Raw genomic sequence first — 72,089 nt, forward strand, 5'->3', positions numbered from 1 at the left:
GAGGTACGTCTTGACTGTCAACCCGCGCCTTGCCGTGCTGGAGGCGTTGTGACAGCAGGTATAGAACTCACCCCTCTTCCTCCACAACTCATCCCATTTCTGATGATGCTGTGGTGTACGGGAAGGTGTCACGGTAGTTATAATGTGGTGGGATACGAGATGAAAGAGAAAATTATTGGTTGACGTAATGTATTGCAGCTTTCTCTGAATGTAGAAAAATGTAAGTTACAGCAGGAAAAACAATCCCATAATGTTCGAATACAGCATAAATAGTGTGCTGCTTGACACAGCCATGCCTATTAAATATCTGGATGCAACGTTAAAAAGTAATATGATATGGAACGAGCTCATCATGAGAGTAGTAGGGAGGGCGACTTGTTGACTTCGGTTTATTGGGAGAATTTTAGGAGAGTATGGATCATCTGTAAAGCGTGACCTGTTCTTGAATACTGCTCGAGTGTTTCAGACCCTCCAGGTCAGATTAAAGAAAGACATTGAAGAAATTCAGAGGCATGATGCTAGATTTGTTAGCAGCAGGTTTGATCAGCATGCATGTATTACGGAGATGCTTCGGGAACTCAAATGGGAATTCGTGGAGAGAAGGCGACGTCTTTTTTGTGGAGCACCATTGAGAAAATTTAGACCCGCGATTTGAAGCGGTCTCCAGAACGGTTTTACTTCCGCAAACGCACATTTCACTTAAGGACCACGAAGATAAAGTAAGAAATTAAGCTTGTACAGAAGCATACAGACAGTCGTTTTTCCTTCGGTCTGTTTGCGAGTGGAACAGAAATGTCTAGTAGTGGTATAAGGTACCCTCCGCCATGCACCATACGGTACTTGCGGGGTATGTATACTGCCGTAAGTAAATCTTGTAAGTTCTTAGAAAACTTTTACTTTTTGTGTAAAAAAAATTGAAACCACTGTTTTAGGATTTTCATGTGTTCTCCGCTATACGGTGCTTCTTATTAGACTTTGAACAAACTGTCTGATGAAAAAATTTTATTCTTTCACATCTTATAGTCCTACACTACACACGTAATGAACGGGCTCCCTTTCCGCTGTCTTTAATAGTTATGATATTTTGAAATTAAGTAAGCCACTGCATATATTGCAAAGAGCTTACAATGGAAACTATTGTCACGGTCCAATTTACATTTGGAGCATTTTAGGTCATGCACTGATGTATACGAAATAGAGATGACATATCGAAATTATTTCTGAAATCTTTAAGGAGAGCCATATCACTTTCCTGTCTCAGGAAAATTTGTGCTCGACCTGGGTTCAAACCTGGACTTCCTGCTTACTAGGCGGACGCGCTGACCATTGAATTATCGGTACACAACGGCCAACCTGCCTGCAGGACCTGTCTACACACGCTCCTAGACAGACGCAAATTCCCATCTTTGCCGCATACCACATACGCGGTACCGTCAATTATTCCAGTCGCTCGCAGCCACACTGTTCTCCCGCGAGGGATTGGACGATGACGTGCGTCTAGCACTGAAAACTTTCGATGGTCCGTCGAGACCTGAATAGTTATAAAGGGTGTTTCAGGAGGAATAGTAAATTTTGTAGGAAGTGGTAGTATAGACAAATTGCAGAAAAGTGCCATGTACATGTGTCCAATTTTTATTGAGTACATACAGCTGGTTCAATGCATTTTCGTTTCGTTTGTTGGTCCTTACGAGACCCTGTTGTCTACACTTCCTTAAAAATGAAAAAAAATGCTTCAAATGTGTGTGAAGTCTTATGGAGCTTAACTGCTAAGGTCATCAGTCCCTAAGCTTACATACTACTTAACCTAAATTATCCTAAGGACAAACACACACACCCATGCCTGAGGGAGGACTCGAACCTCCGCCGGGACCAGCCGCACAGTCCATGACTGCAGCGCCCAGACCGCTCGGCTAATCCCGCGCGGCCTTGAAAATGAGCTTCCAGCAGTACTGTAAGAGGTTCCATTGGCTACAAGAAAGCGTATGTTCCTCCAGCATGTCGGGGCTCCTGCACATTCTAGTCGTCAGGTGACACTTCCCGGACGATGGATCAGTAGATATGGGCACTTTTCTTGGCCACCAAGGTCCCCGCACCTTATCCCTTTGGATTTTTACCTGTGTGGATAGTTGAAAGGCGAAGTCTACAAAGAAAAAGTAAACCCAAGAGCCGATTCGATCGCTCGGATTATGAATAGTGCAGCCCTCATAAAAGAACGCAAAGACAACCTCAGAAGAGCTACACGTGGTGTTAGCAAGAGAAGTCAAAAGTGCATTGAAGTTGGTGGGTGAAATTTTGAAAATAAACTTTGAACGTACTCATTTGTCTTTGCTTTGCTTTGCTTATTTACTAACAGCTGTGTCTCTGTACTCAATAAAAGGTGGACACATTTATATGGAACTTTTTATGTAATTCGTCTATACCACCACCTGCTAAAATATCTACTATTCTTCCTGAAACACCCTGTGTATGCATACATGTGTGGTGTCTGTTCTTTCGGACATGTCCGATAGAAAAGACTCCATGAATCCGGGTTCGAACCTCGTCAGGCACAAATTTTCATCTGCCGCCGTAGCTGCAGACGCCCCCCCTTACCCCCCCCCCCCCCCCCCCACACACACACTTCTTCTGTCTTAAGTGCTGGAGCTGCATTAACCTACTCATTTCACTAGATATAATTGTAATTTTCTGAACAATTCATGATTCATAAGCGACACCGATTTGGAAAACTTAAGTTTGCGAGATGGTTACTTTATGCGTTAATTAGAGCGTCTTTCATCGTTTAGTTTGTGAGGAAACCTGCTTCTTTCTGACCTAGCCTATACTAAAACAGTGAGTGAATGCTCATATTCTTGATTCCTCACTGGATGTACTACTGCAACTTTAGCCAAAGATTCAAATGCCGCTCGAAAAGTATATTTCTAGTCAGATGGTTTTTGCTCCTCCTCTGCTTTCATTGAAAACGATCACAACGAAATTAAGTGTAGGAATCCTACGAAACCCTTAAGTTCATACTGCGGTACTGTGCAGATGAAAAAAGTAGTTTTTCACAATTATCAGATGACAGATGGAGTTTGTCAGATTCCACTAATTATGACTGTTTTATTAATTGGTGGTTCTCAGGCGCTTTTCTGCCGCTTATTGTAACTATCTTTTGAATATTAGAGCTGGAAGAATAGAAACATCAGATTTTCGCCACATGAAATATTCGAATTCAACTTGAGTCTTCACGTTTCGAGCAACGGCAGAATATCCGTCAGAAAAGCTGACAACAAGAAAAGTCATGCCTGTGTTGTGACGGGTCTGCCAATGACAGTGATCTCAATAACAATATTGTGTAGCAAAGATAGCCCGCCCGGTTGGCCGTGCGGTCTAATGCACGGCTTTCCGGGCGGGAAGGAGCGGCTGCTCCCCAGCACGAATCCGCCCGGCGGATTTGTGTCGAGGTCCGGTGAACCGCCCAGTCTGTGAATGGTTTTTAGGCGGTTTTCCACCTGCCTAGGCGAAAGTGGAGTGGTTCCGCTTATTCCGCCTCAGTTACACTATGTCGGCGATTGCTGCGCAAACAAGTTCTCCACGTACGCGTACACCACCATTACTCTACCACGCAAACATGGGGTTACGCTCGTCTGTTGTGAGACGTTCCCTGGGGGGGTCCACCGGGGGCCAAACTGCATAATAACCCTGTGTTCGGTGTGGGTCGGCGGAGGGTTGAAGTGGACTGCGGTAGTCGTGGGGTTGTGTACCACTGCGGCTGCGGCGGAGACGGAGCCTCTCCGCCGTTTCTAGGTCCCCGGTTAACATACAATACAACAGCAAAGATACGTTCCCAACTCAACCACTGAAGAAGCTCCAAAATTGTGAATCGCGTCAGGTGAATACGCTTTCAAGGTTTCGGTCCGATTAAGACAGTAAAACACAAATAATTGTCGCAGTTATTAATTGATGACGTTTCTTTTGCACTCAGTGCATCGATGTATTACAGGTAATTATACTTTAGTCCCTAAACCAAGTTAGAGAAATGCGAATAGGACTGATTGACATATAATGAGAATATTTCGGGCCTTCCTACCAACAGCGTTGAGACGAAGCTATAGTCACTTCCGAGGTCACTCACAGAACACATCAGCTGGTATCCTTCCTGGTAGTGTAACTGAAACATTGCAATAACGCAAAATATGTTTGGCAACTCTGTGACCGACGAGTTACTTCCTTGATGGTATAGAACTATCCTGTAAAATTCACTTGATATTATCATGTCATTTCTATTGAATAATGTGAGTGATTTTCTCTTGAGATGTGATATAAGGATATCAGTTAATGCTTTTGAGTCTACGAACGTCGTTCCACACGGGAAATACAGCTACTCTCGTCTCTTATGTTGCGATTTATCTGTCATAGAGGCTACTGGGCCAATAAGTGAGACACGTATGTCGCATCTCTCCGCTAGCTCCGGGGTAACGTGCTTGCCTACCAGATACAAGTTGCTTTCGTTAGCCTTTCTAGATTCGCTGAAAACTGGGTTTTTAAATCTTTTGTGGCACTGCTACAGGCAGGCAGGTAAAAACTCAATAAGGCAATCGTAAGACAACGCTCGAGCAAAATTCCTCTTGCTACTTTGAGTACCCCTCAGTGTCAGAGCAAAAACCTTATGGAACTGCAAATATTCATAATGCCACTTTTGTTTTCTGCCGACATATTTTTTGTTGTTGTCAATACGTAATTTTATCTATGATCTACCACATTTTCATAATACGTGTGTATGATACAGGACATGCAGTAAATACATACCTCTTAGAAAGTCAAAAGTCGGTAATACCCTACTAATTCGTGTTAAAATAGGCACAATCGTCTTACAGGCACTTAGCACTTGATTAAGATAGACTGCCGTCGTGATGTTTCTGTAGTAAGTTGAATTTAATTTGTATTAGTACAGTGAATATTTTAATTGCGTTTTCCATTAGTTTATTGAACGCAACAGTAATCATCAAAGAGAAATTAATCAGCAACAGTATATTCTTCCACAATATCTAAAACAATCTGACAATGCTAAAGTAGTTTACCAATTCTAAGCCTGTAGAAACCTACTGGTTCTAACGGTGTCATTAAACCATTCCAGTTTGAAGAGCATTTTCGTCTAGAAATGAAATGCCTTGCGGTTGATTGATCAAGAGTGGGAAAGGTAAAATGTTACGAGTAAACGATCAGAGGGACAAGTACCTGAGAGATGACTTCCCTATCAATACAAGTGCCTGAGAGATGACTTCCCTATCACGCTCCTGAATAGTTTTGTTTCTCGAATCAACAGAGTGCGTTATCATGCAGTAGCACACATTATGTAGTTTTGTCGGTCGATTTTCTTACACTGCGACCGAAAGGTGTCTCAGTTGTTGGCAACAAATTCCAGTTGTGATGGACAAACCCTTGGGGAAGAATTCGTAGTGGAAAACACACTTTTGGAGCTATCTGCTATCAGCCCTCTGTTATATCAAAAGTAAATATTGTGTTGCAGATGTTACACCTTTTTCCACTTGCCATCCAATTTTACAACGCTTAACCGTAATTCATGATTTTCAAATATACGAAATCCAATGCTTAACTGCAAGATGATACCTAGAACTTCAAATTCGAAAATGGCACTTGATACATATACTGGCAGCGTCGTGCCGCGTTCACTTGGGCGGCGCCCGATTTCGGGCGGCGGGTGGCGTCTGGCCAGTGGCCGGTAGCCGCTGCAGCTCGAGGAAACGCTCGAGCGCAAGCTGTTCTGACCGCGACGCAGCTGCGAGCTGACCTGCGGTATTGTTTCTGGAAGTATTAGTTACTACTGGTGGGTAGAATGTGAAGCGAATTATTTTCGATGTTCAATCAGACTCTTTACTTTAGACGAGGGCCGAAATGTGATAAAAAAATCGGTTGGACGCGAACACGCGACTATAAGTTTAGACTGCACGACGAGTACCAGTAGACCACGGGCTCACACAACACAACGACATCTCGGAAGTAGACAGTTCTTCCTCCTGACACTTCCGTATCTAACAAGGTCGGTCGGTTCTATTGGCCACCTTAAATGAACTACTCGGGCTTAGGCTCTGTGGCGGCCGGCCGGCGGTCAGTTTTTAGGTCCAAGACTGTACATACACGCCTTGAAATATGAATACCTACTCTTAACATCTAACTCTATATTGGTGTGCTGACAATAGCTGGGATTTAGAGTAGGCTGGTCAAACCCTAATGTGCACGTTCAAGTATCTCATTTTTACGTATATGTTTTGTAATACTGGGGAGTGGTCATTCTTTGCAGTGCTTACAGAAGACGCCGTGACGTAATTAAATTACAGTAATTCCACTGACAGGACAACACACCATGATCAAGAATATCTGCAGAATTGGAGCATTTCTGGACTCCAAGGAGATCATCCCCCATTCTATTATAATTACTATTCTCCAAAAAATAACTTCACAAAAAACTATGAATACTATCAAGTGGAATTTTGTACCAGTCTTCAGAAATTGTAAAAGTTGGTTGGTCGTGGAGTGATGAGTGATGACGAAAGAAGTGGAAGATTTGTATTTAATATTACATAGACATCGGCTTCATTAGAGAGAACTGATACAGGCTGCGAAATACACCACCTGATCTACACTATCCAGACATCCTTATGTAAAGTGAAATCGACCACTATATGTCACGAGAGGCGGACTAGCCAATATAAAAGGAGACGGGGTTTGTTGTGTCGCCAGTATCGAAGTAGAAATAGAAGAATGGATCAGTCGTGAAAGCTCAGTTACTTGGAAGATGCATGTCACTTGAGTGACAAGTAAGGAACATGTGCCGGCTGGTGTGGCCGTGCGGTTCTAGGCGCTTCAGTCTGGAACCGCGTGACCGCTACGGTCGCAGGTTCGAATCCTGCCTCGGGCATGGATGTGTGTGATGTCCTTAGTTTAGTTAGGTTTAAGTAGTTCTAAGTTCTAGGAGACTGATGACCACAGATGTTAAGTCCCATAGTGCTCAGAGCCATTTGAAACATTTTTTTGAAGGAACATGTGAACCTTTTTAAAACTGCCCTATTCGACTGCAGGTGATGTGGTTGTGAAGTGGAAACGCGAAGGAGCAACCAAAACTAAACCACGATCAGGCAGACCTTATGCACCGACGGATATCACTGTCGAGCTTTGCCGAGGATGGTAGTAAAACATTGTATAAAATCAGCGGAAGAAGCCACTCAGGAGTTCCGAAAGTGCTACCAGCAGTCCAACTAGTACAATGACTCTGCGTAGGCACAGTAGACGAGCAGTGCCTCATAAGCCACGTGTTTCTCTAGTCATTGCCAAGCAGCACTTGCGGTAACGTAAAGAGCGACCTCCTTGGACGTGAATGACCGGAAACGAGTGATTTGGAGTCATGAATCACGCAATACCCTGTGGCAGTCCGACGGAAGGACGCTGCCTGCCATCATGTGTAGTGCCAACAGTGAGATACTGAGGAAGTGATGTTAAGGTACAGCGGTGTTTTTCGTGGCTAGAGTGTGGTCCTCTCATTGCGCTTAACAAAATGCTAAATGGGGAAGCATATGAGGTTATTTTATTACTTTGTTTGCTGCATAGAGTAGAGTAGTAGTTCGTAGACGATGACTGCATCAGTATGACAGTGCACCCTTTCATAAAACAGCATCTGTGAGTCAATGGTTTGTAGACAATATCATTCCTGAAATTGACTGGCATGCCCAGTGTCGCGACCTGGACTCGAAAGAACGCCTTTGAGATGAGTTATGAAGTCGACTTCGCTCCAGATCCCAGCGTCCAACAACAGTCTCTTCCGTCGTTTCGGCTCTTGAGGAAGACTGGGTTGCCACTGCCCCGCGCACATTCAGAAACCTCATTGAAAGTATCTCCAGCAGAGTTCAAGCTGCCTTAAAGGCGAAAGGCGGACACACTACATATCAAGGAACGCTATTTCGAGTCCGCATACTTTTGATCAGATAGTGTATGAGAAGGAAGCGGCAATGGATCCGAACACCATTCAAATGACTTAACCACAGAACCACAGCGTTAGGTACATATAGCTGAGAGCTGTCTGGAATTGCGTGTCGCACTCCGTTGAACTGTAACGAGCGTGGCGGTGAGATAGCACATTGGTTGAGACTCTTGACGCGTATTCGTGAGGAACATTATTCAAATCCATCGTCCGGCTACTTTGACTAATAAGAAACTCATTCTTGTCCACCACAGTGCCGGCCGCTGTGGTCTAGTGGTTCTAGGCGCGCAGTCCGGAACCGCGGGACTGCTACGGTCGCAGGTTCGAATCCTGCCTCGGGCATGGATGTGTGTGATGTCCTTGGGTTAGTTAGGTTTAAGTAGTTCTAAGTTCTAGGGGACTGATGACCACAGAAGTTAAGTCCCATAGTGCTCAGAGCCATTTGAAACATTTTGTCCACCACAGTTGCTAATGAAATGTCTCATTCAGTACTGTTTACCACATGATCATCTTTAGGTGGTAGGCGTATGTCGGAAATGACTTTACACGCGCACACCAAATTGTTACATAGTATGTGGCATGGTATCATGATAGAGTTTCTTGTACTATAATACCTGCATTGGAGTATAATGACAAGCAGGAGAACATAGGCCTAATACAACTGTAATAAACAGCTACTTCATCTGTGATATTTACGGTTGGCAGCGTAATGGGAAACTGAAAAGGTGAGGAGGCGACCAATTGATGAATTATCATCGGTAGTGGATAAGAAATGTTAATTATTAATTACTCAGCAGGATATGAACAAGTTTCTTACATCTTGATTTAGGTTTCCGTGATACTGTAAATCACGTCATGTGTGTCGGGTTTCTTCCTCACATCAGTAGACAGCAATTTTTGTGCCTCATCCTTGTTGAGCCCTTAAGACTCCTTTTCCCGTGTAACAAGCATGTCAATACAATGAAACGCGTGCATATCTACGATTTCTTGTGTGAACATGCTTTAAATGAAAAGAACTCAACACAAAGTAATATTTAGAAGCTATTTAAGGAAATAATGGTTCAAATGGCTCTGAGCACTATGCGACTTAACTTCTGAGGTCATCAGTCGCCTAGAACTTAGAACTAATTAAACCTAAGGACATCACACACATCCATGCCCGAGGCAGGATTCGAACCTGCGACCGTAGCGGTCACGCGGTTCCAGACTGAAGCGCCTTTAACCGCACGGCCACACCGGCCGGCATTTAAGGAAATGTTCATATACTGCATCTCGAAAGTTTAAGTTACTTGTCAATATACTGCTACCCTGTAGGAACGGCAATTAGTTGCTTTAATTTCGTCGGAAACACGCACTGCGCATACCGGACATGGTATGTTTAATGCATGGCCGAAATCACGCGTTCGTGACAGCGTTGCTTATCGGTGCATATATCTAATGCGCCAGCGCTGTACTCACATTTATGATAATATACAGGTGAATCTGCGCAGTGAACACAAAGCGACCTGCACGCAGTCGTCAGTCTTTCGACATTGGTGGAGATTAATTACTCTCGACATCGCAGATTGGAGTCTTCTGATCTATGCTCTGTAGCTCCCAACAAACAAGTGCTGCTCGTTTGTTTCTGGATATATTTGGATGTCCGGATTGCGTGATCAGCGGCGGGGTAAAGCCTGACCTAACTGGAGGATCCCACCAACCTTCAGTTTCGTATTTGTTCGGAAAGCTGACCAAATATAAAAAGGTTTAATAACCAAGATTCTCAGAGGTGTTTTCATTTGCGTTCTATTTTTCTTAATTGTATCCCAAATAGTTTTCTTGCGCTGTTACGGTTCATACCAGTTTTCTGTTGCACTTAAATTTGCTGTTATACGAATTTTTTGACATTATCTGGTTCTTAAAACTGTAAATCAGTAAGTTCTTATTCCTCTGTGGCCTTTCCTCATTCCCCGGCAGGTCAATTGCTCCTGATAAAGGAATTTGCTTCTTATTGTTCCGAAATAACACCTTGTAAACAAAATATATTCTCAGAGTTTATCACATCAGATTTGCATTTGAATTGAAAACTCCTTAGCAAACAGAATCAGTAGGTCGGTCGTAATGGAAAAACATAGCCACAAGTGAGAGTAGTGTAGAGTGAAACTCAACGATATGTGGTGTGCCCGTATTTATTGCAATTATTCCCTTGGACAACGCATTGAGATCTCATTTTAGGAAAATTGTTGCGAAATTCAAGACGATCTGAAGATGATCAACGCTAGCTGCAAGTCCTGAAAGCTGATGATCCACATGAGCAAATGTAATATAAAGCTGGCAGAAAGGCGTGAAGACTCGATATTGTCTCACTAAGGCCTCACAGATCAGCCACTGGAATCAGCCACAGCCGTCAAATACTTAGGAGTATCCATTCCGAATAATTTCAAGGTGGAACAATGACGTAACAATAGCTATTTGGGATGTCAAACGCCAGAATGAGATTCATTGCAGGAGTCGTAAGTGTATTTGCCCACAAAGGAGATCGTTTATATGACTCTCCTTGAATAGATCCTTGGCTAGTCAAATTGCTCTAAGCACTATGGGACTTAACATCTGAGGTCATCAGTCCCCTAGACTTAGAAGAACTACTTAAACCTAACTAACCTAAGAACATCACACACATCCATGCCCGAGGCAGGATTCGAACCTGCGACCGTAGCAGCCGCGTGGTTCCGGACTGAAGCGCCTATATTCTTGGGAATTGTTCTCTAGTCAGTATCTGTAAACATAAAATGTAGAGAATGAGAAGGAAGTCTGGAGCAAAAGGACTTCAGAAAAGTCGTCCAAGTAGTTGCAGTACGCATCGCTTTAAGGTGATCCCTTCGATAACCAACGAAGATGTGAAGCTCCATACGCTCTCTCAGCTAACACGACACCTCACAACACCAGCACTCCGTCACCACCAAATTAGTCTCTTTGAGGATGGACTTACGATTGTACAGACTACCGATCTCCCTCCAGACGTATAATGTTGCAAACTGGGATTCATCTTTGAGGAGAACATTCCTCTATTCATTCATGGTGAAACTGCCTACTCTGCACTTAACGAATTTGTCTTTGTAATGCAGTCGTCACGACACGCGCTACCGGTCCAGCATATAGAAAAACTCGTATGAACTTACGATATACATGTTGTAGGGGAACTGCAGCTTCTGAGGAAGTTGTGCACTCAGTAGGCAATTATCTTGCTGAGCTCGCCATATCGTGGTGCAGCCAAGGCAAAAATTCAGTCCTTGTGTTACAGTTTTACTTTAGGTAAACGTCCTACTGACCTACGAAGAGCAATACTTGTGCCTCAGAAAAGTCGCAGAAGCCTGCAAGTGACAGCTTGTGTCGCATGCAACTCTGTTGTCTATGTCGAACCTGTCCAAGGCACCCGCCGATGTTTCCTTAGAAACAGGGTCCACATAGCGTCATCATTACACTGCTTTGTAAATTTCAGTCTGAGAAAGTACTAACGTAATGGAGATTAATGCTCTGATTTTCTTTATCTTTAAAACATGTGACTTTTCGAAGCAGGGAGCACGCCTTTCCAATACCGATAGCTATGGCAAAATGTTGATGGGCGTTGACAATGATGGTTTATTGTTTCTTTCTTTCTTCATTCTCAGTCGATGTTTATCTTTGGAGACCAATGCAGTTTCAATAGTTGAGTTACATAGCTACATTTATGTTTCTTTTTAATGTTGTAACTGTAGCTGTAGGAAGTGTGTTGGCACTTTTGGTTAAACTTCATACATGCACGCTACCATGCACTGATACGGATAGTGAGGCGCATTTAATACTTCGGAAAAGTGTTAGAAAGGAGTAGAATGTTTAGTGTTGGCTACTTCATTGCTTTATATCTCAGAATGCAGTTTGTAATAGAGTAAGGTACATTTCTGCTGCAGACTTTACTTGTTTCACATAATTCTCCAGAGACAGAAAACAGTATTTTCTTTATGTAAGGTGTGTATTATTTTGTTTTCAGTTCGTGTCTCTTACGAGTAATTTTTGTTTACCCTATTTCATTAACAGGCACAGTTTCAAAACAAAACAGTTGATTGAGCTGTTCGCGCAAAGTAGTGGTTCTGAGACTGCCGATAACATACAGATAAAACCTTTAATGGAGACGGAGCCACAAAACTCGTTATTTGTTGGCTATGTCCCTCTTTCAATGGTACAGTCCCCCCGCACTTTTAACGCTGTTTTTATTATCAACAAAGGTTTTGATATACGAAAAGTAGTGGCCTTCTTTTTTTCTGGCTCACAAGTTAGTTACTTCAACTTTAGTTCGGTCAATACGATAAACTCATCGATCCCATCTTACGGCCATCTAATAGGTGTTTGTTCAGGTGGGACAATGTCTCCGAAGATCTGACGGTAAAAGTAAATCACTAGAAGAAATATTTTCGCTATGGCCTCTCTAAAATATTTATATTGGTTTTTAACATTCTGCGTAAGGTACGACGTCAACGACTGCTGCCGAACGAGGTGGCGCAATGGTTACAACAGTGCACTCATCTTTGCCATGAACTGGGATCAAATGTCCTTCCGTCTCATTGAGATATAGCTTTCCAAAACTCATTTAAGGAAGATTCTGGGCCGGTCTCTTTCAAAAGAATGCGGTTGATTCCTCCCCTATCCTTGACCAATCGTATCTTATGCTCTCTAATAACCTCGTCGTCGAGGGGACGTTAGCTCACAATCTTCCTTCCTTTTAGGTGCCCCTTATATGACGAGGGGTAGGAACACGTAAGGCACCTTGGAACATTGTCGAACATGATCGTTTTAGTATTTGAGGTGTTATGTTTGGGGAAGCATAATGGAAAATTTGTGGTAAGATCTTATGGTACCAAACAGTTGAGGTCATCGGTCCCTAAGCTGACACACTACTTAATTTAACTTAAACCAACTTACACTAAGGACAACACATACACCCATGCCCGAGGGAGGATTCGAATTTCCGATGGTGGTGGGGGATCCGCGCGAACTGTGACAAGGCACCTGAGACCGCACGGCTACCCCGCGCTGCAAGCATAATGTTGCATGGTCGTACTGACCTCCAAATATCTGGACGCGATAGACTCACCGGTCAACGTTATTGTGACACTGTATTCCTCCGGGTGCATTTGGCCCGGATTTCATTGTCATCGGTGATAAGGCGTGATTGCATTGAACTGGGAAGTTGGAGGACCTCTTGGAAAGGGAGGGTGTTTGGTGAATGGGACTGGCCAGTCCATTCCCCCGACTTAAATCCCATCGAGCGCTTGTAGGATGCTTTGGAGAGACGTACTGCAGGTCGTCCACATGCACCAACGACCATCCAGAGTGGTTAACCGCGCTGGTGGGGGAATAGAATGTTCTACTAGAAAAACTTCTTACGATCTTAGTGGACATAACGGAAGCCCATTGCAGAGAATGCAATTGCCGTCCATGGTGATCACACACCCTATTAGGAGCCATGTCTCGCCGTCTGTGATGTCCAGGGGACCATCATAAATCGCGGTGACTTCAGTGGAGTTATCATGTTTGAATAAAGAAATCATTTTTGTCCGTCTTATTGCGTATTTCTTTCAGTTACGTTCTGTAGTATACTATAGCAGTTCCTTCTACGTCTGGTCGAAGTTTCATAGAACTACACTGATCAGCCAGAACATTATGATCACCTACCTACTATCGATATAAACCCGCCTAGGCGATAGCAGCGTCACCTGGCAAGGAATGACGCTGAGGCAGACACACGCACGATGTATGTAGTGGTCTTCCTGTCCGAGTGTAGAATGGGGAAGGTGCGCGTTATAAAATGGTTCAAATGGCTCTGAGCACTATGGGACTTAACATCTCAGGTCATCAGTCCCCTAGAACTTAGAACTGCTTAACCCTAACTAACCTAAGGACATCACACACATCCATGCCCGAGGCAGGACTCGAACCTGCGACCGTAGCGGTCGCGCGGTTCCAGACTGAAGCGCCTAGAACCACTCGGCCACCATCGGCCGGGTGTGCGCTATACTTGAATTTGACCGGGGGCAGATTACGATGGTCCGGAGGCTCGCAAAAGCATTTCGGAAACTCCACGACTTGTCGGGTGTTCGAGGAGTGCTGTGATGAGTGTCTTCAACACGTGGCGAAACCAAGGTGAAACCACGTCCAGACGTCGTGGTGTTGGGCGGATACTCTTCATTACAGATGTCGGACGTCGTAGGCAGGGCAGAATGGTAAAATAGGACGGGTGGCGAACTGTGGCGTAACTAACATCAGGCTTAAATGCTCGGTGGAGTAAATGTGTGTCTGAATACAGAACGCACCGAACATTCCTAATGATGGGCCTCCGCTGCCGATGGATGACCCATGCATGTGCCAATGTTTACACCACGACATCGGCAACTGCAGCTGAAATGGGCACGTGACCATCGGCACTGGCCGCAGAGGCAGAGCGTCACATGGTCTGATAAATCCCGATACATTCTTCATAATGCCGATGGAAGAGCACAAATCCTTCGTCTTCCAGGGAAACAGCTCCTTGACACCTGTACTGCGGGACAGAGAAAAACTGGCGGCGGCTCCGTTATGCTCTGGGGAACGTTCACGCAGGCATCCATGGGTCCTGTGGAACTCGTGCAAGGCACCATGACGGCCAAAGAGTATCGTACACTGGTTGCAGACCACGTACATCCCTTCATAACGATCATGTTCCATAATGGCACGGGAATTTTTCAACAAGGTAAGGCAGCATTTCATAAGGCCAGGAGTGTGATGGAGTGGTTCGATGAACTCAGTGGCGATTTCCAGTTGATGTTCTGGACCCCAGCTCGCCAGATCTGAACCCGATCAAACGCATCTGGGATGTGACTGAACGTGGCCTCAGATCTCATTGCCCCCCCCCCCCCCCCCGTCTTATAATTTACGGGAATTAGGTGCTTGTCTGCGCATATGTGGTTTCAACTCCCTCTAGCAACCTAACAAGGCTTCATTGCTTCCAGGCCACGACGCGTCGCTGCTGTGCCATTGGTGGGCATACCGGCTATTAGGTTAGTGATCATAATGGTATGGTCGATCAGTGATGTTACTAAGCAGTCTTTAAGTTTTGCACACCAGTGTAATAGCTATTTGCTTAGATTTCTCTTTTTGTCTTTTACATATGCATCGCTGAGTCAAGGCATTTACAGTGTACATTCAAGCATATAGAGTTCTAACCGGATATCCTGGTAATGGTGTAGTCCAGCCAGCGGGTCAGCGTAGAGTTCTGGCTGGTGGCATGCAGGAGTATTAGTAAATCCTAAGTGAGTGACAATAGTTCAAGGAAGGAAATGACTCTTAAGCCGATTCGGTAACGACTCGTCTTTTCTGTGGAGCAGATACGAATATCCAATAATATGGCAGATTACCTGGATAGGTAAGACTGATTAGCTGCAGTGAAAATAGAACATCTTCACAAAACAACCTTGAAATAAAATCTCGGGAAAACACTGGAAAAATGCGCGATGAATATTAAAGATTCAAGACACTGTCCAAGTAATTACTGTGGCATCGTCAGATCTCTGTAATTTGGAACAATTGTGTGGAACTCAAACGTGCAAGAGATATACTGGGTGGTCAGAAACAGTCTGAAAAACTTGTAAGGGTGTTGCACTACAGATTATGCTGAGAAACGATTGTTAAGAAAAAATTGGATACGTTGTGCCGTTCCCGAGCTGATTAACATTGAAGTTAGCCAATGAGGCCTGCCGGAGACGGTGACGCCAAACCTGATCTTCATTTGCTTTCATAAAACCGAACAAGAGAGCAATAAAAAAATTCGACATGGGATAGTAGTAAGGATAGAGCCCTAGCCAAAGACTGAGCGGCCTCGTGCGCTGTCATCTACGCTATGAGAAACACTGACACTTATTATATCTGGCGAGCCTCCTGAATCTGCGCTCACGAGGCGTGACTGCTCAGCTTCAATTCTAATTAACTCGGAAACTGCGCAACGCATGGAATGTTTTTCTTAGCAATTATCTCTCAGCACATCGTACCCTGAAACACCCTTACAAGCGTTTCAGACTGTTTCTGGCTACCATGTGTAGTAAAACCTGACCGAAACTCACAGGACCGCCAACGGCTACTCCACATCTGCAAAGTTGAAATGCTATTGTTAATTGACATGTAATATTCATGGAGAATAAGAAAATAATGAAATCTCTCTTAATTTCTGAGGCCTTAGATACAGCATAAACGCCATTCATTCAGTGGTAAATCATGACCTTTGTGACAGTGTTGCTCTGGAAATACTGGCAGATCAGTGCCAATATGTGTAATAGGAAACGTGTGTCGTGCTTGTAAAGCAAACGTTTACATTTACTAATAGTAGTCGATGCGAAAAAATCAGTTTTTAAATGAATGTACTCTTGTCTCTTTGCCGTCACACTTCTATTACGATCTGCGCAGACCTGTCTCAAGTTTTCTACATTTCTGCATACATACTCTGCAAGCCACTACACTGTGCATGACTGAGGGTGCTTTGTACTAATATTAGCCACTTCGCGTCCCATTCTGTTCACGTATGGGGCTACGGAAATATGACTGTCCCCATACCTCTGTACGTATTCTAATAAATCTTATCGTGTTCCCATAATCCTGAAGTGACGTGTATGACACATGATGTAGAAGTTTTGCACGGTACTTCAAATACTGGATTCTAGATTTTGTCCTACAGATTTTCGTGAAAACAACATTGCCTGTCTTCCAAAGTTTCAAATTTTTCTAAAACTTGCAACTATGCCAACTAACAGTGAGTGAGGGGCTAGTTGGCGTACCTATAGGAGGGGGGAGGGGGAGATTATAACCTAATATGCACAGGGGCTTACGCAGAACACTGAAAGATTCGAGGAAAAACGTTTTATTTGTTTGTTTGTCAAAACTTGAGATGACTTCCATTTCAAAGAATAAATTGTTCAAAAATAGCAGTATGACTTTAAATGTATGAATAAACAATGAATTCGTCAAGAAATATAAATTCTGGTTATTATAATAGCCGCCTATAGTTACTCAAATGAAATTAGTTCTACACTATGTGATCAAAAGTATCCGGACACCTGGTTGAAAATGACTTACAGGTTCGTGGCGCCCTCCATCGGTAATGCTGGAATTCAGTATGGTGTTGGCCCATCCCTTAGCCTTGATGACAGCTTCCACTCTCGCAGGCATACGTTCAATCAGGTGCTGCAAGGTTTCTGGCAGCCCATTCTTCACGGAGCGCTGCACTGCGGAGAGGTATCGATGTCGGTCGGTGAGGCCTGGCACGAAGTCGGCGTTACAAAAACATCCCAAAGGTGTTTTGTGGGATTCAGGTCAGGACTCTGTGCAGGCCAGTCCATTACAGGGATGTTAATGTCGTGTAATCACTCCGCCACGGGCCGTGCATTATGAACAGGTGCTCGATCGTGTTGGAAGATGCAATCGCCATTCCCGAATTGCTCTTCAACTGTGGGCAGCAAGAAAGTGCTTAAAACATCAATGTAGGCGTGTGCAGTGATAGTGCCACGCAAAACAAGGAGTGCAAACCCCCTTCATGAAAAACACGACCACACCATAACACCAACGCCTCCGAATTTTACTTTTGGCGCTACACACTCTGGCAGATGACGTTCACTGGATATTCGCTGTACCCACACCCTGCCATCGGATCGCCACATTGTGTACGTCACTCCACACAACGTTTTCCCACTGTTCAGTCGTCCAATGTTTACGTTCCTTACACCAAGCGAGGCGTCATTTGGCATTCACCGGCGTGATGTGTGGCTTTTGAGCAGCCGCTCGGCCATGAAATCCAAGTTTTCCCATCGCACGTCTGACTGTCACAGTACTTGCAGTGGATCGTGATGCAGTTTGGAGTTCCTGTGCGATGGTCTGGATAGATGTCTGCCTATTACACATTATGACCCTTTTCAACTGTCGGCGGTTTCTGTCAGTCAGCAGACGAGGTCGGCTTTTGTGCTGTACGTGTCCCTTCACGTTTCCGTTTCACTATCGCATAGGAAACAGTGGACCTATGGATGTTTAGGAGTGTGGAAATCTCGCGTACAGACGTATGACGCAAGTGACAATCACCTGACCACGTTCGAAGTCTTCGAGTTCCGCGGAGCGCCCCATTCTGCTCTCTCACGATATCTAATGAGTTCTGAGATCGCTGATATGGAGTACCTGGCAGTAGGTGGCAGCACAATGCACCTAATATGAAAAACGTATGTTTTTAGGGGTGTCCGGATACTTTTGATCACATAGTGTTTGTTTCAAATAAACCATGAGTGTCAAAGTTGGGCGCTCGTTTATTTGAACGGGTGGGTTCAATTTTCGTACAGTTGTACTGTGGTTGTATCAGACTGAATCATCCTCGTTTGGCGATCTGTAGTTTATCACATTTGTGACCATTATGGACACGCGAATCTCGTTACCATCGGTTTCGACAACCTTCGCGGTATACTGACGTGCAATATACTTCACCAAAAGAAAGTAATTTACATGGCATTCGGGGTGATGAGGAGGATGTTGAATTTGTGGGGGATTCGTTGTTGGTCTATTTCGATGTGACCTGTTGGCATCTTTCTAAGATTCTCTAGGATTCGTGGCAACTGTCGAGTGAGAACCCTTACCATCGCCTTGGCAGGAGACAGAGGGTGAAAGCTCTTCGCCATGGAAAGCGTTTTCAACATCAGAACTACCGTTAAGAAAGGACAAGCTGTCCTCACTTTCGGCATAGCTAGTATCTGACAAATCCGCCTCGGAAGTTGCGCGATAAGCCTGGCGGATTGCCAAGCGAAGGGCCCGCGTTCGATTCCCGCTTGGGTTAGAGATTTTCTCTGCTCGGGAAATGGTGTTGTGTTGTCCTTACTTTCGTACCGTCGTAACAGACATTACACTGTGGAGATGGATAAATAGGCACGGCCCTAAAGCCAAAAAATTGAAGAAGATAATTATGCCTGACATGCAGTTATCAGAACCCATGGCAGAGAATTCAAGCCGAAGTTTCTGTGGAAGTTTTTCCCTCTTTGACTTGTCAACCTTAGCCATGTCACATTTATTGACAGTACATCGCATATGCAAGTGGTAGGATAGAGCAGCAGGCAAAGCGGTGAGTTTATAAGGTTTTGTACAGTGTGCCTTCGGCAAGGCTACATGTGGACGCGTGCCTGTGTTTAGGAGCGCGGGGCAACGCTTGCCCGTGTTCGTGTTTATATCGGCAGTTGCACTTGCACCGGCTTACTAGCAAGACCACATGGCGAACCATTATCTTAAAGCAACACTACGATTCACCTTTTGCCCCGACTCTGCACGACCCAAAGCACTCGATGTAGGACGGTTCCTAAGAAACGAGGTAAAGATACCAGCATCGAACATCATAGGTATACACTTTTCCATCGTCAGCAGCACAATGTACGTGAAGATTATCAATGACGTTACGTGCGACAACATCATCAGGGAGGAAAGTCACGGACTCCGCTTTTGACACGCAGATTGCAACCGTGACCATCGATCACGCGGGTTTGGGCGTCCGGTCAGTTAAGAGTTTTCGACCTGCCTCTTGAAATACTTACTGAACCCGTGATAAAGACCCTCCGTCCCTACAGAAGGTCATCGACCACACATCCGCGAAATGGACACAGTTCAAGACATATCCTGTCTTGAATGGTGGCCGATAAGTGCTTATCGATCTTCGTAACCATGTGCCCTTCTACCCCTGAATCGGGGCCTGCAGAGCCGTTACGTACGATTGCCACCTCGCACGTGCCCGGTACGCGGAAAGCATGGACATATTCGGTCGGCATCTATACAGCGACAGATCGCACAATTACTGCCTACGGACGTGATGACCTCACCCAACCCGACTACTCCTCCGGTGGTGATTCAGTGGCGTTTACCGCCGCCACAATTTCACGAAGACTGCCGCTTAACCACCTCAGCCCGCAACTGCCATCACAAAGAGACGGTTTGGACTAAGCGAAGGGGCCAATAGAAAGGGAGGCCACCGCACATCAGCTTCCTCTACCTAACACCACGACCGGAGTCGCCACAGCGTCCACACTTGGCTCCTTTGTGGCACAGACGGAAGCCTTCGAACCCAGAGGGTGAGACTCGTTGCTGTCGTCTGACGCAGGAGGACATGTTCGAAAGCAAAGTTCGCCACAGCGGCGCAAGCAGAGACGTAGATCGATACCAAGAACCAGTGACAATCCCATGCACGAGGATGATGAAGGTACTCATGTGGACGATGCCCATCTCTCGATGTGAGCTGACAGTGACAGTGACGGACAACATTGAACAACGATCACACAGCGGCCGTCCCCTCTGTGGACGGCGTAACGAACAGGGCGCTGGTGGAGACAGTTGTCTGACATGTACAACCACTCCTTCACAGGAAAGTCTATATGGACACCAAACACTCCCGAGCCACAACGGCATTGGGAAACGATGAAGAAGACGTGTTGGTGAGCTCACTGGGATCGACACACCCAATTAGCCCAACCTACAAATGACTTACAATTGTGTCCCCTGCCGTCAGATAGGGCTGAGTGATGTCACCCATTGACTGAACCCACTTCTCTCAGCGATGGTGGATCAACTTCCGGCAACACTGTTTCTAGCGTACAGAGTGGCCACCGTCAGTACCAATATGATACAATTACTCCGACACATGATGCGCACATCAGATGTCGACGTCTCTGTATTACAAGAGGTGTATATTTGCGACGATTCTGGATACTTACTGATACGACTTTTACCACTCTGTTGGTGATAAGGCTGGGTGTGGTGTGGCGTATACGTCCGAGAGAGGCTGCCAGTCATAGACGTGACAATACTTCCATCCGCACGGGACATGGCACTTGCCGTATTTGGAATGTGTATCATCAATCTGTGTCTTCTGTCGGGCACATCAAACCGACGTCAACGTTCAGGTTTTCACTCTGTAGTCAACATCCCCATATTCCTTGGTCGTTTAGACCACACTATAGTTGGAAGCGACTTTAACTGCATATTGCATCCGAAAGATCAACCTCCATGCTACTCATAGCGCCCAGGCCTATGTACAATGGTGGAAGGACTCCGCCTTCTTGATGCATGGGAAAAGGTCAACGGCGATGCCCCTGGCCACACACATCTTACAAGCCATTTTGCAAGCAGGATAGATCGCACCTACGTCTCTGACACCCTCCAGTCGGGAGTGCTCACCACGGAAAAATGGCCACTCGCCTTTTCTGACCACTGCGTGCTCACCAGCTCCCTCCTACTTCCATGTCCCACTGCAGTTAATCTGGCGCAGCCGTGGGACATGGAAGCTTAACACATCCCTCCTCCATGATCCAATTAGTCGTCAGCGTGTCGTTGGAGTTTGGAAGTCCTGCGAACGCCGCCTTGACAGGTACTCCTGTACACTGATGTGGTGACTCAGCTGTGCCAGACTAGTGATCACGAGGGAGATGATCCAATGCGGAAAAGAACCGGCTGCGTGGCTCAGTGACACCATGAATTATTACTACACCATGCTACGGAAACTCGACAACAAATCTCCATTACCAAAAACGCACAGGGAACGATAGCACATTAAGGCCACGCTTCTTTCATTGACGCGAAATAAGCTACAGGGTTGGGTGGTGAGATCATACAGACAGGATGTCGCACCCAAGGAAACACCATCCATGCTCCCACGTCTGACCGTCGTCGTCGTCGTCGTCGTCAGCAGTAGCAGCTTATCACGGCAAGACGGTAGCGGAGTCAGTACGCAGGCGACTATTGAATACACCTTTGTTGACCACTATCGACAATTTTACGACGACAGAACCGCGGACGAAATGGCATCTGAGGACGTTCTTCAACATGTAACACTTACTCTCGACACTACAGAGGCAGTATCCTTGGCGACAGCAATTGTTACCGATGAGGTGGAGGACGCTAACGCCAAAAGCGCGATGAAGAAATCGCCAGGCCCAGACTACCTTCTAGTTGCACTCTACCAGACGTTCCGCGACCTGATAGTCCAGCGGTGGACCATAATGTTCCAGGAGCTGCTCACTCCAAACTTCCGTGTGCCTTTGTAGCTGGCATTTTAATTCTGGTTCATAAGCCGTCCAGAGGTCTTGAGATTACAAACTTTCCCCTACTTACTTTTCTCAGTGCAGACTATAAGATCTATGTACGCCTATTGGCAACACACATACACATGGTACTGCCCTCAACCCTTTCACCGGGGCAGGTGTCACACGGCCGTGATACCAGCCTAGAAACTGCCACGGGCCAATGTCGGCATCTCCTCGCTCTCACCACATCCTGCCGTCTCCGTGCAGCACGGGTATCAATAGACTTCGGTAGTGGCTTTTATAGAGTCTGACACTAGTTCCTTCTATCAGTGGCGACGCGTATGGGGTTCCGTCCGTTATTCGTCGACACCCTGAGGCGCCTGCTTACCAGTGCTACATGAAGTACTCAAGTCGATAGACGACAGGTGGAACTGATTACAATGAGGCCTTCTGTCAGACAAGGCTGTCCCCTGTCCACCATGCTGTTCTCCATCGCCCTCGAACCCCTTATAGGAGGTCTCCTACTGCAGGTGGACGACCTCATGCTCCTGGCACGTACACCCATGGAAATACATAACTTCATTGTATAGATCAGACAGTATGGCAGAACCTCGGAAAGCATCCTCAATGTGGCCAAATCGGCGATTATGAACATTGGTCGTGGCCTCCAAGACAAAGGTGCACTGCCATTGCCCACAGTGGTCGGGCATATAGGCATACAGTGGCATACGCCTACCGCCATTTGCTCCAGACGAAACGATCCCAAACCCAACGCAACCTCCACCACAGCCTGAATCCAATCCAGTGAGTGGCGTACGTCAACACCTACGTCGCGCCCAGGCTAGTACAGGTTGCCCAAATCTTCTCTCTGCAAATGAATTTAGGACGACAATCCCAGGCGGTAGGAACCATCTTCAAGGTCCGCTACAAGATCCTCACCCTCCCAACTTCAACAGGATTCGGTCTCGTCCAGGTTAGAGCCAGTACACCCACTTTACACTTAACTACTATGACGAGGCGTTGGCACGAGCCTTCCACGTCCCTCACGCGCTGTCTATTTGATGTTCTTATGCTGGCCTCCCATGTCTCGTAATTGAATGTGGTCCACATTGCCTCAACACTTTCCGACATATCGACGTACTTTGTGAACTCAGCTACATAGGTGATGCTCCTCTGCCCATTTGCGCACCACGAGAGAAAGACTCTTACAAGCTGTTTGCACAATGCACCCCCCGCAATATGTTGGAGAACATCCGCACAGAATTCCATTGAACAACAGTGTGCAAGAACATACATGTGCCCTCTTGCACCGCTTCATTAATGGTGAAGACCCGACTAACCAGAGTCTTCACCGTGTTGGACTGGCCGAATCACCGTTATGTACTCGCTGCCACGGCGAGAATAATGATGAGCATCGCCTCACATGTCCGTCGACGCACGATATATGACAACTTGTGCTGCGGATACTGGCATGTTACCTCTGTGGCCCGCCAACGACTGTCAGCCCGCAGTTCACTCTTCTTCCGGAGGACACACATTTTACGCATACCAAGCACCACGATATAACATGGTTCAAGGGCCTGACGATTGCATATCTCTTTAGCGATGGGACGCACTCCAAGACCGACTTTAGGAACCATGTTTCAAAAGCTCAAGCCGCACTTGAACGAACGCGCTACTACCGCCGTCAGTTTGCTAATTACTTACACAGTGTAATTTACGGCCCTGCTCCCCCCCCCCTCCCGCGCTCAGTTGGGGCGTATCCGACATTGGACGTGCTTGACACCCCACGACACCCTTTTTCGGAATGGTACGGTCTAACAGCCTAGTCCTGGCTAGTAACCGGGAGATGCGCTCAAGAACTGCACTCCATTTCCCAACTTAGCTTTCTCGTTTCCTCCTTTATTCTTTCTTTTTTGTTTCTGTTTCTTGTCATATTAAAAAAAATTCCCTCCCGGATCGGAGATTTTCTCTGCTCGGGGAATGGATGTTGTGTTGTTCTTACGTTCGTATCGTCGAAATTGACATAACACTGTTGAGATGACTGAATGGGCGCGGCCCGAAAATCTATAAACTGAAGAAAAAAATAAGGTCTGACTTGCTGTCATCAGAAGAAAATTTACACCGACGTTCCCGGGGAAGTTTTTTCCTCTTCGACTTGACAATCGTAGCTACGTCGTCCTTATTGAGTGTACATGGCTTTTTCTTCTTATTGGCCCTTTCTGCCGCAATTGCCATTGATGGGACTGTCAGCGTGCCAGTAAACCTTCGTTTTCGGCCACGGTTGGATCGTTGTCGTTGCCCAACTTTGGGGGAAAGGGGAATTTCGTGTGATGTGATGCGTATTTATTCATTTTTTATAGAAGTTGCAACTTTTTTAATGAAAATAATGGGGTCTTTAGCTGGCAAGGGTATGTGGCGGGTTGTCATACCTAGCCAAATGACCCCATTCCCAACTATACCAACAAGACCCATACAACACAATCCCAAACATCAGAAACAAAAGATTGTTACAGGCACATGCAATCACTGCTACCACTGTTTCGAAAACCACCAACTATAGCGCCTCTGTTTGATCTACAGGGTAAACAGAACAAAAAAGAATTCGAATGAAAAAGTTTACTCACCATTCAGAAAAACGACGAAACTGTCCTCCCTTTGTGACGCTCCCAAGAAGACGGAAATTACGGCGGTTGGTGCACCTTTACATACACTTTCCACTACTATGATGACGTGCTACAGCAGCACTGCGGCAGGAAACGTGCCAACTGGCCCCTTGTGCCAACTAACTCCTGCCTCCCGTACACCAAGTGCTCCTATTATGCTTACTTTAACCACATTCCGTCTTACTTTGATTCTTGTTCAACATTCCTCGTCCAGTATAATTTACTGAATTCTATTAGCCGTTGACAATTATTCGTCTTTATGGCTTACTTATGAGTGGTCAGCAGAGTTGTTGTTTCCATTGCTGTAATGTGTATTCACTCGCAGATCCTGAAAAAGGCAACCGATCGCTCGTCGAAATATTGTGCATGAAAAGGAAACGACAACGCTGATGAATACTCGGGAGGACACTATTGATTAATCACGCCTAGAAAATTGTTCCTCATACCCAGAGAAGAGTTGGTATGCACTGCCTAGTTGTTTGTTATACTGCAGGATATTCTTTATACAGTCGATTTATGAGTAGAAACAATCATAGTGGGTGCAGAGTCAATGAATTCTCTACAATAACTGACGAGGACATCAAAATTATAAACTCCTTGGCACATCTCAAAACAGCAAAGAAGCTACATAAACTGATCCATCTAGGGCGGTCGTAGGACAATGTCGATGTGAGATGCAACGAATGGGCAGACCAACTGATGGAAAAGATTCAGAACCTGATTGTCACTGGTATGCTTTTAGAGAGCATTGATTTTTATGTTATATTTGTCAAAAAAGCAAAAACTTAATAGACTGTTTTAGTGGACCAGCACTTCAAACGCACTTTGTATTAAAACAACGAATTCCATGTCACCCTCAGTTTCTCAACTCCAACTACACGAGAAAAGAAATGTTACCATACTACGAGGGTTGTACCGAAAGTGAGGTTCCCATATTTTTTACAAATCGGAAACATTGTTTATTATTATTAATTCACACATCTTGAAAAGATTACATTTTTTCTATTTTTGAACATAGTCTCCATTTTTTGGCACACTTTTGAAGACGGTGCTCCAGCTTTTGTTTTCCTAAGTCGAAGAAGTCTGCCGCCAACCCGTTGAGGAAGTGTGTGACCTCTGCTCGGACTTCATCGTCGCTCTTGAAGCGTTTGCCACCAAAGTTTTCCTTTAACTTGGGGAAGAGGTAATAATCGCTGGGGGCTAAGTCCGGGCTGTACGAGGGATGGGGCATAACAGTTCACCCAAATTTCTTCAAAAGCTCCTGTGTTCGACGAGCGACGTGGGGTCGAGCGTTGTCGTGAAGAAGCACTATACCCTCCTTCAGTCGTTTTCTCCGGCGATTCTGGATTGCTTGCCGGAGTTTGGTCAATGTTTCACAATATCTGTCTGAGTTTATTGTCGCCCCAGGTTGTAAGAAATCGATGAGTAGTACCGCCTTCCGATCCCAAAACACAGTCGCCATAACCTTTCGTGCTGACTGCGTTTGTTTGAATTTCTTTGGTGGCGGTGAACCGGAGTGACGCCACTGACGAGATTGTTGTTTTGTTCTGGGCATGTAATGAAACACCCACGTTTCATCTCCCGTAACGATAGAGTCCAACAACTTCTTCATGTTGCCTCCCCCCTCACATTGTTGAAGAAACTTGCGAGCACAGTCAAGGCGTTGCTCCTTGTGTCCGTCAGTCAGCATCCGGGGGACCCAGCGAGCACACACCATGCAATAACCCAATGTTTCTGTTAAAGTTCTTTCAACTATGTCGTGGGAAGTTTTAGGAATGCGTTCAACAAGTTCACGGACAGTAACCCTCCGATCTTTGAGCAGCTCACTGTCGATCTTCTGGACAATCGCATCCGAAACTGGCGGTCTTTATCGTGAACTTCCCTGCGACCCTCAGCAAAAGCCCTGCACCATTAGTGGACGTGCTGAATGCACATGCACTCTTCACCATAAACCTCAGCCAGAGAAAGAAATGCCCAGTAAACGTGGACTCTGTTGCATGCCTTACAGTTATGAGTACTTGTTCAACTTCGCTACTGTAGAACGTCTCTTCTTCTATAAACTCTTTACCCTTATGAACGACATACAGAATGCAGTAAACAAATGACTAAACAAAGGCGAATACGCTATTCTGTCACATCTGAAGCAACAGAGCATCTGATGTGATCTATTTGCTATTACATACGACCTGCAATTGTGAGCCATGGTTACAGGAGGTGCTCAAAATGGTGTCCATTCACAGTAAGGCATAATTCCGGTTGGGGACGAAACATTTGCATAGAATGACACTTGCACGGAGCTTGGGGCTCTTGCCAGGATAACTGGTTGTTCGCAGGTACAGGCATACTATGAAGTCTAGAAGTTCAGCACAACTGCTAATGTGGGCTGGCCCGAGCTCACACCGCAGCAGTAAGCAACCATGTATTGCTTCAGGGTGGCTCATTAACGCGTTTTGTGGGAAATTTATTTTTATAACTGTTGCATTAATAAGAACAGAAAATAAAATTCAAAATAATCAGGACTGACAATGAAATTCAAGATCTCTTTTAATAATTTGATGATGCAAAGAACAAGAGGCTGCTAAGAAAGAAACATGGTATTTCTGATGACTGTTGCAGCCTTATGATGATTGCTGTTTTAGGACGAAATTGAAATTGACAAATTACATTTCTTTGCCATTTTATTTAAAACCTTAATCATAAAATCACAGAAAATCAATGAATATTACTACCTTTGATTATAACTAACAGATCAATGTCTGAAACTACTTTTAGAGTAATGAAAATTCGAAGACAAACTCGTAAGAGTAAGTCTAAACACTGACAGTAGATACTTTTGGTAGATTCTGGTGCAATAATGCAATTAAAAAAAAATCAGTATTTTATAAGTAAAAACAGATTTTTAAAAAATCACTATATTTAATTAACTAAACCGAATTTTAAAGGTTAAGTAAATACTTATTTCTTACAATGATACAACTAAATACAATAACCAACTGATTTATTACTTTATTATTTCATTTTCAATTTGATTGTAATACAATAACATTTATTAGTTAAAAAAGTCAATTATTTAAAAAAATTCACATTGTGAACATAAGTAAATTAATTCAAATTTATTAGTTAACGAAAGTACATTATTTTAAAAAATCACATTGTGAACATAAGTAAATTAATTAAAATGTGTTAGTTAACAAAGTACTTTATTTTAAAGAAACCAAATTATGAATGTAAGTAAATAATTAAAATGTATAAGTTAAGAAAGCAAATTATTTTAAAATTTTCAGTTTTTAATTTTTCTATCTTTCTTAAAATGTTTCAGAAATGTATATAAGCATGAAGTTAACACATTTATTAATTCTTAAAGTTTTTCATTCATTTATATATAACCAAATAATAATAATTGAAAATTTTCAGTAAGTATTCTATGTTGTGCATCATATGTAAGATTCTTTTTATCATACATGATTACATAAGCAAGTGTATCATTTGGAATGTTATCATTAAAAGTTGCACAAAGTTTCATATTTGTTTTTAGTGTAGTTATAACATTCTTTCTACATGTCATATTGATTACATAAATTGTATAATTAATTATAAAACTAAATGGTTCAATATCAATATCTGATTTTAGTAAAGTAATTCTTTTAAAATCAAGAAATGGTTCATATGCTTTTAGAAAATTATTGGTGGATTAATATTCCACATATCTTGAGGAGAAACTTCACTTTTACTATTTTTTTGAGATATATTCTGTAGTTTAACATTATCAAATAATGATTAATCAACTAGTTGATTATTTTACGATTTGTCTGAAATACAACAAAAACAAAATATGGCATATCAAATTCTGTAGAGTTACAGTAATTTGTTATATCTAGTTAAAAATTGTTTTTACCCAGATAATCCAGCAACTTCTTCTGGTTGAAGTTAATAAGAAGAAATAGGGATTTCAGGATTTTTTAAAATATTTACACATTGTTCAAGTTAAAAAGTTGAATAAAGACGAACTAATGAAACATTAGCATAATTATCACTTATTGGAACAGTTCATCTTTTTCAAAGTATAGAATATTTATCACTAAGTTGGAATAATCTACTCATTTACGACTGCAAATATTATTAATAAATGAAAAATTATTAATAAATGAAAAATTATTAATAAATGAAAAAATTGTTAATAAATGAAAAAATAATTAATGAAAAATTATTGATAAATGAAAAAATTAATAATAAATGAAAATTTTTTTAATAAATGAACGAAACAGATTGGGAAGAATTCCAGAAAATGAGTTAAAAAACAAACATGATAAACATCTACCAAATTCCTTAAGATGTGCAACCATTGGTTCAGTGGTTGTGGTAAAACAACATTAATGGTTGATAACTATATTTTAGCTACAGGATGGTGAAATTGGAATAAAAGTAAACATTTGTGTATTTATTCAAAATGTTTAGAACAACCAAAATATCAAGAAATAGTAAAACAATGAGGGGACTGATACCTCAGAAGTTACGTCCCATAGTGCTCAGAGCCAATAAAACAAGGTAAAAAAATTGAAGATAAAATTAATGGAAACATAGTTTTATTGAAAATATTGAATATATTATTCTATTAGATCAATGTGAAAATAATACAGTTGTCGTATTTGATAACTTTATTCAAGAATATCAAAATATTGATAGAAATTATTTTACTAGAGGTAGACGCAAACATACAGATTGCTTTTACTTAGCTCAATCATATTCACAAATACCAAAACACTTAGTGAAGATATGAATGTTTCAAATATTTTTAGACAAGATGATACAAATTTAAATCATATTTACCTAGAGTTTGTTGGTGGAGATTTAAAGATTGGTAATATTAAAGAAATGTGTAGTAAATGTTGGAATGGTGAATTTCAATTTTTAACAGTAGATATGTCTAGAAAAACAAATGAAGGTAAGTTCAGAAATAAAATACAACATTTCTTAACAACATAAACATCAAACATTAAACATAAACTTTAACATTAACCTTAACTTTAACTTTAACATTAATTTTAACGTAAATATAAACATAAATATAAATTATGTTTTTTCTTCATTAATAAATGTTTGCAAAGTATGATGAAAAAGTTTCTGAACAAGCTAAACAAAATAGAAAGAAACTTGAAGAACTATAAGAACAATTTAAGCTTTGCAAAAAGCAACCAAGAACAGAATATTATAAATACAAAAACGAAGATCAACCTGTTATTGATGCTATTGAAAAAGTAAAATTAGGTATTGAAGGCTTAGGTGATAATGGTCTAAAAGTAATTGAAGGAAATAGGGAAATTGAAAACCAACTGATTCCATATCATCATATAGAGGATTTTGAAGATTTATCACCAATTAAAAACTTAATGGATTGGTCAGATGATATTCCTGATAAATCTGATTATACATTAGATGAAACAGAAATTAAAGATACATTTACTAAATACCAAGAAGAAAAAGAAAGTAAAAAGATAAAAGAAACTAAAAAGACAAATATTAGTGAATGAAAGTTATAGTATATAAATCATAGTGAAGATAAAGTATTTAGTTCAAAACCTGTTGGTACATTTAAATATGTGGTAATTCACCTGTAGAATTTAGTGGTGATAAATTAACAATTGGTAAAAAAAACACATGAAGGGACAGGTTGGATTAATAAGACTTTTAACTGAAAAACAAATTACTACAGATGATTTAGATGAAAAGTTAAATGGTGAACATTTATCAAATTATGCATATATATTATTAATTTCAGGAGCATTACATTCTGATAATAATCCAGAGTAATTAAGGTCAAGTAGAGGTAATAAATATAAATATTTAATAAAACCAATTGTTGATTATTATTCTCCAAACTTAAGAAGAACAACTATACATGATTTAGATACCAGTTCACCTCAAAAAGAAAAATTAGGTGAAGGTATAATTAAAAAACATAAAGATAAAAAAATTGAATATGTTTGGTTGAATGATGTTAGACAATTAATTGAATAGTTAGAGTTATTCATGGTGAAGAACTAGCTGAAATAAAAATTATCATAATGAAAAAGTTAGTATTGCACAAATATTAACAAATAAATTTAGGGTTTTTATGATTAATAATTTAAAAGCAGTTCCATATTTAATTAGATTTTTAAATAATCTTGCATATACGTTTTGGAAATGTGATAAATAAGGATAAGCATTAGTAAATACTTAAATTAACAAGTTACCATTTGAAATGCTTCTTGCAGGTTGTAAATTTTGTGGTCCTGGTACAAAATTAGAAGAAAGATTAGCTAAAAGGTGATAAAGGTATAAATCCATTAGATGAAGCTCTTAAAAAACATGATATTTAATACAGAGATAACAAAGATTTAGAAAAAAGACATATAGCTGATAAACAACTTCAGTTAGCTGCAAAAGAAAGAATGTATGCAAATGATGCTTCATTTGGTGAAAGAAAAAGTTGCAGCAACAGTTGTCAGAGGAATAATGTATCGAAAAAGAAAAATACATATGGGAATTAATGTCAATGGAAATGGTTGGGGATTATAAAAATCTTTATAAATTTCTAAACTATATAAAAGCTCTGTACACATTTTTAAACCATTTAAAAATGTTTATAAAATTTTAAACTATATAAAAAAACCTTTATAAATTTTTAAGCTATGTAAAAATCTTTATACTTTAACTATATAAATTTTTAAACTATATAAAAATATTTAGAAATTATTAAACTATATAAAAAATCTTTATACATTTTTAACAATATAAAATTTTAAACTGTATAAAAAGCTTTATACATTTTTAACAATATAAATTTTTAAACTGTATAAGAAGCTTTATACATTTTTAAACTATATATAAATCTTTATAAATTTTAAATTATATAAAACTTCTTTATAAACTTTTAACTATACAAAAAATCTTTATGAAATTATTAACTATACAAATGAGTAACTTTACAATTGATTATACTTTGTTACCTACTGGTGAAACAAAACCAAAATCAATTAAATTAAAATTAAATAATGAAGAATTAAATGCAATTGAACCATTTTTAACAGATGTTCAAAAAAGGAAAAAAGAAAAGAAGTTGGTGGAAATTTACTTGTTACATTAGATATTCCTGTTGTTAAAAAATTAATTAACATTTAACATAAGAGAAAGATGGTAAAGGATTAAGACACCATGAAGGTGACCGAGCGAGGTGGCACAGTGGTTAGACAATGGTCTCGCATTCGGGAGGACGACGGTTTAATCCCGCATCCGACCATCCTGATTTAGGTTTTACGTGATTTCCCTAAATTGCTCCAGGCAAATGCCAGGATAGTTCTTTTCAAAGGGCGTGGCTGACTTCCTTTCCCCTCCTTCCCTAATCCAATGAGACCGATGATCTTGATGTCTGGTCTCCTCCCCCAAAACAACCAACCAACCATGAATGTGTATTTTTACAATTATTATTAGCTGCATTATCATATTTAGCAACAATTGGGTCTTTAGCTGGAGGATCTACAGCAATTGCAGATGCAGTATTACACAAACAGAAAAATGATAAAGATGTAGAAGAACAAAAAGACCTAACTTAGAAATAGAAAAGAAAGTAGGTAATGTAATTAAGAAAGCAAGATATTTAAAAAAAGTAATTGATAAATTTCCTAATGGATTAAGTAATTTTGATATAGAAAAAGTTACTAAACAATTAAAAATTAAAAATTTTCTTGGTGTATACATGATTGAGGAATTAGTAAATAAAACATTAAAAATTGAATTTGGTACAGTACAGTAGAGAGGACATAAAATGTAGGCTGGCAATGGCAAGGAAAGCGTTTCTGAAGAAGAGAAATTTGTTAACATCGAGTATAGATTTAAGTGTCAGGAAGTCATTTCTGAAAGTATTCGTATGGAGTGTAGCCATGTATGGAAGTGAAACATGGACGATAAATAGTTTGGACAAGAAGAGAATAGAAGCTTTCGAAATGTGGTGCTACAGAAGAATGCTGAAGATTAGATGGGTAGATCACATAACTAATGAGGAAGTATTGAATAGGATTGGAGAGAAGAGAAGTTTGTGGCACAACTTGACCAGAAGAAGGGATCGGTTGGTAGGACATGTTCTGAGGCATCAAGGGATCACCAATTTAGTATTGGAGGGCAGCGTGGAGGGTAAAAATCGTAGAGGGAGACCAAGAGATGAATACACTAAGCAGATTCAGAAGGATGTAGGTTGCAGTAGGTACTGGGAGATGAAAAAGCTTGCACAGGATAGAGTAGCATGGAGAGCTGCATCAAACCAGTCTCAGGACTGAAGACCACAACAACAACAACAAAACAACAGTACATTTAGATACATCTCATAATCCTGGTACTCATTAGATTTTTTATTTAAAAATAATGGTAAAAAATTTGTTTTTGATTCGTTTGGTGGTAATATACCAAAACAATTAGTTTACTATTAAGGAAAAAATGAACTATACTACAATACAGGAAGAATACAAAATTTTGATGAAGCAATATGTGGTCATTTATGTTTGTTTACTTTGAAATAACTGTGAGATTTGTAATTTTAATGACATTTTAGGTTTAATAATAGGTCAGTTTTGGAAATAAGGTACATTTAACTAAACAACCTGAAAAAGTACTTAATACACCCACATTGAATATAGAAAATATTGAAAAAATTGAAAATATTATTAAACAACTTCATTTATCAATAGATCCAAAGATAACTAATGCAATTAAAGTTTCGAAAAAAATTAAATACTATTTTTAAAGAATCTCATGTTTATATAGGTTTTTAAAATAGAAGACTTGCTAATATAAATGTTCCAATTCATGCGAAGGTCTAGTTAACAAACAATACTTAGAAAAAGAATCTGTTACAAAAACAGAATTCTCAGGCATTTTTACACAGTCCAGTAATTATGTTAATTAAGACGATTATAGCCAGTTTCCATCAGATTTACACCAAGGAAATGGTATTATGGATGGTAGTATGCAACATTGTAATAAAGAATTAAACAATATTAAAAATGTCTCTTTAGTGCATTAATTAAAATTGATTGAGTAGAAGTAAACTTAAATCATTAGAATCGCAAAATTAAAAAAAGTTGATGCTTTTCAAAAACATTTAATTTATAGAAAACTAAATAATTTACAAACAGATCACAGTAAACAATTTTATGACAAAGATTTTCAAGAATTAATAAAGAAATATAAAATCAGTCTTCAATCAAGTTTATCAGAATTAAAAGCATCTGTTGTTGAAAGATTTAACAGAACACTTAAAGAAAATATGTAGGAGAAATTTCCATTACAACGAAATAATAAATGGGTAAATTTAGTTAAAAATCTAATTGATGAATTCAATAACACAAAACGTTCTACAATAAAAATGAAACAAATAGAAGTTACTGAAAAATATTTAAAAATAAGAAACATTGTGTCTAAGGAAAATGCTAAATTTAAAAAATTATAAAGTTATAATTAGTAAACATAAAAATCTTTTTGAAAAAGGTTTAGCAGCTAATGGGTAAACAATTTTATATTTTCTATTGAAGTTGTAATTTATTCTAATCCAAATAAATATTAATTAAAAGATATGAAAGGAGTTTTTTATGAACAAGAACTGCAGAAAACGAAATATCTAGATGTATATTTAGTTGAAAAAGTTTTAAGAAAGAAATGTAATAAAGTGTATGTTAAATTCATAGGTTTTGAAAATTCATATAACAGTTAGATAAATAACGATAAAGTAATTTTATAAAGGACTATTTTGCTATTTAGCTTAACAATCAATTAGTTCTTAAACAAATAGTTTTTAAAAGATTTAGTTTACTATTTAATTCTACAATCAATTAGTTAATAAACAATTTGTTTTCAAAGTAATAAGTTTACTATTTAGTTTAACAATGTATTAGTTTTTAAATAAGTTTGAACAATTTCCATCATTGTTTAAGTTTGATCATCTTTGATTTAAATATCTTCTCTTTTAGTTTAATTCTTTCCTTTACTTTTATTCTTTCATCTTTTAGTTTAGTACTATCATCCTTGATTTTCTATCATATTTGCCTTTAATTGTTTTATTGATTATTTTATTCCATGTTTGTGATTTTTGTATACAAAATTCTTAGTGGGTTTTATTTGATCTTTGTAAAAATTTCCATTTCTATAGAAAAATTTGATATACACAATTTTTATATAAATTTTAATATAAATCATTTTATGTAGAAATAATTTTAGTTCATTTTTAAACACTCATAATGAACATTTGGTAATTTATCTATTTTATTTTCCAAAACATATCTTTTAACTTCACGAGGACTTAGTGCGTTTTTCTTTACTTGAATAGTACATATTTAATGTTTTTCAATTTTAATAAAATTAAATGTTTTGCATTGTTCTATATTTTTAAACAAACAATCTTTGAAATCTTCTAAACTTATTTTGTTTTGAACAACTTATTTTTTAATTCCTTTAAATTTTTTCAACATTGTCACCAACTTTATAAGCATACTTACCTTCCCTTAAACAACAAAACTCTTCAATTACATTTGTATTTTATTTTTTTTTGTTCGTTTGTGGGATATTATACATATATATATGATTATCCAACAGATAATATATATATATATATATATATATATATATATATATATATATATATATATATATATATATTATCTGTTGGACAATATATATAATTTGTTGGATAATCACTTGTATCAAATAATCAATAATTGATTTTATATTTCCATAAGAGTCTTCAGTTTCAATATTGTAATATAATTATCTGTAGCTTGATAACATAATTCAATATTTTCTCCATTATTCGGTTTCATAACCCTATAGTGAAAATCATACTTTAATTCTATAGATATATCAAGCATACTTAATCCAATATAAATAGGTTTATCAAATATAATTTAAGTTTTATACATATGATTAGCAGCCAGATTTTCATTAAATATAGTTCTACATTTAAAGTTGTTTTTAGCTACAAGACTTGTAGTTTATCTCATACTTTACTATATGAAACTAATGTCTTGTCTTGTTCTTATATTTTCCAAAGTTTTTCGAAATATAGAATTATTCATTAATTTATAGAAATCATATTCAAAATTATTTGTAGCTTCACAGGTATGTGTTTAACCAATTACTCTTTTTAAGTTTTAACACTTTATGTATTTTAGTAAGTTGCAATCGTAGAGATAGATATTGTTTAAGATTTCTATAATGTACTGCTTAATTATGTTTTTTAACTAAAATAGTTAAATTAATACTTTCATTTGAACCTGTAAGAAGTTTTGAATCAGGAGCTATTGGTAAGTCTTTATGTAAATCACGTAATTTTTTTGGATGTTCTAAATGTACATCAAATATATAACCATTTAGACAATTATTTGAATTTTCATTAATTTTTGTACAATTGAAATTATTTTATCAATCCCATTGAAATCCACCATATGGTAAATATTGGTTCATCGCATAACCATATAACTTATTTGCATCTAGATATGTTATATAGTTTGATATTTCTTCATCACGAAAATCTTTTAAATATTTATTATTTGTTTTTACATATCTTATACAACATTTGGAAATTCCTCCCCTTATTCCTTTTTCAACCATTAGATCCATATCATGATTATATACCAATTCGGGTCTTTGTATAGTATTTTTAACATTTTATCCCAAGGGAAACTATGTGCTGTGAAATACAAGAAGGATCTAGATTATATGTTTGTATACATGTTCTTCTCAAAATTTCAAATACATCAGTTTACAATTGTACATCAGTCTTAAGAAACTAATCATTATGTTCACCAAGATTTATTATATTGAATTTTTCCCAAACTAATGTTGTATGTTTATAATCTTCATCAGTTATATTACAATCATTTAATTTTTTGCAAAACTTTTCTTATGTTGGTAATTGTTTTTCATCAAACTCTATCCAAGAATCCACATTACCATATGGATAAACACTTTTTCTAATTACTAAATTAAATAATTCTGGAGAAAAATAGTTCTTAAAATTAATTTTCTTAAAATTTTATGAAAGTTTGTCAAGTGCAGAAGAAATAAATTAAAATGTATCAGCAAATCTGACTTTTAAATTTTTTGTAAGAATACCAAAACTTGTGTATTTATTTTCATTGTTTGGTATTAGTTCTATTTCTTTATTGTCATAACTAATTTCTTTTACAAAAAGATGTGAAACATAATTAGACAATTTATGTAAATAAATAGGTACAAAATCAGGTTTTTGTAGTATTAAATTCTAATTTGCACAATGGAACTATGTATGTACCAGTTAGATGATCTCATATGATGAACTTTATTACTTTTTGTATAATGATAATTACACAATGTACAAAATTATTATTATTATGTATTTTCTTTTCTTCAAATGTAAATGGTTTCATTTCTTCAATCACAGAATAAATTTTTCCAGTTTTTTCAACTTCTTGTTTTATACTTTAAATAAATGACAATTTGGTCATCTATAAATAACAGGATCCTTATAATTTCCATATATGTATTTTATGTTGTAACAAAATACACTTGGTTGATGTTTTTGATATTTCATTCTATATGGTTTTTCAGGATTTGGTTCACAAATGTCCATATTTAAAAGTGAACTTTAGAAATCAGCATAAACGACAAATGGAACTTCTTGTGTGTATTCATAATTTTTAAAATATACACATTTACCTACACTTGGCATTTCAACTTTTAATGGTTTTTAGTTTAACAATTTGGTGTATCATTATCCAATTTTTCTTTTCTATTGAAATTTAGTAAACATAATCATAAGTAAAATTTACTGTTTCACGTTTGGTGATTTGACTTGATACAAGTCTACATAAATTTGGCATGTAACAATTTTGTGAATTGTCATCTTTGTTGAAATAAAGTAGACTTACATGTTTTTCCTTTTTTTACATTTTGTAATTTTTAATGGTTACACTTGATATTCTTCATCATCAAATGAATAAACATTAATTGATACATTAATTATGTTTTTTATTTTGGAATATGTTCAACAAATACAGGAAATTTAATATTATCAAGTTTTTTTATCAAGATTTAGACCAACATTTTTGTGTTTTATATTATCTTTCAGAATTTTTATCTACGGGAAAAAAGCTGCTTTTATAGATGATAGAAAACATTTGTCACCAACATTTTTCACATTAATACAAGCTTTCTTAGTTTTAATTTTATGTGGTAAATCAATGTAATATGATATTTTTATTGGAATATATTTATTAATTGTTTGTTTGAAACCAATAATTTTATTTAATGACCATCCTGATCCTTGTACTTGAAAGTTAGATATTATTTTCTAAAATATCTCTTTTACCTTGTTTAAATTTATTACTAAAATCTTTTTCTGTCAAAATAGTATAGTGTTCGTTGTCCAAATTCTTGAACTTCTTCATTTATTTCGTTTGTTTGTACTTTATATTCTCAATACAAATTATAATTTATCTTTAAACCAGAGTGTACTTTCAAATTGGTTTTAATAATTAAAAAACTTTTGTTTTTACTGCATTTAACGAATGATTAGGATAAAGTATATGTATACTATTTTCATAATTTATAGTTTGTGAATTCTTTTAAATGCTTTTTCAACTAAGTATCTTTAATTGTATTTCTATCTCCTGGTTTCAGTTTTAGAAATACATTTGTAGAAAATGGAAATATTTTTTAAATGGATATCTTGATAAGTTAGAAAAACATCATCGGTATTGTAATATGGTGAATTTTATCCAAAGATTTTCACGTATTTCGGGTGTATAATTTCTAACAATATTTGTATGATTTTCACTTACTCAAATGTTTTATTTCTAACAATATCTTGTACGATATCTAATAAGATATCTGTTTAAATCAGCTTTACATAAATTTGAATATCCATGTAAATTATTTATGCTACAAAATTCGCGAAGAGTTGCAACTTTAAATTGTTGTAGCTGTAGTTCAGTAGCAAGGTATGATTCCATTTTGCTCTTTTATTTATTAGATTTTAAAATTTTTTTACAAAATGATAATTTTTTAATAGATGGGTAAGGATTATTATTTAATAGATAATTGATCAGAAAGAGAATTAGTTTACTATTTAGTTTAACAATCAGTTTTTAAACAAATAGTTTTTTAAACGAATTAGATTACTGTTTAATTTAACAATCAATTGGTTTACTAATTAGTTTAACAGTCGATTGGGTTATTATTTAGTCTAATTATCAAATAGTTTTAATAATTTACTTAATTAATCATAAAGGATTATTATTTAATACATAATAAATCTTAAGGTTAAAGGTTCCTTATTCTGAATGTATTCTAATGTCCACCTGTGACATTTACTGTTATGTTTATCTTCTGTGAAGGATTTATATAAAAACAATATATATATTTAATCTCTTGCCAACTTTTACATTTCTTTGTAGATGTAGATGTATCTTCAGTTACGACTTCTTCATTATTCATTGTAGATGTAGATGTTTCCTCATTATGCATTGTTAATAATATTTTTGAATGTTCTTAACTTGCATTTCGTCGTAAATGTTCCTTGAAATAACATTTAGCAACACTTTTTCCACATACACAAAAGATTTGTTTTTTTTGTAAATTTTCACATGATTTTTTATATATATTCTACATATAGTTCTATAAACATCTTTTGTATATTTCTGAAAATTAAAAGCAATAATTGATTTCTCTGTATTACAGTACTTACAAAATTTAAATTTCACAGAAGACTCTTGTTAAACTTGCTCCATTTATATATAAAATAATATTAGATTTGAGAAAAAGTAAATTTTTATGATTTTTATTTTTACTATTTAAACATTTGATTAAACGGAATCATAATAGTGTGCTGGTACACCATAAATGGCTGCTTCATCTTGAGCATCAAACAAATCAAAAATATTAATTATTTTAACTGTTTCTGGTACTTTATTTTTAATAATAGTTCTACAAAGTGAACAATTTTCATTTTCCATTAACCATTCATCAATATATTTTTAATGAAAAATTTGACTGCAGTTTGTTACATCGAATTGATTATTATTTTCATTACTTAAGCAAATAGGAAAATCAATGTCTTTTCCAGATTCCTCACTTAGTTCATAAGTTTCTTTTAGTTTAGTTTGCATTTAGTTTAGCTTTTCCATTTATAAGAAATTATTTTTATTATGTTTACAAAAGATGAATAATTTTCAATGAATCATTTAGCTATAAGTTCTAAATTACAATTTTTTAAAAATATGTTGAATACAAACTACAAATTTATTTTTGTAAAACTAATAAAATTTTTTTCTATATAAGTGGATACTACTTTAATCAAGAAGCTCAACAATATAAGCATCTGTAAGGAAATTAAAAAAGTAAATGTGCTGGAGATAAATGTTTCATATAATTTATGAACTGTGGATATTTAAATACTAGATATAGATAACAACTTTGTCTAGAATTCGATAATGATTTTAAAGTTATTTTACAAAATAGATTTTCTAAATTAATTGATTATTTTGATTTTGAAATAATTAAAAAAGACAAAAGACATTGTAATATAAAGGAATGAAGAAACTTAAAAATAAAAATAATGAGTTTCATTAAATACAGTTCACAATATATTTTTAAAATAATGTACTCTGTTAACTAATACATTTATATTTACTTACGTTCATAATGTGATTTTTAAAAGTAATGTACTTTGTTTACTAATACATTTTAATTAATTTATTACATTCAGAATGTGATCTTTTAATAATAATTTACTTTTGTTGACTAATACATTTTAATTATTTACTTACAATCACAGTGTAATTTTTTTATAAAATATCTTATTTTTGCTAACTGATACATCTTAATTAGTTTACTGATGGTCACATTGTGATTTTTTAACAATAATTTTCTTTTGTTAACTAATACATGTTATTGTGTTACAATCACATTGTAAATGAAATAATAAAGTTGAAATCATTTGGTTATTGGATTTAGTTGTATTATTGAAAAAATAGGCATTAGGTTTACCTTTAAAAATCAGTTTAGTTAATTAAATACACAGAATTTTTAAAAATCAACTGTTTTACTTATAAAATACAGATTTTTTAAAAATTGTGTTAGTGCCCCAGAACCTACATAATGTATCTACTATCAACATAATCGCAGTTGCCTCGTGAAAATTTACACTTTGGAAACAGAAGTCTACAAGACTAATTTTGCTATGAAACTAATCATGCAAATGTCACACCATAGGTGCATAAGTTTTAGCTGTAGCTGGGTATCCACACTGTCAACATAACCCAAACATTAATGATACTGCACAATTCTTTACAAGGTGAGAAGCAGTATGGCAACTTGATCTAACTGCATTCATTGAATCTTTCATTCATTTCTTAACTTTTTCTTGACTTTTTCTTACGAAAACAAAATTTTATTTTCATAGTGAAAATGTTGGGAAAATTATTGAGACTTTTATTTCTTCTTCCATAGGATGACTACTTTCTTCTGTCATATAGCTTAAAAGTGAACCTCTTTTTTTTTTTAAAAAGAAGTATTTGTATATTGGCTTCTCGCTGTTTGCCTTCCGATTGTCCAAAACATTTGCACAGAATCCATTGTAATGTTGTTGTAAAGGGAATTTTTTCGTTGTGTTCAGAGTTTTTAAGGATATTGATAGAACACCAAGACACAATCATATACAACTAACATATAGACTTGGCATCCTGCACTGATACGTTGATGCTGATGTGTCTGACCACTTTGAAGCTCGTAACCCAACCATCATGCTACTTTTCATCACTTTAAAAACAGCTACTCTCCATTTCAAGGGGATACACCACCATAAAACTTCAATCTTCAAGAAAATTTAATGGCTATTTCACAAGTTTGGAGTGTTTACTCTAAGATCGCAAAGCGATTTGCTGTATTCCAATTACAAGTACATCTAAGAAATCTTTCAATTACAAACTGTGTAAGGGGCTGTGGCACACCAAAAGATACCAAGGATAATTTTTTATTTCTATCACCATCAAACAGAACCATCTTTTCTCCAACCTTGGTATAATCTTAAACTGTGGAAAACAAGTATCAAGATTTCCAGGAAAAGTGAAACGAAACTATTGGCAGCCAGTTGTTGGAAATAAATTATTTTTCCTGTTTACTATGTTAATATAAGTTTAGGGGGATACACTGAAATCCTGTTCAGTACAATTAACAAGCTCCAAGAAAATAGGTATTACCTTACAACCAGATATCTCTACCACTGCACCTCCTCAAGAGAACTGAGTAGAGTTTTGAGTAGAGTTTTACTCAAAAAATTCAAGACTGGCGCAGGGACAGGGAACTTTGGGCAGGAAATGGGTTTTGCCCTTTCCCAGAATACGTTGCAGGTAGTGGCAGTCAGGTCGGAGTATCCTACATCTGGAAGATGCTGTCCACTACATACATTGTCCTGGGCTCCATGCAAATGTCAATACGTTCCCTCTCGGTACAAATATCACTCCGTGCAAGTGTCACAAACTCCTTCTGTCCAACGTTTCAGTGAGTCATGAACTCTGAAAAACTTATGAGACGTTCCTGCAGTATTTGTACATAATTAATGGGCATTGCATACATCAACGATTTCAAGTATCCCACCCACGATGGCACAGTGAAATATCTATGGGTATTCCTGGATGCATAACTATCATGGGCCCTTCACATGAAAATATATGTTCCTAGGCAAAAGGTGCTCTTATATGCTCTAGATGGGCCTGTAATACAAATTGGGGTCTAAGCCCTAAGAGTATGAACTGGATGTACATCACTACAATAAGATCTCTGATAATTTATGAGGCTGTTGATGAAACAAATTTGAACAGTTGGTGGCTGCTAAGGAAATTGGAAAGCTGTAGAGATTTGCCACATTAGTCATAACAATCGGAATTAGCAGCACATCCACTGCTGGAATGGAGACTTTCACATTACACCTTTCAGTTACAATAGAGACAATGGCAGGGGGATACAGGTTAAAAACTGGAAATAACTGGAAACCTTCATGTTATCCAGAATACCAAACCAGTATAATGAATGTGGTAAATACCCACCAGGGTAGCCGAGAGCACTAATGTGCTGCTTCCTGGACTCGAGTAGGCAAGCCGGCCCTGGATAAAATCTACCTGGTGGATTAACGATGAGGTCCAGTATGCCAGCCAGTCTGGATGTGGTTTTCAGGCGGTTTTCCACATCCCACTAGGTTAATAATGGGCTGGTCCCCACATTCTGCCTCAGTTACACGACCCTCTGACATTTGAACACATTTGCAGCAGGTGGATACACTAATTCCATCCCGATGGGTTTGGGGTGGAGGCAGGAAGGGCATCCAGCCACCCTCTACAACTAGCACTGCGAAATCAATAGTAACACTACAGAACCCTCTTGACGCAGGACCAAGGCCACATGAAAGAAAGAAATAATGAATGCGATAGATATAGGAATTGTCAGTGAAATACCTGGAGATATGAAACACAACGCTGGGCAGGAGAGAGTCTAGTTTAGTGATGGGTTGAAAATAGACTAAGATACTGGGATCAGGGTGTATGGGGTACAGCCTAGACAAGAGAAAGCAGGATCTCTAGGGAAGCTGGCGACGGTATTCCAAACGAAAATGTCTGCAATCAGAGAGTGGGTGCAGGAGAATCTGCGTAGATGCTACAACGATTGTAGCCATACTAAACTAGTTTCCCATGGTTTCCCTATCATCTCTCATAATATGGAATCCACTTTTTAACACCCTGTACAAAAACGAGGAAATAAATAATGGCAAAAGAATGGTTCAAATGGCTCTGAGCACTATGGGACTCAACTTCTGAGGTCATTAGTCCCCTAGAACTTAGAACTAGTTAAACCTAACTAACCTAAGGACATCACACAGATCCATGCCCGAGGCACGATTCGAACCTACGACCATAGCGGTCTCACGGTTCCAGACTGCAGCGCCTAGAACCGGACGGCCACTTCGGCCAGCTAAATAGTGGCAAGAAATTTATCTCTGATTCAGTCCTCGCTCACTTAAAGTAACTGTCAGTACATGAGAACATGGTCACCCGATATCTAATATTCCAGACGCAACTGTCGTCCCAAAGGTAACTGCAAAAATGTCGATAATATGCTATCAAGAGGACTGCGAGAAAGTCTATGTATTTGACAAAGATCTACAAGGTCTAAAGTAGCTTCCAGTGACCAGTATGGAGCCATTTTGATACCAGTGTTGAGAATCCATTCGTGTCAGGTACAGAAGTAAGCAAGAACCTCGATCTGCCAGTGAGTTCAATTACTGACTGCCGCCTTCATATTGCTGATTTCCACCACCACAAGCCTCCGACAAAATAAGCCACTGTATGTCGGAATCGAGAACTACAAGAAGCGTTTTGCTTCCAGTACCTCCCATCGGGCAATGGTTACTGAGGCTTGGCGGTATTGTCTGACTAAAATTTTTTATTCAGATGACGATAGAAGACTGTCTTTATGAAAAGCCGATAATACTATCTACACTTCAGTTAACATTGCTGCCTTACACACAGAGTGGAAGGATGAGTTCTCTGTTTAGGAGTTACTGGACACTATTTTCCTCAGGGAGTATCTAATTTCCAACTCTTCATGATCCGACAGACGAGGAGACATCTGGCTAACCCATATATTTCCCACCTTTTTCTTTTCTATTAACTTGGTGGCCTTAGAAGTGATAGATTACGAAATGTAAAATAACTTCTTGTGCCGATTATGCCGAGTGAAATGACTCAGCGACTGAAATCCAGACACAGCCTTACTAAACTAGCTTTTCCATGGTTTCCCTAAATCACTTCAAGATGATTCGGACAACAATACTGCCAACTGTTCTCGCCCACATCATTGTTCAACTTCATTAATACTCCATATTTTAACAATTTCTGTGGCAAAAAGTCGGTGTACCATAGCATACAGATATCTTACGTCAATTGCCATTTGTGTTATTTCTGGCCCTAGATAATACATTTGTGTATCTATCGTTACAGGCTGATGAAGGCTGGTGGCTCGCTCTGTCAGAGAACGGAACTTGGCCGCCTGTGGTGACAGACCTGAACAGCCGATTTCTGGTGGCAGAGATGAAATACCGTCCCAGGCCTTCTGCGGAGTTGTTCGAGTCTTATCTCCCATTCACCCAAAGTTTTCCTGTGAAGCGGCGTGTGGGATCTTGGACACCTGAAACAAGTCTACAGATGGGGAGCAACCGTCTGTCTGTTTTTTACAGGGAAAGAAATCTCCATGGACAGACTATACAAGCTGTTACTATCACAGTAAGTTGCATGTACTATGTATTCACCCACTCTATCTTTAGACTCGTAGTTGTGCCAGATCATCAGCTGGCGATGCGGAAGTCACCTGGAGTGACCAGCACCAGCTTGCTGCGAACCAAGGGAACAGCACCACTCATGGCGAATACTATAGATGTCTTGCATAATTTAGCAGTGTAAACTTATTTTTTTCTAGTAATTCTTTATGCAGCAAGAATATCAGTATGTGTATCAAATATCTAATGCTAAGTAGAGAAAAGAACAAATAGTCATATTCAGAGAGTTACACACAATATCATTCAAATGGCTGACCAAATCCTTACAAATATTTCTATGCCCCTTGTAAAATATCTCTAATTTCACAAAGTTATAAAAATATTAGGTTGACTATGTTTTCAGGAAGTAGACCCGCCAGGTTAATCGAGAGCGCTAATGCACTGCTTCCTGGACCCGGGTAGGCGCGCCAGCCCTGGATCGAGTCCGCCCAGCGGATAAACGACGAGGGCCAGTGAGTCGGCCAGCCTGGATGTGGTTTTTAGGCGATTTTCCACATCCCACTAGGTGACTACCAGGCTGTTCCACACGTTCCGCCTCAGTTACACGACTCGCAGACATTTGAAACATGTTCACACTATTTCGTGATTTACACTAGACGCGTGACAGATGGGATACATTTATACCATCCCAGGGGGTATGGGGTGGCGGCAGGATGGGCATCCAACCACCCCTTAAAATTAACCATGCCAAATACGCACTTAACTCTGCCGACCCTGCACACGATGCAGGTCACAGGCAGTAGCAAAAGAAAGAAGTTTTCAGGAAGCAGTGGGATAATGCCTGGAAGTGTTGTCGTACTTTGTACTAGATATAACTGACGGAACTCCTTCCAACCAGGCTTTGAAGGCCCAAATTTACCTACGGAACTCCATGTCATCCTCAGCCCACAGGCGTCATTGGATGGGGACATGGAGGGCAAGTGGTCAGCTCTCTGCTCTCCCAGTTGTTGTCAGTTTTCGTGACCAGATCCACAATTTCCCCATCAAGTACCTCCTCAATTGGCTTCACAAGGTCTGAGTGCACCCCGCTTACCAACAGCGCTCGGCAGACCCGAAAAGTCACCCATCTAAGTGCTAGCCAAGCCTGACATCGCTGAACCTCGGTGACCCGTCGGGAACCCGTGTTACCACTGCAGCAAGGCCATTGGCTGTTGAGTGTAACACGGATGTAGGAATGACACAATTTATTTAGCTATCTACATGCCTACACACAGACAAAGAACGCGATAGAGATGACAACAGAGTATCCAGAATGAGATTTTCACTCTGCAGCAGAGTGTGCGCTGATGTGAAAGTTCCTGGCAGATTAAAACGGTGTACTGGACCGAGACTCGAACTCGGGACCTTTGCCATTCGTGGGCAAGTGCTCTACCAACTGAGCTGCCCGGTCTCAGTCCAGTACACAGTTTTACTTGAAGGGTCAACGCTTTGAAGACATAACCGACACTTAAGCCACGGCGATGTGCAAGTTGAACAACATTCAAAGAAATGCATTCATGACAGTTTCACATTGTTGTATGAACGTTCTCTGCGTTGTACTCAAGTGGGGAGAGGGACAGGGAGGGAGACATACAGTGCAGAGCACTTGAAACATTAAAACCGCCATCCTACCTTTTCTGTTTTTTTTATTAATCCAGTTACTAATTTTTTATTTTTATTTTTTTTGGACTAAGGGGGTCCAGTGGCTCCAGCCTCCTTATCCAGGATACAATAAGTTTGTTCCATTTTGCTTGAGGTAGATCTAGCAGAAATTTGAGATCTTCCAGTTATGTCAGTGTGGTGTGCATATTGTAAGACCTTCAGTACACACACCATCAGATTATTTGACTTGTCGCTCTAGCGAAGTAGGCGAGTGTCAGCAATATGTCTCGTGGTCTTATCGTGGTGTGTTTATCTTCTGCCGTTAGGTCAGACGATAGAAATGCCACTTGTACGCTTAGAGTAGCAGATTGATGGTGACCAACTTTAAACAGAACTTGATTAATTTTCACACAATTTATTAAAATAATAACAAGCATAAAAATAACTTAACTTGGTTCTGGGTGCTATTTACAATTGACAATCTGAAGTTCCTTTTGTCTTGGTACGTTAATCTTATTCTCACATATCACTGATACTTGACAAAACTGTCTATACATTTATCTTCATGGCTATGTACAGGACTATGATAATCTTGTTAGGCATAGACTGAAACTTGACTATAGACTAATGCAGACTGATGCAGACTAATGCAGACTGGTACAGACTGACTAATCAGAGGTCTGTACACTCGCTATAACACCACACACATTCCGGTATCACTGCGCGAGTGTGATCCGTGAGGAGAAAACGTTCTATGTTAGCAGCAATCTCATTGGCTGCGTTACATATTAATACACGGATCGGCGGAAACAGAATTTGGTCCGTCTCTAAGACAGCGCCATCTCGTAGTGCGGAGACGGACGAGTGCTGCGCCTGCGCTGTTGTGCTTAGCGGGGCGCGCTCTAGTGGGAAAGTTGTGTACGCGCTGACTACGCGAAACTATGTACACAACAGTCAGGAAGCACATGAGAAAAAACATGTACCGTACGTGACTCAGCAAGAGCACAAGTTAAACTAGAGGCAATGATGGGTTTATAACGACACAAACCTTAGTGTAACATCAACGTACATTTGGTTTCTTTTGGAACTGTGTCACATTTTGCATTCCATTCTAACTTCACTTTGTTGGCATGTGAATACAAAGAACTGAGGACTCCAGACAGATTTCTTAAAGATTTTCCATAATAATACATCATACCACAAAATAACGAGACCATAGTTCGTTGGCTTTGAGGCTTTCTACATAGCTTCAGATTTTCCATTGGTAGTGTTCAACCCAATTTTGTCAATAATGTGACCACGCCATTTCGCATTATTTTAAAAATTTAATTATATTAATATTCTGAGTTATTATTGCTCTCTTATGCCTTTCACTTAATAAAATTAACTGGAACTGATACTTTGCAGGGGAAAGCCTCTAATGATAGTGTTCTCAAGATAACAAAATGTTTTCTTAAAATCAGCATGAATATTATACAATTCTGTTGCCATATAGCTGGGGCAGAGGCAATTCCAAAAGCAACTCTAGTGAACTTATGTAAGCCCCAGGAAGTAACAATGGTTTGCAAATCCTGAGTTGGCTCATCGATTTCTAGCTGTAAATATGCATTAATTACACCTTGTTGTGGTAGTTTTTCTCTGTTTCTTAATCTAGCAAAAATCGTGTCCCTCTTTGGTAAGGTGCACTGGAGAATGATGAGGAAATAGTAGTTACCATATAAAAAAGTAATCATTAATCTGAAGATTGTTTTGAACACCACAGTGCTTTACTATCCATGTCCTGTTGGAGGGGATATGCAGTAGCCTTTCTACGAACTTTGAACTGACTTACCAATCCCCAAAAATTTACACTTTAACTGTTTAGGTTTTAGCTTGCTTAATAATAGGAACAAGAAATGTAGTTCATCTCACTTTGTCTAACACCTGATATTATAACTTCAAAGATTTTTTCCCCAATTATGTTCTGTATTTTATTTTCTACAAGAGGCTGATGAGCTACTGGAATTGACCTAGCACAAAGGGCAATGTTTTGGCCCTGTTCTTTTAGTCATAGGGTACTTTTGGCTCCGTTTAAGGTCCTTGGTTTTTTTGTAAAAACATCAGCATATGTGTTCAAAAAATTTTCCACTGAATCTGTTTCTGGATGGAAAATTGTTTAGCATGATGTATATTTACAATGTTGTCGCAGTTAGGATGACTCGATCTAAGCCAATTTCTTACCAGTATAGTGGAGCTACCCAAGGACTTCACTGCATGTAGACGCAATGACTAACTTACTTTTCCAGCTTCAACAGCAACTTCATAAAATTATACGGATTTCTTCACAGGTGTGTTAACATACTGAATAATGTTTGTATCGACTTTGAAAAATGTACCTCCAGGGAAATATTTGCACCACTTCTGATATGTTATACAAATGGCATATACACCTGTATCCAATTTAAAATTTAAAATAAAATTATTTTCCAGCCATAGACAGCTCGACAACTCAGACATCATCATCTACCTAATTTAATTAGGCCACTTTATACACTGGAATTTGGTTTACTGTAGTGGAATGTACATCAACACAGATAACTTTCGTTGCAAACACAGATATCACTCTTTTTGTACAAACTTGTTTGGATACATAATTTTCTCAGCATGATAATGATACCTGGTCCTGTTCCTCATTACAGGTTGAGTTAGTGTCTTCCGACACCAGCTTGTAGACTTCCTTGTGACTCATCTCGTTCCTTGCTTTGCCGTTTCTTTTTTTTTTTTTTCATTGATAACTAGTGCTGTGTCAGCTGCAGCAGTCGCCATGGTAACCTCAGTTTCTTGACATTTATCGAAGGTCAGTTTGCATTCTCCAAACAGTATCTTCCAAATTGCTTTATTTCTTGATTCACTTACTAATCTCTTTCGTAGAGCTTCTTGCAGATTATCTTTAAATTCAGAGTGTTGAACTAATTAATTCAACCGAAAAATGCATAGGGAAGTAGATTCTTCTGGCAGTTGGTTTCTTTTGTGAAACTGACAGCATTCTCGGAACACTTACGGTACTGGCTGTTGACGACTTTTCACAAATATATGTCAGTACAATTCCACTGCCAGTGTGAATTTGAATAAAATTGTTTTGGGTATTCTGACACGTCATTATAAAACACTGAAAATAATTAAAATATCGACGTTTTGACCGTTTTTGCAGCCGTTGTGTTCAGGACAATTAACTGCTGGATTCTGGTGAAGGTATTCCCTAACATACCGTCTTATTCCGTTTGTCAGGTGGCTACCGACGTCATAACTCGCAGTGCTGTTGGACGATTCGAAGTAAAGATTTCTATGGAGAGGTCTGTACGGTAGGCTGTTGCATGCAGTACTCTGGCAGGTGACTGGTAGGCAGTAACGAATTTGCAGCTTTCCAGAATGAGATTTTCACTCTGCAGCGGAGTGTGCGCTGATATGAAACTTCCTGGCAGATTAAAACTGTGTGCCTGACCGAGACTCGAACTCAGGACCTTTGCCTTTCACAGGCAAGTGCTTTACCAACTGAGCTACCGAAGGTAGGAGACGAGGTACTGGCAGAAGTAAAGCTGTGAGTACTGGGCGTGAGTCATGCTTCGGTAGCTCAGTTGGTAGAGCACTTGCCCGTGAAAGGCAAAGGTCCCGAGTTCGAATCTCAGTCGGGCACACAGTTTTAATCTGCCAGGAAGTTTCGAATTGGCAGCTTGTTCGCTTTTTCTGCAGCGAGATGCTGATGTCGTTCTGTTGTAAGCTACTTGCTTATAGTGTTATGCTCGCGTTATGCTGATGGCTGGCCAACACATGCAGCGCACTGTACTTTGAGCGTTGGCAGCCAGGTGGATGGTAACTTGTAGCCATTCTCCCTGCTCACATATTTAGGGCGTTTAATTATTTCCATAGCCTGCTGCATTCACGGCTGCTGAGCTAGCACACGATGTTCTTGAAAATTAACAGATCGACCACAGTCCTTGTGGCATTCAGCTTTAGCTAATCTGTAGCTTTCCTGCTCTGACACGTGAGTGCTAGTCAGTCTCCCCCTTTCACTAACACAGACTTTGCCGCATTCATATCCAAGCTCGTAGACATCTACATTTAGGAGAATATGTACAGAATTCTTCATGGGCCTTGACCGATCTCTGATCTTGCGGGCGCTCTGGAATATTCGTTTCATTCCTCCGTGGCGCAGGGCCTTGCCTAGACCGGCGCTGACGGCTTTTAAATCAGATAACAGAGCAACAGGAAGTAATTCATCTGGTTCTTTGTTTTATATTCACTGAATGTCACACGTAGTTTCGCATTCTTATTGTTAAATCCTTTTGCACTGAATGTTGTCCGAAGCTCATTCAGATTATATTGGAGGTTGCCAGAGTCACTACGGCGGTGAATTCGGGGTGTCAGCGTACACTGCACAGCATTCTTTTGCACTGGGCGGTGGTGCGACGCCGCATGCAGATATCTGTTGGTGCTGATTTCCTGTACACATTATGTCCTTGTTTTGTATACTTTTCTATCCAGAAAATGAATCGTCGCTGTTGTCAAATAGTAAATAGTACATCGTTGACAGTAAAAATGTACCAGGCACTGCTGTCCTTGCAGTGTTACCCGAGGGGAAACCCGCATGTCTTATCCATTTTTACTACTGACGATGTAATTTATATTAATGCCTGACAACAATGACGAATCATAGATTTTATATTATTTTAATCCATTTGTATCATTCTGTAAGTTGTTGTAAAAATTTTATGATACCCGATGATGGTCTGTGGACCAAAATTGATTGCGTAATAAATTAATTTTTATCCGCAGCCCTTCATGGTGAATCATGATTTTTTCAAATATTTACATGTTGTTGCTGACCACATTCTTAAAATGTTTAATTTAAGTTTACATGAATGCATGGTGTTTGTTCTTTAGGACATGTCTGAATCCATTACCTTCAGTGCAGACGTACAATCACATCCAATCTCCTGCAGGAATCTCAAAGTAGCGAGCATAGAGGACATCGACAGAGACTAAGGACAGGTGGCGCTGGGTGGAAATGTGGGTCGGCCGAGAGGAGTGATGGGACAGTCCGCGTAGTTGCGACTAACAGTATGTCTTGGGAGTGCAGTGGTTAGTGCGGCTGCCTGGTAGGCAGCAGATCCGAAGTTCGAATCGTAGTATGGCACGCATTTCCGCCCGCCGCTGCTGATTCCGCATAAAGTCCCGATGCAGCTGACATCAAAAGTCCCTTCCTTTTACTGTATTTTCTTCCCCCTCCAACTTTAATTGACATAATTATTTAAGTTTGTGTATATGCTATTAAAATGTCTTCGTAGAATCATTGAAGGTCATAGGGATTATTCAAAACTTCTGATTGTTTTTATTTTAGCCTGAGGACTTGAATGGAACGCAAACACTGGGAAATATCTGGCAACTACTTGAAGAAAAGTTGAATTTCACGTAAGTTACTGCTTACATTAAATTATTTTGGCTCTATTCTTAGATATTGTGCAATTTTCTTGTTATAACTTTTCAGTAGCTAAAAAAATTAAAGTAGATCTGGGTTGTTACAATATTTCAGTCGTCCGTATCGGTAGCAAAAGGTGGCCGCAATGGAATAGTTCGGCAGTCACCTTGAAATGCCAGTTCCCTGAATTTTCTCAATAGTGTTTCTCGAAAAAAACGTTTTCCTCCGTCCAGGGACTCGCATTTGAGTTCCAGAAGCATCTCCGTAACAGTTAAGTGTTGTTCGAACCAACCAGTAACAAATATCGCAACCGGCCTCTGAATTGCATCGATGTCTTCCTTCAGCCGAAACTCGTAGGGATCTCAAACACTCGAGCAGTACTGAAGAATAGGTCGCACCAATGTGCTATATGCAGTCTCCTTTGCAGGTGAACCGAAGTCGCCCAATTGATTTCCCTACTACAGTTCTCACATGATCGTTCCACCTCATATCACTTTGCAACCTTACACCCTGACATTTAAACGAGTTGCATGTGTAAAGCATGACAGTAGTAACACAGCATCCGAGCATTACAGGTTTGACCTTCCTACTAATCCACATTAACTTATATTTTTACATGTTTAGGGCTAGCTGCCATTCATCACACCAACTGGAAATTTCGTCCAAGTCGTCTTGTATCTCCCTAAAGTCACTCAACTTCGACACCTTCGACACCATGGCATAATCAGCAAACAACCTAGACTGCTGCCCACCCTGTCCGCCAAACAGTTTATATATATACAGAGAACAACAGCAATCCTATCACATTTCCCTGGGGCACTCCTAACGATACCCTTGTCTCTGATGAACATCCGTAGTCAATGACAACATACTGGGTTCTATTACTTAAGAAGTCTTCAAGCCACTCACATATCTGTGAACTTATTCCACATGTTCATAACTTCGTTAACATCCTGCAGTGGGGCACCATGTAAAATGCTTTCCGAAAATTTAGACACAGAGTCTGCCTGTTGCCCTTCATCTATAGTTCATAGTATATAATTTGAGAGAAGAGCAAGCAGAGTTTCGCAAGAGTGATGCTTTCTACAGCCATTCTGATTCGTGGACATGAGCTTTTCAGTCTCAAGAAAATTTAGTATATTGGAACAGAGAATGTGTTCAAGGATTCTGCAGCAAACAGAAGTTAGGGATATTGATCTGTAATTTTGCTGGTCTGTTCTTTTACTTTTCTTATACACTGAAGCCACCTGCGCTCTTTTCCAGTCGCTTGGGACTTTGTACTGGGCGACATATTCACGACAAATGAAGGCCAGGTAATGGGCCAATGCCATGGAGTACTCTTTGTAAAATCGAACTATGATTCCATCTGGACCTTGTGATGTATTTGCCTTCCAGCCTTTCAGTTGTTTCTCTATGACAGATATGTTTATTATTATGTCGTAGTAGGTATGTTGTACTGGTTCTGGGCCACTAAGGCAACCTTAAAGTAAGTTTTGTATTTTATAAGTAACACAATTGATTTTTAAAAATTCAGTGTATTTAATTAACTAAACTGATTTTAGAGCATTAAATAAATACCTAATTTTTACAATAACTCAACTAATTACAAAATTAAAATAGATAACCAACTGATTTATAATTTTATTATTTCATTTACAAAGTGATCGTAATATAATAACATGTATTAGTTAACAAAAGTAAGTTATTTAAAAAAAGTTTACATTGTCAATGTAAGTAAATAAATAAAAATGTAATAGTAAACAAAATTAAATTAGAAATTTTTACAACGTGATTGTAAGACAGTAAAATGTATTAACTTACAAAAGTACATCATTTTAAAAAATCACATTGTGAATGTGAGTAAATAATTAAAAGGTAATACTTAACAAAGGTAAGTTATTTCGAACATTTTACATTGTGAATGTAAGTAAATAAATAAAAAAATTAGTCAACAAGAGAAAATTATATTAAAAATTTTATATTGTACATGTAAGTAAATTAATTAAAATGTATTAGTTAACAAAAGCACATTATTTTAAAAATGGCATTGTCAATGTAAGTAAATAAATAAAAACATGCTAGTAAAGAAAAGTAAATTATATTAAAATTTTCAGTTTTTATTTTTCTATCTTTCTTAAAATGATTCAGAAATGTATATAAGCATGAAATTAACAATTTCATAAATGTTTTAAGTTTTTCATTTATTTACATAGAAAAAATATTAATAATTAAAAATTGTCTGTAAGTAATCTATGTTGTGCATCGTATGTAAGATACTTTTTACCATACATAATTTCATAAGCAAGTGTTTCATTTGGAATTTTGTCATTAAAAGATGCACAAAGTTTCATAGTTGCTTTTTGTGCAGTTACAACATTGTTTCTACATGTCATATAGATTACATAAATTGGGTAATTACTTATAAAAGTAAATGAATTAATATCAGTATCTGATTTTAGTAAAATAACTCTTTTAAAATCAAGAAATGCATCATATGCTTTTAGAAAATTATTTGCTGGATTACTATTCCACAATTCTGGAGGAAAAACTTCATTTCTACCATTAATTAAATTTATATTCTGTAGTTTAACATGATGAAATAGTGATGAACCAAGTAATTGATTATTTTTACGATTTGTCTGAAATACAACAAAAACAAAAAATGGCATATCAAATTCTGTAGAGTTATAGTAATTTATTATATCTAGTTCAAAACATATTTTACTAGATAAACCAGCAACTTCTTCTGTTTGAAGTTCATAGAAAGGCATAGTAATTTTAGGATTTTTAAAAATGTTTTCACGTTGTTCAAGTTCGTAATTTAACAACTGGTACATGTATTTCCACAGATTCTATAACTATATTACCTTCTTTAGGAAGTGTATCTTTTATTTCAACACCAGCATCATTTGTATTAAACCAATATAGAATTGCATCTCCAGAAGATGAACTACGTGTAAAAACTACATTTAAGTCTCCTTCAAATACAATTTTTTTATAATCTTTAAAAAATTCACCAACCATTGCCGCAGGATATAGTACATCATTTTCTTTACTATTTATTTTTCCTGTATCAAGAATATGTCCTTCTAAACTTATTTTGTCAGTAACAGATGAAGTTAGATACAGTAAAACTGTTGATGAAAGAAAAGGATGCTCAATTCTAGAGGGTATATTATTTCCTTTTCTTATTCTTACAAAGTCAAACAGTTTTCTTACGTAATTATCAATTAATTTTTCCTTTGATTTTCCATCATAAATTGCATAATATCTACCATCATTAGCAATAATACTCAAATTCGTGTACAATTGTGCATGATATGGATGAAGCCAACCATCACCAATATTTATTTCAATCTCTATCTATTAGGAACATTTAAATTATTTTTTGTTTTTTCATTAACAGGGAATGAACAAGACTGATAACATTCAATTTAATTCATAATTCTTTTAGCAATTACTTATTTATGAAGAAAAAAATTTATTAAGATATTTCTGTTACAGTAGCACCATTAAAGTTAGTTAAATTATCGTTTTTATCGTTTATAGTAACTTCTAAATCTTCAAATGTATTAACAATAGGAATATTTATAGGATAATTTGGTTCATGAATTATTGCTCCACCAAAGTCTGCATTATGTTTAAATGAAGCAATAATATCAGTTTCTTTATGAGAATGATCATTATGTTTTACATACATTCCACCAGCAAGTTGAAATTTATATTGATTAATTCAAAAGGAGTTATTTTGGGAAAATCCTGCGCTACAGCTTTTTCATTAGCTTCAACAACTTGATTACTAAAATCAAGTAACCTTCCAATACTAACTGCTATATCCATATACAATTTTACATCACTCTCAATAATAATTTTGTTTAAAATTTCATCTGCTTTAATGCGTGCATTGGTTTTTTCAAATGTATAATTTTTTAAGATTTTTAAAACTATATTGACTTACACAATAAAGTTTATTATTTCTTGTTGTAACATTAGGTGTTAAAAAAGTTGAATAAAAACCAACTAATGAAATGTTAGTAGAACTATCACATAGTGGAACAGTTAATCATTGTCTAAGTATAGCTGATTTATCACTAAGTTAAAATAATCTACTCATTTACTACTGAAAAATTATTAACAAATGAAAAAATAATTAGTAAATAACAAAATATTAATAGATGAACAAAACAGATTGGGAACCTAAAGTAACAATTCCAGAAAATAAGTTAAAAAACAAACATGGTAAACTTCCACCAATTACTGTAAGGTATGCAATAATTGGACCAAGTGGTTGAGATAAAACAACATTAATGATTGATAATTATGTTTTAGCTACAGTATGGGTGAACTGGAATAAAATTAAATATACCTATGTTTATTCAAAAAGTTTAGAAGAACCAAGGTATTAACAATTTTTAAAACAATGTAATTAATTGAAGATAATATTGATAAACAAATTGTTAGTTTTATTGAAAATAATGAAGAAATTATTCCATTAGATGAATGTTAACATAATTCAATTGTTGTATTTGATGACTTCATTGTAGAAAATCAAGATATTGTTAGAATTTATTTTACTAGAAGTAGGCAGAAAAGTATAGATTCTTTTTTCTTAGCTCAAACTTATTCAAAAATACCAAAACAACTAGTGAGCGACAATTTGATTTTTAAAAATATTTTTAGACAATATGATACAAATTTAAATCATATTTACCATGAGTTTCTTGGAGATTTAATGTTTGATAATATTAAAGAAATGTGTAGCAAATGTTGGAATGATGAATTTGGTTTTTGAACAATAGATATGCCTAGAAAATCAAATGTAGGTAAGTTTAGAAATAAAATACAACATTTCTTAATAACATAAACAATAAACAAAAACTTTAAACATTAACATCAACATTAAACATTAACTTTAACATTAAACATTAAAACATTAAACATCAACATAATTTTTTTTCCTTCATTAATAAATGTTTACAAAGTATGAAGAAGAAGTAATTAAACAAGCTAAACAAAATAGACAGAAAGCTGAAAAATTAAAACAACAATTTAAGCTTTGGAAAATGCAACCAAGAACAGAATATGAGAAATATAAAAAGGAAGGTCAACCAGTTATTCATGCAATTGAAAAAGTAAACCATGGTATTGAAGGTTTAGGTGATAATGTTTTAAAAGAAATCGAAGAAAATAGAGAAGTTGAAAAACAAATGTTTCCATATAGATGTCATATACAAGAGTTTGGACATATAAAACCAATTAAACCATTAAAAGGATGGTCTGATGATATTCCTGGAAAATATGATTATACATTAAGTGGAACATATATTACGGATATAATGAATAAATTCCAAAAAGAAAATGAAAGTAAAAAGACATATGAAACTAAAAAGATAAACGTTAGTGAAAGAATGTTAAAGTATGTTAATCACAGTGAAGATAAAGTATTTGGTTTAAAACCTGTTGGTATGTTTAAATATGTTGTTTCTTTACCTGTTGCATTCAATAGTGGTAAATTAACAATTTAACTATATAAATTTTTAAACCAAATAAAATATGTTATAAATTTTTAACTACACAAAAATTCTTTATAAAATTTTTAAACTAAAGAAAGATCTTCATAAATTTTAAAACTATACAAAAATGTTTATAAAATTATTAACTATATGAATTTTTAAATGATATAAATACTTTACTAAATTTTAACTATATAAAAATCTTCATAAATTTTTAATCTATATAAATTTTTAACTACATAAAAATCTTTATTAATTTTAGAACTATATACATGATTAACTTTACAATTGATTATAGTTTGCTACCTAGTGGTAAAACTAAACCAAAGTCAAATAAATTATAATTGAATAATGAACATTTTTAACACATGTTGAAAAAAGATAAAAAGAAATCAAAGTTGGTGGAAATTTACTTAGTACATTAGCTACTCCTGTTGTGAAAGAAATTATTCCTGATTTAACAAAAAAGGAAGATGGTAAAGGGTTAACACAACATAAACGTGGATTTCTTCCATTACTATTAGCTGCATTACCATATTTAGCAACAATTGGTTCATTAGCTCGAGGACCTGCAGCAATTACAAATGGAGTACTAAAGAAACAGAAAAATGATAGAGTATTAGAAGAACAAGAAAGGCTCAACTTGGAAATGGAGAAAAAATCTGGTAATGGAATTTAGAAAACTAATAAAATTCAAAAATTAATTGATAAATATCCTAATGCATTAAGTAATTTTGATACAGTAGAACTTACTAAACAATTAAAAATTAAACACTTTCATGGTGTGTACATGATTGATGAATTAGTAAATAAGCCAATTGAATGTGGTATAGTAAATTTAGATACATCTGATAATCCTAGTACTCATTGGATTTGTTATTTCAAAAATAATTATAAAAATTTGTTTTTGATTCATTTAGTGGAAATATACCGAAACAATTAGTTAACGACTTAGGAAAAATGAAATATACCACAATACAGGAAGAATACAAAATTTTGATGAAGTAATATGGTGTTATTTATGTCTATTTGTTTTAAAATTGCCATGTGAGAATTATAATTTAATAGTATTTTAGATTTAATAAATAGACGTTTTTGGAAATATGATACACATGACTGAAACAAACTACTGAAGTACTTAGTAGACCTTCATTCACTTTAGAAAAAATGATCATATTATTAAACAATTTTATTCATCAATAGATCCAAAGAAAACTATTGCAAATAAACAATTCAAAAAAGTATTTAATGCTATTTTTAAAATACGTAAGTTTTGTATTGGTTTTAAGAATAGAACACTTGCTAATGTAAATGATCCAATTAATGCCAAAGATGCTGTTACTAAACAATACTTAGAAAAGGAATAAGTTACAAAACCTGAATTAAGACAAGAATTCTAAACCAACTAAATAACTATGACAACAATACACAATTTAATGAAAAAATCAATAAGATTTATCAAGATAACTACAAGAATTTCTGTACAAAATAGGAAAGAGAAAAAGCTTTTTCAGATTACTTCTCGAAAACAGTTTAAGCCCCATTTTTGAATTATATAAGTATTCTTAAAAATAAATTAGTACATGAAAAACAAATAATAGAGTTTACTTTTGTTACAAGTAGTGACTGAAAAATGTACAATTTCGGTTACAGTTTTGGTTTTCAAAGTTTATGGTTATTGGTCAAAATGTAAAAAGGATGAACATGTAATGATTTCGATATGTTTGTAAATGTTTACGATAATTTTTATAAAGTAACTCAATCTATTAAGTAAACAACAGCAGTAGATGAATCCTATTTTTCTAACTATAACACTGAAAGATTCTGTTAAAACTGTTTCAGTTGATATTGTTAAAAATTTAATAAATCTTTTATTAATATATTATTGTTTGAAAGTTTACAGAAACACATATTCCACATAGAGTAACAACTAAAAACTGAAGAAAAAGGATTGAAGGTATTTGTACAACTTCTAAATCTAACATGACCAAATTCATTAAAAAATTTTGTAGATGGTGAAGGTTAAAATAATATTCATGAAAATATAATTAGTGAATTACTTAAACCAATTAGAAATTTTTTAAAAAGAAAACATACTGTTTCCCTTGGTGTAGATGATTTATGGCAAGCTGATCTACTTGAAATGGATTCAGATAATTTAAAAGGAATTTCAAAAGTAAAAAAAGGATATTCTTAATAATTTAAAAATAAATGATGTTTATTTGAAAAAATGATTCGCTGTTCCTATTAAAGATAAAACAACTAAAAATATAGTTGATGCTTTTCAAAAAAAAAATTTAAACATTAGAAAGTCAAACAATTTAGAAATTGATAATGGTAAAGAATCCTATAAGAAAGATTTTCAATAATTAATGAGGAAATACAACATTAATCATAATTTGACTTTTTGAGAATGAAAAGCATCAGTTGTTGAACGATTTAACAGAAAACTTAAAGAAAAAAATGTGGAAGAAAATATATTAAATAGGAACTTAGAAATTGTTATATTTAGTTAAAAATCTAATTGATGAATACAATAACACAAAACAATCTATAATAAGACTGAAACCAACTGAAGTTGCTGAAGAAATTTAAAAATAAGTAAAACTGTATTTTAAAAAAATGATATGCAGTTAATTGGTCAACAGAAATATTTCAAATTGAATATGATATACATTCTAATACAATTACATATAAATTAAAAGATTGAAGAGGAAATATTTATAAACAAGAATTACAGAAAACGAAATATCCAGATGTGTACTCAGCTGAGAATCTCTTAAGAAAGAAAGGCGATCAAGTTTATGTTAAATGGTTAGGTTTTTATAATTGACACAACAGTTGAATAAATAAATATAATGAAATGTTATAAAGAATTAGTTTACTATTTTAGTTTACAATCAGTTTTTAAACAATAAGTTTCTAAGAGAATAAATTTACAATATAGATTATCAATCAATTAGTTTTCAAACAATTAGTTCTTTACAACAATTAGTTTACTATTTAATTTAACAAGCAATTAGTTTGACAACAATTAGTTTATTATTTAGTTTAACAATCAATTAGTTTTTATACAATTAGTTTTTTAAAAGAATTAGTTTAATAATTCGTTCACCAATCAGTTAGTTGAACAATCAATTAGTTTAAGAAAAAGTTTTTAAAGGAATTAATTTACTATTTAGCTTAACAATCTATTAGTTTTTAAACAATTAGGTTTTGAAAAGAATTAGTTTACTATTGAGTTTAACAATCAATCAGTTGAGCCATCAATGGTTTTTTAAAACATTTTGTTTCTAAGAGAATTATTTTAGTGTTTAGTTTGTAATTAGTTTACCAATGATTAACTTTTTTAACAACTAGTTTTTTAAAAGAATTAGTTTAGTATTTAATGTAAGTAAATTTTTAAACTTTTAGTTTACTATTTAGTTTAATAATCAAGTAGTTTTTAAATAACTACAACTATATCCATCCTATTTTGAATTTGAACATCTCTTACTTCAATTATTTCATCTTTTATTTTAATTCTATCATCTTTTACTATAATAGTTTTATCTTTCATTTTAAGTCTACAGTCTTATGTTTTCATTATTTCTTTGTTTATTTTATTGAATGTTTGTAGTTTTTAAAAATCTTTCTTTATTTTGATCTTTGTGAATGTTTCCATTTATGTAGAAAAATTTTTGTTAATTTAATAGAAATTAGTTTTATATATAAGAAGTTTATCAAATTTTTAATAACACACAATGACTATATAGTAAGGTATCTATTTTATTTTCCAAATCATATCTTTTATTGTCATGAGGACTTAATGCTTTTTTGTTTACTTGCATCGTATATATTTCATGTCTTCCACTTTTAATAATTTATTTTTCTCTATTGTTCTATACTGTTAAACAAACGATATTTGTGCTCTTCTATACTTATTTCTTTAACAACACATTCTTAGTTTCTTTACTTTTTTTTCTATGTTGTCACCAACTTTATAAGCATACATCTTCGCTCTTAAACCAAAAAATTCTTCAATTGCCTTACCATTACATTCATCTTTCATTTTAACGACAACTATCTGTTGGATAATCAGTTGTATCAAAGCTATCAATCATTGATTTTATATCTTCATAGAAGTCTTCAGTGTTAATATTGTAAATATAACTATATGTATCTTGGAATCATTGTTAAATATTATCTCCATATTTAGGTTTCATAACTTTATAGTGACAATCATATATTAATTCTTTAGATATATCATGTATACTTAATCCGCCATAAACAGGTTTGTGAAATGTAATTTTAGTTTTATACATATGGATAGCAGCAAAATTTTCATTAAATTTATATCTACATTTAAAGTTTGGTTAAGCTACATATTTATCACATACTTTACTATTTGAAACTAATGTTATATCTCGTCTGTTTCTTATATTCTCCATTGTTTTACCAAATACATTCATTAATTTATAGAAATCTTTTTCAAAATCATTTGTAGCTTTTGTTCTTAACTGTGTGTTTCGATCTATATTCTTCTTTAACCAATTATTTTGTTTAAATTTCAAAACTTTATGTACTTTTGTTAGTTTATTCCTATAGAAAAATATTATTTAAGATTTCTATAATGTACTTCATAATTATCGTTTTTATCTAAAGTAGTCATTAATTTACTTTCGTTTGTACCTGGAACAAGTTTTGCTTCAGGAGCTAATGGTATAAATTTATGTAAATCTTGTATTTCTTTTGGATATTCTAGATCTACTTCAAATATTTGACCCTTTTCGCAATTGTTTCACATTTCACTTATTTTTGTACAATTAAAGTTACTTAAAAGGGAACCTCCCCATCGCACCCCCCTCAGATTTAGTTATAAGTTGGCACAGTGGATAGGCCTTGAAAAACTGAACACAGATCAATTGAGAAAACAGGAAGAGGTTGTGTGGTACTGTGAAAAAATAAGCAAAATATACAAACTGAGTAGTTCAAAGTAAGATAAGCAACATTAAGGACGATGGGAACGCAGGAGCGCCGTGGTCTTGTGGTAATGTGAGCAGCTGCGGAACGAGAGGTCCTTGGTTTAAATCTTCCATTGAGTGAAAAGTTTAATTTTTTATTTTCAGTTTATGTGACAAACTCTTATGTTTTCATCACTTTTTTGGGAGTGATTATCACATCCACAATAAAACCTAAATCGGGGAAGGTAGAAGAATCTTTTTACCCATTCGCCAAGTGTACAAGTTAGGTGGGTCGCCAACATTTTTTTTTATCAAGATCAAGACCCACATATTTATACTTTGTTAATATTTCAGGAAACCAAGCTGCTTTTATAAACCATAGAAACCATCTTTCATCATTATTTCTTACATTAATAAAAGCTTTCTTGTTTTTTATTACTTTAGGTGAATCAATGTAAGATGATCCTTTTAGTGGAAGATACTTGTTAATTGCTAGTTGTAAACCAATAATTCTATTTAATGACCATCCTGATCGTTGTTAGATATTTTTGTGAAAATATCTCTTTTCCTTGTTTAAATTTTTTACTAAAGTCTTTTTATGTCTTAATAGTATAGTTTTGTGTTTTTCAGTTGTTTCATTTGTTTGTAGTTTATATTCACAATATAAATTAAAATTTATCTTAAAATCATGATGTTCTTTCAAATAGTCTTAAATAATTTTCCAAATGTTTGTATTAATGAGGTTAAGAAATATTCAGGTGCAAGTGTATCTACACTATTTTCAAAATTTATAGTTTGTAATATGTTTTCAAATGCTTTTTCAACTAAGTAACCTTTAATTGTATTTTTATCTCTTGGCTCCTCAAACAAATCATTACAAAAAGGAAATAATACTTCTTTACTGCTTCTAGTTTTCGGTTTTAGAAATATACTTGTAGAAAATGGAAATATTCCTTTTAATGGTTTATATCCTTTAGTCAGGAAAACATCCTCAATATTATAATACAGTAACTGTTTCCAAAGATTGTCACTTACTTTGGGTGTATCATTTCTAACAATATTTGTATGATTGTCACTTACTTCACATGTATAATTTCTAACAATAATTGAACGATTTCTAATAATAAATGTAATTAAGTCAGCTTTACATAAATTTGAATATACTCGAAAATTATATATTCTAAAAAATTCCAGAAGTCTTGCAACAGTAAATTGTTGTAGTTCAGTAGCAATGTATCTTCCATTTTGCACTTTTACTTATTATACAAAAAATTCATTAGATTTGTAAAACATATCTTTTAACAAAATGGAAATTATTTAATAGCTGGATAAGGATGATTATTTAATAGATAATTAATCAAAAAGAGAAGTAGTTTGTTATTTAGTTTAATAATTAATTTTAAGACATTGTTCAGTCATAGTTAAAAATAAAAAGAATTAGTTTACTATTTAGTTTAGCAATTAATTAGTTTGACAGTCAATTAGTTTTTAAAAGAATTAGTTGTGATGATTTATTTAATTAATCAAAAAATGTTATTATTTAATAAGTAATAAATAATAAAGTTAAAGCTCTCTTATTCTTAATATATTCTAAAGTACACTTCTTACATTTATTATTATCTTCATCTTTATGTAAAGGGTTTATATAAAAACAATTTAAAGCTTTAATCTCTTGACAACTTTTACATTTATTTTTAAATGTAAATGTTTCTTCAGTTACAACTTCTTCATTATTCATTGAAGATGTGTCTTCAGTTATAAGTTTTTTCATTATTCATTGTTAATAATATATTTGAATGTTCCTCACTTGGATTTCGTTGCAAATGTTCCTTGAAATAATATTTGGCAACACTTTTTCCACATACACAAGGAATTCGATTTTTATTGTAATTTTTTACGTGATATTTATTTATACATGGTCTACATATAGTTCTATAACCATCTTTTGTATATTTCTGTAAAGTAAAATTATGAATTGATTTATCTGTATTTCAGTATTTAGAAAATTTGGATTTCACAGAGGACTCGTGTTGAACTAGCACTCTTTATATTTAAAAAAAAATGTTAGATTTTTGAAAAAGTAAATTTTTATAATTTTTACAATTTAAATATATGAGTAATCACCACAATATGCTGCTTCAACTTTTGTTTCCATCAAAGCATAAATATACATATTTGTTACTGTTTTTGGTGCTTTATTTTTAATAATAATTCTACAAGGTGGACAATTTCCTTTTTTATTTAACCATTTATCAATACATTCTTTATGAAAAATATGATTGCAGCTTGTTTTAAAAGAATTATTATTATTCTCTTTACTTTAACAATTAGGACAATCAGTGTCTTCTTGAGATAGCTCAATTAGTACATAAGTATCTTTAGCTTTAGTATGCGCTTTGTTTAGGTTCTCCATTTATAATAAATAATTTTTATTAGATGATTTATAAAAATAAAAATAATAATAATTTTCAATGAATCACTTAGCTGTAAGTTCCAAATCACAGATTTAAATACTACAAATTTATTTTTGTAAAACTAACAAAAATTTTTTCTATGTAAGTGGAAGCTACCTTAATCAAGAAACTCAACAATGTAGTTGTCTCTAAAGAAATTAAATATAGTAAGTAAGCTAGAGATAAATGTTTTATATAATATTATGAACTGTGAATATTTAAATACTAGATATGGAGAAAAAAATATGTATGGAGCTTAATAATGATTTTAAGACTACTTTATCATATAAAATTTCTAAATTAATCGATGATTTTGATTTTGCAATAATTAAAAAAGGACAAATGAAATTGAAAAACAAAGAAGTGAAGAAACTTAAAAATACAAATAATCAATTACACAATGTAAAATTTTAAAAATAATGTTCCATTATTTTAAGTAATACATTTTATTATCTTACACTGATGTTGTAAAGTTTTTAGAATTTACTTTTGTTAACTAATACATTTTAATCATATTCTTACATTCACAATGTAATTTTTTAAAAATAATGTACTTTTGTTTTAACAAATACATTTTATTATCTTACAATCATGTTGTAAATTTTTATAATTTACCTTTGTTAACTAATACATTTTATTTATTTATTTATGTTCATAATTTATAATTTTTAAAATTATGTACTTTTAACTAAAATATTTTATTATCATACAATCATGTTGTAAATTTTTATAATTTATGTTTGTTAAATAATACATTTAATTATTCACTTACATTCACAATGTAAATTTTTTAAAGCAACTTACTTTTGTTAACTAATATATTTTTATTTATTTACTTATATTCACAATGTGCTTTTGTAAGAAAATAATTTACTGTTGTTAACTAATTTATTTTAATTATTTACATAGTTAATAATAATAACTTTTTAAAATAACTTACTTTTTTAACTAATACATGTTATTATCTTACAGTGACGTTGTAAATGAAACAATGAAGTTAGAAGTCAGGTCTTTATTGTAATTAGTTGTTTTATTGTAAAAATTATGAATTTAGTTACTGTTCTAAAATCGGTTTAGTTCATTTAATACACTGAATTTTAAAAAAATCAATTCTGTTACTTATAAAATACAGATTTTAGTTAAATGTTGTCTTAGTGACCCAGAACTGGTAAAACATATCTACTTGTCGTCTGTACGGGAGTGTGTAACATGACTATGTTTGTGGGATTCTCTTGTGTGAACGATTTCTTGAAGGAGAAATTTAAAACTTCAGCTTTCATTTTACTGTTTTCAACTGCCACTCCAGACCACTCAACAAGGCACTGAACAGAGGTGTTAGACCCACTTAGCGATTTTATGTAAGACCAGAATTTTCTTGCATTATCTGCTAGATCTTTTGCTAAGGTGTGATGATGATAGTTGTAAGCTTCGCGCGTAGATCTTTCACAGACTCACGAATCTCTACCAACCTCCTCTTGTTGTCATATGTGCATTCCCTCTTGAACCGAGAGTCCAACAGCCTCTGTTTGCTCAATATCCACTGAATTTAATTATTAAACCATGGTGGATCTTTTCCATCCTTCAGCCACGTTCCAGGCACATAACTCTCCAGATCATTATTTACAATCAGTTAAAACTTTGTCCATAATGCCTCTACATGAGTCTTACTGGAACTGAGTGATACCAGTTCAATGTCTAAGTGTGATGCTAATAAATACTTATCTGCTCTGTCTAGCAGAAACACTCTCCTAACCATATTGACTGATTTATTAACTTCCGTAATCAAAGTTGCTGCAATGACAACATGATAGCTAATCCCCGTTTCTATACTGACATTGTCGATAAGGTCTGACCTATCTGTAGCTACAAGGTCTAAGATATTTCCATTGTTTGTATGCTGCCAAGCTAGCTGCTCAAGACCATTTTCAGAAAATGCGTTAAAATGTATTTCGTATGACTGTCTGTGTGCATCCCTGCAATGAATCATTAGACATCACAATCCATACTAGGCAGGTTAAAGTCGCCTCCAACTAGTATTGCATGATCTGGGTATTTACGTGCTGTTGACCATTGACTTCCTTTGAATGACTATAGAAGTAATGCAGCAGAATCAGGTGGCTGGTAAAAACATTCAACAATAAAAATGGTTTCAGCTGCACCTGTTATACATGGACAGGTGACTTCACTGTCACACTCAACATCGACCTCAATAGAGAGAATATTTTTGTCAACTGCAATGAACCCTCCCCCTGCTATGGCCTCTAATCTGTCTTTCAAATACATGTTCCATGACTGGCTAAATATCTCAGAGCTTTCCTCTTCAGATTTGAGCCAGCTCTCAGTCCCAAGAGTAACTAACAGAGTGAGAACTTCCCAGGAGGGTAGTAAATTTGGGAACTTTATTATGAATGCTTCGAAGTTAACTGATAAAATTGTGACAGCGGACGTGTCTTTATTCTGAACGCTGTGTCTTCCTTTGCTGCATATTGGCTGGCGAGTATTCACCAGAGCACCTCAAACTACTGCCTAGCCTAAAAATCCCTCATGTTCACTCCACAAGTACCCTGCTACCCGAGTACCTGCTTCCTTTGCACACAGTGCACCCTTGACCTATCAAGGGGAGTCCTACAAATCCCAACACGGTAACACAGGTCTAGAAACCTGCAACCAAGACCGTCACAGAATCGACGAAGCCTTTTAGACCCTCTAGTCAGCTCCAAACCAAGGGACCCTTATCAACTCCTGTAACCACACTGCAAATTGCGAGCCCCGCTTGCACCCCGCTCGTGAAGCTAGCAGTATTCCCCACCTCTGCCAGCCGCCTGTACGAATTAAGGATCGCCTCAGAACCCATGCGACAGGCGTCGTTGGCGCCGACGTGAGCCACAACATACAGACAACTGCACCCTGCACGCTCGATAGTCACAAGCAAGGCAGCGACCACATCTCGGATGAGACCCCCTGGTAAACATACTGAGTGCACATTGGCTTTCTTTCCCGCCCTGAACGCTATCTGTCCAAGAGGTTCCATAATGCTCCTAATATTGGAGATCCCAAGACTAGTAAACTCCTCCCCCTGTGTGTCTGCTTGGACCCTGCTGAAGGAAGCAGCGTGCAAGCTGAATATCTGTTTGAACAGGGCATGGACCTATTTTAAGTACACTCCTGGAAATGGAAAAAAGAACACATTGACACCGGTGTGTCAGACCCGCCATACTTGCTCCGGACACTGCGAGAGGGCTGTACAAGCAATGATCACACACACGGCACAGCGGACACACCAGGAACCGCGGTGTTGGCCGTCGAATGGCGCTAGCTGCGCAGCATTTGTGCACCGTCGCCGTCAGTGTCAGCCAGTTTGCCGTGGCATACGGAGCTCCATCGCAGTCTTTAACACTGGTAGCATGCCGCGACAGCGTGGACGTGAACCGTATGTGCAGTTGACGGACGTTGAGCGAGAGCATATAGTGGGCATGCGGGAGGCCGGGTGGACGTACCGCCGAATTGCTCAACACGTGGGGCGTGAGGTCTCCACAGTACATCGATGTTGTCGCCAGTGGTCGGCGGAAGGTGCACGTGCCCGTCGACCTGGGACCGGACCGCAGCGACGCACGGATGCACGCCAAGACCGTAGGATCTTACGCAGTGCCGTAGGGGACCGCACCGCCACTTCCCAGCAAATTAGGGACACTGTTGCTCCTGGGGTATAGGCGAGGACCATTCGCAACCGTCTACATGAAGCTGGGCTACGGTCCCGCACACCGTTAGGCCGTCTTCCGCTCACGCTCCAACATCGTGTAGCCCGCCTCCAGTGGTGTCGCGACAGGCGTGAATGGAGGGACGAATGGAGACGTGTCGTCTTCAGCGATGAGAGTCGCTTCTGCCTTGGTGCCAATGATGGTCGTATGCGTGTTTGGCGCCGTGCAGGTGAGCGCCACAATCAGGACTGCATACGACCGAGGCACACAGGGCCAACACCCGGCATCATGGTGTGGGGAGCGATATCCTACACTGGCCGTACACCACTGGTGATCGTCGAGGGGACACTGAATAGTGCACGGTACATCCAAACCGTCGTCGAACCCATCGTTCTACCATTCCTAGACCGGCAAGGGAACTTGCTGTTCCTACAGGACAATGCACGTCCGCATGTATCCCGTGCCACCCAACGTGCTCTAGAAGGTGTAAGTCAACTACCCTGGCCAGCAAGATCTCCGGATCTGTCCCCCATTGAGCATGTTTGGGACTGGATGAAGCGTCGTCTCACGCGGTCTGCACGTCCAGCACGAACGCTGGTCTAACTGAGGCGCCAGGTGGAAATGGCATGGCAAGCCGTTCCACAGGACTACATCCAGCATCTCTACGATCGTCTCCATGGGAGAATAGCAGCCTGCATTGCTGCGAAAGGTGGATATACACTGTACTAGTGCCGACATTGTGCATGCTATGTTGCCTGTGTCTATGTGCCTGTGGTTCTGTCAGTGTGATCATGTGATGTATCTGACCCCAGGAATGTGTCAATAAAGTTTCCCCTTCCAAGGACAATGAATTCATGGTGTTCTTATTTCAATTTCCAGGAGTGTAGTATCTCCTATGCTTCCTTTGACCTCTGAACTGACTTACCCACCCAGCTATAGGGAGATCTACAGTTTCACCTGGGTCCTAAAGCAAGGTGAGATTTGACATTTTTCACATTAACAAAATTATTGCCAGACGTGGAAGAAGCGATAAGCGATAGAAAAATTCTAGTTTAGTTCGAACTTCAAAGCTTTGGATTTGTAGTCTGACACATGCTTTTAGAGCCATCGATGTGACGATATACCGAGTGTCAAGATATGATCGTTCCATAAAGTCTCATAAGATTACAGTTTTAGTGAGATCTTGTGCCTCTGCAGGGTCAACCTAGATGATGAAGGTATGAACAATGTAGTTCGTACAATGAACATGCGTGATGGCTAGGAACATAGTCAAAAGGAAATTTACAACAACCTTTGGGAAATAATCGAGAGGGATGTTGCACAGACTAAGGCGCTGGATTTGCATTCGTTACGAGAGGATTTTTAATTTCAAGCTAGCTGTTTTCGTTTAGATTTTCAGTAGTTTTGATGAATCATGAGAGACAAATGGTGAGATACTTACATCAAATAGAACGTGGCCCGTTCCCTTCCCACCCTCGGTCAATCTAGTCTCGCGCTTCCTCTCTGATGACATCGTCATCGGTGCGACTTTAAATCAAAATCTTCATTCCTCCTTCCACTGTGGAATAAGTGCAACACTGTTGCATGTGCTCAGTCCATAAGCAAGTCGTTTTGCTGGTAACTCGTCGTGCCCCACTATGGCATCCAAGAGACCTCGCTCAAACTCATTGAGCTATTGATAATGTCGTCCTTGCCGCCTTAAAGGCAATCTAGACTAATATCAACTCACCACCTCCAATCTCAAAGGAAACTAACGTTCACGACCGTTACAGCGTGTATTTGTAACAAACCTAATTTGCATCCTCATAGTGGCGGTACTAGCGGTACTCTTATGCGAGTGGTGTGAAATCTGAATAGACATCATCTTTCAGGTGTTGAAACACGCCCACCAACTTTCGTTTAAGTCCCATAACTCCTTTTTGGTGTTGCGATTTTTTTTCTGTCAGTGTAGATCGTCGTAAATATCAAAATATGCATCTGTTACAAACTCATTCTGCTTACTAACGAGTCTCTCGGTTCATTTCACTTCCTATTCTAAATCACCAGTTCTTTTAGCATATCTGACTTTTTCCTACCTTCAGTTTTATATAAAATTCGTAGTTGTTAGTCAACGTTACCAATGTTATGTCCCTCGTTTTGCATATGTAAGCCTAACGATCTTTTGTTGCTGGTGCCGGTGTGTTTCTTAAATCTCAACTCAACTCAAAGGACCTGCCTCTTTGGTCGATACAGCTTTTTTTCCTGTCATAGTATGATATTTTATAGACCCCCCATATTTAATATTCTAGTGTGACAAGTTATGACGCACTCGTATTTACAATATAAAAACAGAAATTATAAAAAAACACGAGGCTGTCATAGCTTGCCACATATCAATATTAAATACAGGATCTTTTGGGGCTATGAAATACGATGCTGTGACTGCAAAGCAAGCTATAAGGCCGAGACATACAGGTCCTTTGGCTTGAGGTTCAAGGGACACGTCTAAGCCAGCAACAAAAGAGCGTTAGCCTTATATTGGTAAAAGGAGGTACATAATATTGGCAACACTATCAACTAAAATTTCACATAAAACTGGTTCAAGTAAACGGTTAGACGTTTCAGAAGAACTGGACGTTTACAGTACGAAACGGAAGGGACCGGAAAAAAAGTCCTCAATGAGCAGAATGAGTTTCCAGCAGATGCAAATTTTAGTATTTACGACGATCTAATACAGTTGATGAGGTCGCTGAGCCCTGAATGCTCCCTGCGACCGAATGCTGCACTATGCCATCCGGGTCGCGTCTCCACATCTGCCCAAGTAGAGAAAACACCTCGCGGCCGCAAGAGAAGTGCCAGTGATCTGCAGCAGAATGTCGCCCTTGTCTTGCGGTCCGTGACGTCTCTTTTGAGCTTACGGACAGTCAAGTCAACATCTGGCACCACGAAGCACAGTTCTATCAGCAGTCGGAAATAGGTATGACAGGAATGGCTTCGTTTTTCCTTTTGTTTAAAGACCTTACTCTGTTTTAAATATGGTTTTACTACTTTAACGACATGTACTCTGTCTTTATATTTTACAAGTAACCGATTGAACTTATATTGTAAATTTGAAATATTTTATAGTTTTCATAACTACAGATTCGTCTTACAGAGGTTGCACGCATCTTACGCAAAGAGTGGGGAAAGAAAAGTACATTTAGTTGTAGTTCTATAGTTCCCTGAATTTTTGTATTATGTTCAATTTGGCAACGTTTAAACGTCTGATCATCCGATGCCGCGCACATACATTATCCACAGGTATTTTAGTGCACATTACTGAACTCACAAATATACTTAGTGGAAATGTTTTCATTTGTTTTAAG

The sequence above is a fragment of the Schistocerca serialis genome, chromosome 3 (genome assembly GCF_023864345.2).
Source record: "Schistocerca serialis cubense isolate TAMUIC-IGC-003099 chromosome 3, iqSchSeri2.2, whole genome shotgun sequence".
Lineage (NCBI taxonomy): Eukaryota > Metazoa > Arthropoda > Insecta > Orthoptera > Acrididae > Schistocerca > Schistocerca serialis.